We start from the raw sequence: 72,089 nt of genomic DNA, 5'->3' as shown, positions 1-72,089 counted from the left end.
ACTTGTTGTCTCTGGTGGCCTTGCAAAGGAGGGTCTAAAAAAATTATGAAAAGATTCCATAAAATTGCTGTTACCAGCACCAGATACGGTCCTACTGGTACGGGTAGACTGTTGAAGATGACGAGGCCGTCCCATGTTTGTCAAGTTACAACTGGGAGAATCACTCCCTTCACCTGCACGGTTGTTTGGTGGAAAAGCCGAGCTAAGATCGAGTAACAGCTTCTGCTGATACTCCTGCATACGTGCGTCCCTTTCTATGGGTGGAATTATGTCACAAAATTTGGACTTGTCCCGGGGATCTAATAGTGTGGCAAGCCAGTAGTCATCATCACTTCTAATTTTGACAATACGAGGGTCATGTTGGAGGTAGTGCAACAAGAAGGCACTCATGTGTCTTGCGCAGCCATGCGCACCAAGTCCACGCTGTGTTTGTGGCATAGAGGTGCTAACCGTTCTTTCTTCCTCTGTCATCTCCCCCCAACCTCTTTCAACTGAAATTTGACCAAGGTCCCCCTCATCTGCTGAGTCTTCCATGTCCATGGACAGTTCGTCCTCCATATCTTCATGTCCTCCTGCACCTTCCTCAACATCTCACCTGCTACCATGCGCCCTTGTTGATCCCTGTCCCCCATGGTCCCATGCCTGCCGCGTTGGTGATGATGAACGTCTGGACCTTGGTGATGTTGTTGTGTCTTGCGCATATGAATCCTCCTGTAGTTCCTCCCCTTCCTGTTGTCCCACCCCCTGACTACGAATAGTGTTTAGCGTGTGCTCCAGCATGTAAATGACTGTAATCGTCATGCTGATAATGGCATTGTCAGCGCTAAACATATTCGTCGCCATGTCGAAACTGTGCAGAAGGGTGCATAGGTCCTTGATCTGAGATCACTCCATCAGGGTGATCTGCCCCACTTCTGCATCTCGTTGGCCCAGGCTATACATCATGACGTATTGCACCAGGGCTCGCCGGTGCTGCCACAGTCGCTGTAACATGTGGAGAGTTGAATTCCAGCGTGTCGCCACATCGCATTTCAGGCGATGAACCGGCAGGCCGAAAGACTTCTGGAGCGATGCAAGTCGCTCAGGTGCGGCGGTTGAACGGCGGAAGTGAGCACTGCAGACAGTTTCCGTGCCCTGGTCAGAAGGCCATCTAGGCCGGGATAGTGTGTTAAAAATTGCTGGACAACAAGGTTAAACACGTGAGCCATACAAGGCACGTGTGTCACCTTGCCCAGGCGAAGGGCCGCACCCAGGTTTGCAGCATTGTCGCACACGGCCTTACCAGGCTGCAGGTTGAGTGGAGACAACCATTTATCAAAATCAGTCTCCAGAGCTGCCCACAACTCAGTCGCTGTGTGACTCCTATTTCAAAGACATGTCAAGCTAAAGACCGCCTGATGCCGTTGCGCTCTGCTACCAGCATAGTAATGAGGGGTGCGTGATTCCTTCTGCGCAGTGAGAACGCTGGTGGCCTGACCAGGCAGGCTTGGGGCGGAGGTGGAGGACCCAGATGAGGTGGAGGATGCAGAAGCAGTGGCGGAACTTGGACAGACAGAGGATTGACACACAAGTCGTGGGGACGGCAAGACTTGTGCAGCAGACCCTTCACCATCTATCACCATAGTTACCCAGTGGCCAGTCAGCGACATGTAACGTCCCTGTCCATGCTTACTGGTCCAAGTATCGGTGGTGAAATGCACCCGTTCACACACAGAGTTTCTCAAGGAAGCGGTGATGTTGTGTGCGACATGCTGGTGTAGCGCGGGCACACCTTTCTTAGAGAAGTAGTGGCGACTAGGCATCTGGTACTGGGGCACAGCGACAGACATAAGGTCTCTAAAATCCTGTGTGTCCACTAGGCGGAAAGGCAGCATTTCTGTAGTCAACAGCTTACAGAGGGATAGAGTCAACCTCTTCGCTTTGTCATGGGTCGCAGGAAGTGGCCTTTTATTTGACCACATCTGAGGGACAGAGATCTGGCTGCTGTGTGTAGACGGTGTTGAGTCGGGTGTCCCTGGAAAAATGCAGCTTTGTGAGGAAAGTGCAGGCGGAGACATGATGTTGCCTTCATCCAAAGTTGGTGCTATCGATGTCTGAGAGAGCTGTACACACTCACTTGTTTCCCCTTCCAAACCAACTGACGACCTACCAAGCAAACTGCCTGTTGCGGTTACAGTGGTGGAAGTTGTGGGTGGAAAAACAGGTGTGACAGCTGTCCCCACAGTCCTAGAAGATGACGAGCGCGCGGATGCACTGGAAGGGGCAGGCGGTGGATGGTTCGCTCCGCTAGGCCGCATTGCAGCACGGTGAGCTTCCCATCGGGCCATATGATATTTATTCATGTGACGATTCATGGAAGAAGTTGTCAAACTGCTGAGGTTTTGACCTCTACTAAGAGAACCATGACAAATTTTACAGATCACATAATTTGGGCGATCTTTTTCTATGTCAAAAAAGGACCTGGCTAGGCAAGGCTTAGAGGCCATGCGACCTGTTGATCCACCCCGAATAATGCTCAGAGGCAGAGTGGTGGCTGAGGATGCAGTTGTAGACGTGCTACCAGTGCTCCGACTGTGTCCAGGAAGGCGCCAGGTTACTTCGACGTCGGTTGCATCCTCCTCCACCGCCTCTGTTGACCTCCTCGAGTGTCTGACTGTGGGTTGACAGTAGGTGTGATCTAGAACTTAATCATCAATTGTTGTGTTTGCACTCCCCTACCCCTCAGACCGAGTTTCTTCTTGCCCTGACCGAATATTTAAGTTGTCATCCCAATCGGGTATCTGCGTCTCATCTTCATCAGTATGTTCCTCATTGCCTATAACCACAGTTGTTGGAAAGGCAGCATTTTGGTAGCCAACAGTTTGCATATGATGAAAGTCAACCTCCAAGCCATTTCATGCCCTTCTAAAAGCATGTAAAACACAGCGAGGGGACTCCAACCACAGTCTCCCTCGTTGCCACTAACTGGGCCACACACACCCCACTTGACTGGCATCGGTTGAGCCCCCTTTTGAAAAAGAAAAAGATGCTTTGCATGAAGCACTCTCAAAAATACGCGTGCCTTTCCCGTCCCCTGGCTGACCCAGGGGAAGAAAAGTCCTCTGAGAGCCATGACTTGTTCATCTTGGTTCTTTTAGAGACACAGCGAGGGGACTCCAACCACAGTCTCCCTCGTTGCCACTAACTGGGCCACACACACCCCACTTGACTGGCATCGGTTGAGCCCCCTTTTGAAAAAGAAAAAGATGCTTTGCATGAAGCACTCTCAAAAATACGCGTGCCTTTCCCGTCCCCTGGCTGACCCAGGGGAAGAAAAGTCCTCTGAGAGCCATGACTTGTTCATCTTGGTTCTTTTAGAGACACAGCGAGGGGACTCCAACCACAGTCTCCCTCGTTGCCACTAACTGGGCCACACACACCCCACTTGACTGGCATCGGTTGACCCCCCCTTTTGACAAAGAAAAAGATGCTTTGCATGAAGCACTCTCAAAAATACGCGTGCCTTTCCCGTCCCCTGGCTGACCCAGGGGAAGAAAAGTCCTCTGAGAGCCATGACTTGTTCATCTTGGTTCTTTTAGAGACACAGCGAGGGGACTCCAACCACAGTCTCCCTCGTTGCCACTAACTGGGCCACACACACCCCACTTGACTGGCATCGGTTGACCCCCCCTTTTGACAAAGAAAAAGATGCTTTGCATGAAGCACTCTCAAAAATACGCGTGCCTTTCCCGTCCCCTGGCTGACCCAGGGGAAGAAAAGTCCTCTGAGAGCCATGACTTGTTCATCTTGGTTCTTTTAGAGACACAGCGAGGGGACTCCAACCACAGTCTCCCTCGTTGCCACTAACTGGGCCACACACACCCCACTTGACTGGCATCGGTTGACCCCCCCTTTTGACAAAGAAAAAGATGCTTTGCATGAAGCACTCTCAAAAATACGCGTGCCTTTCCCGTCCCCTGGCTGACCCAGGGGAAGAAAAGTCCTCTGAGAGCCATGACTTGTTCATCTTGGTTCTTTTAGAGACACAGCGAGGGGACTCCAACCACAGTCTCCCTCGTTGCCACTAACTGGGCCACACACACCCCACTTGACTGGCATCGGTTGAGCCCCCTTTTGAAAAAGAAAAAGATGCTTTGCATGAAGCACTCTCAAAAATACGCGTGCCTTTCCCGTCCCCTGGCTGACCCAGGGGAAGAAAAGTCCTCTGAGAGCCATGACTTGTTCATCTTGGTTCTTTTAGAGACACAGCGAGGGGACTCCAACCACAGTCTCCCTCGTTGCCACTAACTGGGCCACACACACCCCACTTGACTGGCATCGGTTGACCCCCCCCTTTTGACAAAGAAAAAGATGCTTTGCATGAAGCACTCTCAAAAATACGCGTGCCTTTCCCGTCCCCTGGCTGACCCAGGGGAAGAAAAGTCCTCTGAGAGCCATGACTTGTTCATCTTGGTTCTTTTAGAGACACAGCGAGGGGACTCCAACCACAGTCTCCCTCGTTGCCACTAACTGGGCCACACACACCCCACTTGACTGGCATCGGTTGACCCCCCCTTTTGACAAAGAAAAAGATGCTTTGCATGAAGCACTCTCAAAAATACGCGTGCCTTTCCCGTCCCCTGGCTGACCCAGGGGAAGAAAAGTCCTCTGAGAGCCATGACTTGTTCATCTTGGTTCTTTTAGAGACACAGCGAGGGGACTCCAACCACAGTCTCCCTCGTTGCCACTAACTGGGCCACACACACCCCACTTGACTGGCATCGGTTGACCCCCCCTTTTGACAAAGAAAAAGATGCTTTGCATGAAGCACTCTCAAAAATACGCGTGCCTTTCCCGTCCCCTGGCTGACCCAGGGGAAGAAAAGTCCTCTGAGAGCCATGACTTGTTCATCTTGGTTCTTTTAGAGACACAGCGAGGGGACTCCAACCACAGTCTCCCTCGTTGCCACTAACTGGGCCACACACACCCCACTTGACTGGCATCGGTTGAGCCCCCTTTTGAAAAAGAAAAAGATGCTTTGCATGAAGCACTCTCAAAAATACGCGTGCCTTTCCCGTCCCCTGGCTGACCCAGGGGAAGAAAAGTCCTCTGAGAGCCATGACTTGTTCATCTTGGTTCTTTTAGAGACACAGCGAGGGGACTCCAACCACAGTCTCCCTCGTTGCCACTAACTGGGCCACACACACCCCACTTGACTGGCATCGGTTGACCCCCCCTTTTGACAAAGAAAAAGATGCTTTGCATGAAGCACTCTCAAAAATACGCGTGCCTTTCCCGTCCCCTGGCTGACCCAGGGGAAGAAAAGTCCTCTGAGAGCCATGACTTGTTCATCTTGGTTCTTTTAGAGACACAGCGAGGGGACTCCAACCACAGTCTCCCTCGTTGCCACTAACTGGGCCACACACACCCCACTTGACTGGCATCGGTTGACCCCCCCTTTTGACAAAGAAAAAGATGCTTTGCATGAAGCACTCTCAAAAATACGCGTGCCTTTCCCGTCCCCTGGCTGACCCAGGGGAAGAAAAGTCCTCTGAGAGCCATGACTTGTTCATCTTGGTTCTTTTAGAGACACAGCGAGGGGACTCCAACCACAGTCTCCCTCGTTGCCACTAACTGGGCCACACACACCCCACTTGACTGGCATCGGTTGAGCCCCCTTTTGAAAAAGAAAAAGATGCTTTGCATGAAGCACTCTCAAAAATACGCGTGCCTTTCCCGTCCCCTGGCTGACCCAGGGGAAGAAAAGTCCTCTGAGAGCCATGACTTGTCAGTGGACAGACACGTGTGCTTATCTGCCAGCAGACCCCCAGCAGCACTGAAGACAGGTTCCGAGAGAACGCTGGCTGCAGGACACGACAAGATCCTCAAGGCGTACGTGGCGAGCTCAGGCAATTTATCCAGATTGGAAGCCTAAAATGAGCAGGGCTCAAGTTGCACAATAATGGAATCGATGTTTCTTTGCATATACTCATATATCTGTGTGTCTCCCTCTTTTTCCTTGTCCAGCTGTTTTGTTTTCACATGAGTATATGTCCTTGTCACTTTCCCATGTGTTTGTGTTATGTTGTGAGTTGTTTGTCACCTTTTGGACACCTTTCAGGGTGTTTTCTAGGTGTTTTACTGTGTTTGTGATTGCCTGCCATTGTTTCCTATGGGCTCGAGTTCGGTTCGTCGAACGTTCGACGAGCCGAACTCGAGCCAGACCCCCCGTTCGGCGAACCGCCTCGAGCCGAACCGGGACCGGTTCGCTCATCTCTAGTACTGAGCACCCGAGCATGGTAGTGCCCGCTCATCACTAGTTACCAGTACGGAGCACCTGAGCATGGTAGTGCCCACTCATCACTAGTTACCAGTACTGAGCACCTGAGCATGGTAGTGCCCGCTCATCACTAGTTACGAGTACTGAGCACCTGAGCATGGTAGTTGCCCGCTCATCACTAGTTACCAGTACTGAGCACCTGAGCATGGTAGTGTCCGCTCACCACTAGTTACCAGTACTGAGCACCTGAGCATGGTAGTGCCCGCTCATCACTAGTTACGAGTACTGAGCACCTGAGCATGGTAGTGCCCGCTCATTACTAGTTACCAGTACTGAGCACCTGAGCATGGTAGTGCCCGCTCATCTCTAGTTACCAGTACTGAGCACCCGAGCATGGTAGTGCCCGCTCATCACTAGTTACTAGTACTGAGCACCCGAGCATGGTAGTGCTCGCTCATCACTAGTTACGAGTACTGAGCTCCTGAGCATGGTAGTGCCCACTCATCACTAGTTACGAGTACTGAGCACCCGAGCATGGTTGTGCCTGCCCATCAATAGTTACCAGTACCGAGCACCCGAGCATGGTAGTGCTCGCTCATCACTAGTTATGAGTAAAGAGCACCAGAGCATAGTAATGACGCCTTATCACTAGTTATGAGTACCGAGCACCCGAGCATGGTAGTGCCCGCTCATCACTAGTTACGAGTACTGAGCATGGTAGTGCCCGCTCATCACTAGTTACGAGTACTGAGCATGGTAGTGCTCGCTCATCACTAGTTACGAGTACTGAGCACCCGAGCATGGTTGTGCCTGCCCATCAATAGTTACCAGTACCGAGCACCCGAGCATGGTAGTGCTCGCTCATCACTAGTTATGAGTAATGAGCACCAGAGCATAGTAATGACGCCTTATCACTAGTTATGAGTACCGAGCACCCGAGCATGGTAGTGCCCGCTCATCACTATTTACGAGTACTGAGCATGGTAGTGTCCGCTCATCACTAGTTACCAGTACTGAGCCCCCGATCATGGTAGTGCCCGCTCATCACTAGTTACGAGTACAGAGCACCTGAGCATGGTAGTGCCCGCTCATCACTAGTTACCAGTACTGAGCACCTGAGCATGGTAGTGCCCACTCATCACTAGTTACCAGTACTGAGCCCCCGATCATGGTAGTGCCCGCTCATCACTAGTTACCAGTACTGAGCACCTGAGCATGGTAGTGCCCGCTCATCACTAGTTACGAGTACTGAGCACCTGAGCATGGTAGTGCCCGCTCATCACTAGTTACCAGTACTGAGCACCTGAGTATGGTAGTGTCCGCTCATCACTAGTTACCAGTACTGAGCCCCCGATCATGGTAGTGCTCGCTCATCTCTAGTTACCAGTACTGAGCACCCGAGCATGGCAGTGCCCGCTCATCACTAGTTACCAGTACGGAGCACCTGAGCATGGTAGTGCCCACTCATCACTAGTTACCAGTACTGAGCACCCGAGCATGGTAGTGCCCGCTCATCACTAGTTACCAGTACTGAGCCACCGATCATGGTAGTGCTCGCTCATCTCTAGTTACCAGTACTGAGCACCCGAGCATGGTAGTGCCCGCTCATCACTAGTTACCAGTACTGGCACCCGAGCATGGTAGTGCTCGCTCATCACTAGTTACGAGTACTGAGCTCCTGAGCATGGTAGTGCCCACTCATCACTAGTTACGAGTACTGAGCACCCGAGCATGGTTGTGCCTGCCCATCAATAGTTACCAGTACCGAGCACCTGAGCATGGTAGTGCTCGCTCATCACTAGTTACCAGTACGGAGCACCTGAGCATGGTAGTGCCCGCTCATCACTAGTTACCAGTACTGAGCACCCGAGCATGGTAGTGCCCGCTCATCACTAGTTACCAGTACTGAGAACCTGAGCATGGTAGTGCCCACACATCACTAGTTACCAGTACCGAGCACCCGAGCATGGTAGTGCTCGCTCATCACTAGTTACCAGTACGGAGCACCTGAGCATGGTAGTGCCCACTCATCACTAGTTACAAGTACTGAGCACCCGAGCATGGTAGTGCCCGCTCATCACTAGTTACCAGTACGGAGCACCTGAGCATGGTAGTGCCCACACATCACTAGTTACCAGTACTGAGCACCCGAGCATGGTAGTGCCCGCTCATCACTAGTTACCAGTACTGAGCCCCCGATCATGGTAGTGCTCGCTCATCTCTAGTTACCAGTACTGAGCACCCGAGCATGGTAGTGCCCGCTCATCACTAGTTACCAGTACTGAGCACCCGAGCATGGTAGTGCTCGCTCATCACTAGTTACGAGTACTGAGCTCCTGAGCATGGTAGTGCCCACTCATCACTAGTTACCAGTACTGAGCACCCGAGCATGGTTGTGCCTGCCCATCAATAGTTACCAGTACCGAGCACCTGAGTATGGTAGGGCCCACTCATCACTAGTTACCAGTACCGAGCACCCGAGCATGGTAGTGCTCGCTCATCACTAGTTACCAGTACGGAGCACCTGAGCATGGTAGTGCCCACTCATCACTAGTTACCAGTACTGAGCACCCGAGCATGGTAGTGCCCGCTCATCACTAGTTACCAGTACGGAGCACCTGAGCATGGTAGTGCCCACACATCACTAGTTACCAGTACTGAGCACCCGAGCATGGTAGTGCCCGCTCATCACTAGTTACCAGTACTGAGCCCCCGATCATGGTAGTGCTCGCTCATCTCTAGTTACCAGTACTGAGCACCCGAGCATGGTAGTGCCCGCTCATCACTAGTTACCAGTACTGAGCACCCGAGCATGGTAGTGCTCGCTCATCACTAGTTACGAGTACTGAGCTCCTGAGCATGGTAGTGCCCACTCATCACTAGTTACGAGTACTGAGCACCCGAGCATGGTTGTGCCTGCCCATCAATAGTTACCAGTACCGAGCACCTGAGTATGGTAGGGCCCACTCATCACTAGTTACCAGTACCGAGCACCCGAGCATGGTAGTGCTCGCTCATCACTAGTTATGAGTAATGAGCACCAGAGCATAGTAATGACGCCTTATCACTAGTTATGAGTACCGAGCACCCGAGCATGGTAGTGCCCGCTCATCACTAGTTACGAGTACCGAGCACCCGAGCATAGTAGTGCCCGCTCATCACTAGCTACAAGTACCGAGCATCAGAGCATGGTAGTGCCCACTCATCACTAGCTATGAGTACCGAGCCCCCGAGCATGGTAGTGCCCGCTCATCACTAATGGCTACTCCTCCCTTTGAACCATTGACCTTTCACTTTGCAGTCAGCCTAATAACACACTGAGCTTTTAGAGAATGTGAAAATAGATTGTAATTTGTAGTATACAGGAGGAAAAATATTTCTCCACCACCAGGAGCAAAACAACAATGCAGTGACATGACAAGAATTTGCATAAATAATTACTTGCTAAATAGTTGCAAATCAAATATATGTATGAGAAGCCAAGATGATTGTCTATAAAATAAATGTAGTTTTATACTCAATGCTACTGTGGGTGGTGAGAAATGGAGCCAGAAAGTTAAAAATTCAAAAAAGTAAAAAAATCAAAACATCGTTATACTTATGCTCATTAGTGTACTTACACGCTCACAGCCCTGCTCAACACCCACACATTACCACATACACACAGATGTGCTGCATACATGCACTCACATAGCCCTGCTACACACATACACACACATACACATTTCTGCTGCATACATACAGTTACACAGCCCTGCTACACACACATGCCCATATACATACAGCTCTGCTGCATACCTACACTCATAGAGCCTAGCTACACACATACACAGTGTTGTGAATGTCATCCGAGGTGGGTGATGGTTTGGAGCTCCCTCTGGTGGTCAGGACTGGGGGTGAAGGTGACTGTGCCTCAACAGGTGTGAGAGTTAATTGGGAGTTTGGGAAGCCCAATTGAAGAGCAGCCTGGTTATATTGTAGAGCAGTGTCTGCTGGCTGGGGCCGGTTATTGTTGTTCCTCAGTCTCTGAATTGGCTTGGAGTTGTCCTTCCCTTTCCTGTCCCATTCCAGATAAGTTGTAAGTGATTTGCTTTTTTGTCTGATACACACAGGTGTGTTTTGTTTCCTTTTTGTTTTGCTTAAAGTCTGCTTTCTTGCAGGAGAGGAATTGTCTTTCTGGTTTGATGAGCATGGGGGTTCTCCCTCTGCAGGGCCCACTGCAAGAAAAGGGAGATTCTCCCTGTTCTATTTGATTATTTTCGCTTTTGTATTTCATGTATTTTTTTTATATTTTGTTTCTCCCATTATTTACAAGAGTACCTGATATAGTGGGGAAGAGTCCTTGTGGTCTCAGTATTTTTCATATCAAGAGATTGGTATTTTTGCGCAGGGTTTTTGCACTGACCGCAATCAGTTATCTGTCCTGTACTGTTCTATCTAGGAAGTCGGGCCTCGCCTTTGCTGATCTATATTTCCTATCTGTGTATTGTGTTTTCTTACATCACCATTGGCTTTATATGTTGGGGGCTTGCTATTCCTTTGGGGACTTCTCTGAGGCAAGATAGGTTTCCTCATCTCTATCTGTGAGGTTTAGTATGTTTCTACAGCTGTGATGTGGCGTCTAGGTGTTTTTAGGAACGTTCCACGGCTACTCCTAGTGTGGTCTGACAGGGGATTGTGGTCTGCTCAGGTTCCAACTACTCTTGTTTTTTCTGCTTATGGGATTTTTGTGATCATCTACGGTGACCAGATCATAACAAACAGCTCTACTGCATACATACAGTCACACAGCCCTGCTACACACACACACACACATAAACATGCCCACATACACACAGCTCTGCTGCATACATATATTCACACAGCCCTGCTACATACACACACTTGCCCACATATGCACAGCTTTGCTGAATACATACACTCACACAGCAGTGCTGCACACACACACAGCACTGCTGTATACATTCACTCACACAGCACTGCTTCACACACACACACGCCCACATACACGCAACTCTGCTGCATACATACACTCACACAGCTCTGTTACACACACATACACACACACACAGCTCTGCTACATACATACACTCACACAGCCTTGCTGCATACATACACTCACCCAGCACTACTACTACACACTCACACATGCACACAGCTTTGCTGCATACATACACTCACACTGTCCTGTAATGCTATGTGACATGAACCTGCCGATGTATTGTTTTTTTTTGTTTGTTATGTAAGCATCAGAATGTGACTTGAAAGGTTACAGATAATGAAATATGAACAAAAGCTGTATACGTGAAATGCTAGGATATTTGTTAGTGAAGATTATTTAGAGTTACTCTATTTTAAATTCTACAGTTTTCATACAAAAATGTATACATCCTTAAAAAAATGAACTTTTTGTCACCTGGATCAATCACATCCCCTATCAATGCAAAACATGGATCCAGTGAAGTTCATCTGCTTGTCACCCTAAGACTCCTGCAATTTTCCTGTGCAGTAGGCATCTTACATTATTGGAGTCGGATCTTCTGCAGGAACTGGAGAGAAAAAAATACAATTATTGTTCTAATTAAATATTTTCCTTGAGTTACTTCTAACTTTGAACATGTTGATGTAATTCTAGCTGATTGGTACTTCTGAAAAAACTGGAAATTTAGAAAACAATCAATCAAAAGGGGTCATTCAGTAGAAATGGTGAATATATGCTTAGTTGTTTTCATATTCATAGCCTTCAAGATCTGGAAATTGGCCATTGTAACATTATGATCTTCATTCTTCATTTAATTACTAGGGGTTGATGAATCATAAAGGTCTTCGTTTATGAAAAGCCCCTTATTTAATGGTTTACTGATTATTATTTTTTTTAACTTGAGTATTGAGAATTTGGGGATGTGTTTGTTTTTTTTTCTTTTTTTTTTACTGATCCCATAGACTAGGGGTTGAGAACCTTTTTGGTTGAGAGTCATGAACGCCACATTCTGTGAGAGCCATACTCACCAAGGGGAAGCGGCGGTGGTGGAGCGGCTCAGAAGGTCCCAGGAAGCAGGGTAGGTGATACTGTGGGCAAAGAGGAGAAAGTGTCGTGGCTCAAGAGGGTCAGTGAGCGGAGGATCGGCGATAATGCTACAGGTTCGTGGGGTGTCACAGCAGCAGGCGGCATTGATCTGCTGATGTGCTATTTTGAAACTCCCTCAGACTAAGGGGTACTTTAAACGCTGCGACATCGGTAACAATGTGTTACCGACGCTGCAGCGATAGTCCCCGCCCCCGTCGCAGGTACAATATCTTGTGATTGCTGCCGTTGCGAATATTATCGCTACGGCAGCTTCACATGCACTCACCTGCCCTGCGACGTGGCTCTGGCCGGTGACCCGCGTCACAACGACGTCACACGGCAGGCGGCCAATAGAAGCGGAGGGGCGGAGATGAGCGAGACGTAAACATCCCACCCACCTCCTTCCTTCCGCATTGTGGTCGGCGGCAGGTAAGGAGATGTACCTCGCTCCTGCAGCTTCACACACAGCGATGTGTGCTGCCGCAGGAGCGAGGAACAACATCGTACCTGTCGCGGCACCGGCATTATGGAAATGTCGGAGGCTGCAACGATGATATGATAATGACGCTTTTGCGCTCGTTCATCGTATCATCTAGGATTTACACACTATGACATCGCAAGTGACGCCGCATGTGCGTCACTTTCAATTTGACCCCACCGACATCGCACCTGCGATGTCGTAGTGTGCAAAGCCGCCCTAAGAGATAGACTTCCAGAAAATGTCTGCAGCGCACGCGCAGATTGACAAGATGGACTTCAAGTAAAACGCTGTGGAGTCCTATCTACACAAGCGCCGCCTCCACGCCCACTTTATTGAAATCAATCTCGTCACCTGCAGGAGATTATAAGCAGTCTGCAGTCCGCTGGCAGATCAATGGTGCTCGCCGCCGCAATACCCCATGAGCCCGCAGTATAGTCGACCCTGCGCGACCACTGCCCCCCGGTAAGCCATATGAGGTTTGTATACGCACCCCCATTTCCCCCCCACTTTGCGGGGAAAAAAAGCGTCTTACAAACCGGATAATATGCTATTTTTTTATTAATGATTTGTCTGTGAGCCATATGCAGCCATCAAAAGAGCCACATCTGGCTCGCGAGCCATAGGTTCCCTACCCTTGCCATAGAATGTATTTGAAATGAATCCATATATAACAATCACTAAATGTGAAAGAGTTGGGTCTGTATGAACACAACACTGGAAATGTAAAAGATAGATGCCAACATTTCCAAAAATGATCTAATGTGTGTCGTCAGTAAAGTTTGCTTTTTCAATTAGAATACCTGCTGAAAAACATAAAATAACTTTACTATAAAATTGTTGATAGTTTTCTGTACATTATGTATATTCCATTGCAACCAACCTTGAACATTTTTACATGTTCAATGAAGAAGTGACAATGTTAAAGATTTAAAAACAATATTTTATTGATATATATTAAAATTCATAAATATACAGCAAGAAAAAAGATGCTACGTGATAGGTATAATATTAAGGGTCACAGACAGAAGAAAATATTAATTATAGGTCCCATGTATCTAGAATTTAACAGGGACTAGAGTAACAACCACCTACATGTAAAAATTGCATACATTGGTTACAAGCCTTAAGGGAATTCCCACAATTAAGGTGCTGACAAGGTAAGGAATTTCAAAAAGAGCACATCCAGAATAAATAATCTATAAATAAATGAATTATATATAATTAATAAAACAGATATCCAATTGATCGTTTTATAAATTACAGCCCACCTCAGAAATACAATATACCATTATAATTGTAGATAAAAGGCAATGACACATAATGCTATTAGTATATTTACCAGTGTAATAAGATGGTAATAAGACCATCTGTGACCTCTCACTCCGACACGTGTTTCGCTCTGTTGCTTTCTCAAGGAGCGTGACCAGAGTGGGAGACACCGCAGCTTAAATACCCCTAAAGACCAATAGTATTGTGCCTAACAGAATTGCTGTCACGAAAGGACCAATCAGACAAAATCATACTTGGAAGCATAGTATGAGTCACTTTCCGGTGTGGTCACATGGTCCGCCGCATCATCAGTCACACAATTACTGTTAGTAGGTTGCCAAGTTAATGAAAGCTGCGGGGGATGCCGATGCTACAGCTTCATTAGCAGTCATGTGACAGGCAACACCCCCCGGTTAATGACGTGGTATATGACTGTCAAATCAGAACAACTCCCAGACATGGTAACCACAGAGATGTTCAAGCGTCACACCCACATGGGCGTCCGCGTCCCCATGCTGGGGTACACCACACCCCCATAGATGACGTGACAAATGGCTCAGTGAACCAGGTTAGTTCACTGAATGTGACGTCTCCATAGCTACGGGAGACGCTCATACGTCACCAAACACGTATTGGAGTCACCATGACCGGCCACGCCACACGCCCATCAATCCACAGCGCATGGAGCGGCCAATCAAAACAACTCTCCAGGCGCGGCGTCCCTATAACAAGAAGGCATGCTCACACATCATAACTACTTATACATCAACAGCACATTATTTGGGAAAACCTATTTGAATCATCTTATTATAAAAGGGTTAACTCCAATTTGCAGTTTATTAGACCCTGATGCAGAAAACCACATGACCAGATCGGGAAGATATCATAGAATAATTTTGAAACAGTTTTATCAGATTTATAACTTAAGCTTCACCATATTATTAATTATTGTTGTATGTATAATTAAAAGGCCCCGGTGTTTCCAGTCCAATGATGGAATTTTCTTGGGATTTGACAAATACTGGTCTCTTACAGTATATCAAGTATAATTAGAAAAATGTAACTATTTATTACATTTCAAAACAGAGAGGAAAACGTATAACAGTATCGAAAACATGTCGCTGTGATTACATTTGTTTGTATTTAAAAATTGGCAATCATAACCATATAATCCCACAAGGGGACAACCATCTCATATATACATCCACATATTTATTAGATGATCCCCTTAGGGGCACTTTGCACGCTGCGACATCGCAGGCCGATGCTGCGATGCCGAACGCGATAGTCCCCGCCCCCGTCACAGCGGCGATATCCTTGTGATAACTGCCGTAGCGAACATTATCGCTATGGCAGCTTCACATGGACTCACCTGTCCTGCGACCGTCGCTCTGGCCGGCGACCCGCCTCCTTATTAAGGGGGCGGGTCGTATGGCATCACTGCGATGTCACACGGCAGGCGGCCAATAGGAGCGGAGGGGCGGAGATGAGCGGGATGTAAACATCCCGCCCACCTTCTTCCTTCCGCATATCCTACGGAAGCCGCAGTGACGCCGGTAGGAGATGTTCCTCGCTCCTGCGGCTTCACACACAGCGATGTGTGCTGCCGCAAGAACGAGGAACAACATCGGACCGTCGCGTCAGCGTAATCATGGATTACACCGATGCTACACCGATTATACGATTACGACGCTTTTGCGCTCATTAATCGTATCATCGAACCTTTACACACTACGATGTCGCATGCGATGCCGGAAGTACGTCATTTTTAATTTGACCCCACCGACATCACACCTGCGATGTCATAGTGTGCAAAGCCCGCCTTAAACCTTAGATACATGTGGACCAGTCAAAGCATGACTCACACACGAAAAGGCCTTCATCCGTGAAGGAGCCGGCACCTGGTTCTCTTCCTGCATTTTATCCTGCACCTTCATTTTCAATAATGAAGATCGTTTGGCTTTTCATCCAGAGTGAGTGGTCTACTTCTTTCCTGGACTGTTTATGGTTCTTCATTGTGGATGATTGGGCGTCTTCTCGGATTCTCTTCTGCTCATCTGGTTGTCTGTACACAGGGATCATATAAATACTCAATAAAAAGGTAATCAAACTTCTATATAATGGTATGAATGAGCTCACTCCTATAACACCAGGACACACCACATATTCCAAGTATCTCTGGCAGGACATGCTCCTCACAGCAAAATTCAGGGTTATTTCTGGTATAGTTCTTTTAGCAATGTACAAGAACACTGAAGTAATGAGTCCAAATTGTGTCTGGTATTTTTTTTTCAGTTGTGTTTATTTGTTTATAATGTTTAATTATCTCAGAAAAATATGTTTACATTTCCTGAGGACTTTTGGTGGATATGTTTGTCAAGGCAAGTTAATTCACTAAATAATTGTTAAGAGTCTGATAAGAAATAGCATTTATTAAATATCCTTGACACTGGCAGACACAGATACAAGAACAGCATCTGAGCAGAAGGAAGCAACTGTTTTTCTAGGATAACCTTGTTTGCAGCGTTATTCATACGTCCTTTGCAAAGTTTAATCTGCCCAATTCCAGCCTTGCTGAAGCATCCTCAGTTCATCACCGATCCTCCACCAAATTTCACAGTGGGTGCAAGACACTGCGGCTTGTACACCTCTACAGGTCTCCATCTAACCATTAGACAACCAGGTGTTGCGCAAAGCTGAAAATTAGACTCTTCAGAGAAGATCACCTTACTCTAGAAATTGGGCTGGAATTGAGCAGATTAAACTTTTCAAAGGATGTGTGAATCAAGCCACATACAAGGTTATCCTGGAAAAACAGTTGCTTCCTTCTGCTCAGACAATGTTCCAAAACTCTGAGGACTGGTTTTTCCAACAGGACAATGTGCAATGCCACACAATTAGGTCAATCAATGTGTGGATGAAGGACCACCACATCAAAACCCTGTCATGGCCAGCCCAATCTCCAGAACTGAACCCCATTAAAAACCTCTGGAATATAATCAAGAGGAAGATGGATAGTCACAAGCCATCAAAGAAAGAAGAACTGCTTACATTTTTGCACCAGGAGTGGCATAAGATCACCCAAAAGCCGTGTGAAAGACTGGTGGAAAGCAGCCAAGACGCATGAAAGCTGGGATTACACATCATGGTTATTCCACAAAATATTGATTTCTGAACTCTTCATGAGATAAAACATTATTAGTATTGTTGTTTCTAAATGATGATGAACTTGTTTTCTTTGCATTATTTGAGGTGTGAAAGCAATGCATTGTTCAGTTATTTTCACCATTTCTCATTTTCAGAAAATAAATACAAAATTTATTGCTTGCAAATTCGGTGACGTTGTCGGTAGTTTATGGAATGAAAGAACAATTTACATTTTACTCAGAAATATAAAGAGAAAAACTGTCAATTTCGACGTGGTCTCTTAATTTTTGCCAGAACTGTGTGTGTGTGTGTGTGTGTGTGTGTATATATATATATGTGTATGTACTATATGTGTATGTACTATATGTATATGTGTGTATGTATATATATATATATATATATATAATATTAGCTGTAGTATAGTAACCGGGAAAGTAACAGTCTAGCTGTCTCTCTTCCAGTCTCTGTCTGTCTCTCTCTGTCTGTCTCTGTATGTCTGTATCAGACTCTCTGTCTGTCTCTCTCTATCGTTTTGTCTTTCATTATCTCTCTGTCTGTCTCTATCTCTGTCTGTCAGTCTCTTTCCCCGTCTGTCTCGTTCCAGGTCTGTCTCATTCCAGGTCAGTCTCATTCCAGGTCTGTCTCTTTACCCGTCTCTCTTTCTCCATCTGTCTCTTTCCCTGTCTGTCTCGTTCCAGGTCTGTCTCATTAGAGGTCTGTCTCATTCCAGGTCTGTCTCTTTCCCCATCTGTCTCTGTCTCTTTCCTTGCCTCTTTACTTGTCTCTTTCTCTTTCCCTGTCTCTTTACTCGTCTCTGTCTCTTTCTCTGTCTCTTTACTTGTCTCTTTCCTTGTCTCTATCTCTTTCCCTGTCTCTCTCTTTCCCCGTCTGTCTCTTTCCCTGTCTGTCTCTTTCCTAGTTTGTCTCTGTCTCTTTTCCTGTCTCAGTCTCTTTCATTGTTTGTCTCTTTCCCCGTCTGTCTCTTTCTTCACCTGTCTCTTTCCTCGTTTGTCTCTGTCTCTTTCCCTGTCTCTGTCTCTTTCTCTGTTTGTCTCTTTCCCTTTGTCTTTCTCTGTCTCTCTGTCTCTTTAACTGTCTTTCTGCCTCTGTCTATCTCTTTCATTGTCTTTCTCTCTCTCTGTCTCTCTCTATCTGTCTCTGCACCGACATCTTATTACCTCACACAGAAGCTTCTTATACTAACAATTTATTTTGTTCCTATAGCAACCAATTACAGCTCCTATTAATAACCTAAGAGCTCGCAGATCTATTGACTTTATGGAGGCAGGTTTTTTGGAGAGTAACTGCAAAGCGCAGGGTTACATTTTCCCATCCAAACATAGTCTATGACGTTCCCAGAGTCACATGGAGTGTCTGTGCAAAATTTCGTGATTGTAAATGCGACGGTGCGGATTCCTTTAGCGGACATACACATACACTCAACTTTATATATTAGATATATGCGCAATGATATTTTGGGACACTATCCCTCTACACAAACACAAAGAAGGCATACATTGAAATCATCTAGCTATTTTTATTTGTGAAAAGGCGAACTAGAAGAATATATTGCAGTATAGTATGTTTGGTCCCAATCCCTCCACAGCGTTAAAGTCCTCACTTCCAATTATTATATAGAAAAAACATATTGTGTAAACAAAGAAAACTTACACATAAATGACGAGTGAATCTGGTGAAATTCAAATTTTCAGCTTGCTCAGATTTGGCCAGGACATTTGATTTGCATAAAGCTATTTGAGTAATTATTATGTTATATGGTGTCTCCAGATCTTCAGAGCATGCCCACCTATTCAACCTTTGGCTTTTCCTCCATGCAATCCAACCTTAGCATTTCCATTTTGTCTCTTTCAACGTCTTTACTGATTGCTGGGGTTTCCGACCTCAAGTAAATCTCAGTGTGTTCCATTGAGAATTGTCTGAGACATAGTCAGATCCAAGACCAAATGCACCATGATGTCACCATGCTCGTTGCGACATCTGAGTCCAACCTGATTCAGGAAACCTTGGCACCAGATGGGAATGACAGATGAGCAAAGAATATGGTTGGAGGACTGAACAGCAAGTTGTGGAAGTGAGACAGGTTAGCGGTGAAGTAAGTATTTTTTTATCAGGAACGGTAAATTTTAGAAAAATGGTGGCTGGCTGACACAAAGCAAATTGCAAAAATTTCAGATTGGGGAGAATTTATCTTACCTCAAACAGATTTGTGCATCTCTACGGAATATGTTTGGAAGTGCAATTTACAGTTACGTCCACAAATATTTGGACAGTGACAAAAGTTTTGGCACTTTAGCTGTTTACATTGCCAAAACATATTCAACATACAGTTATATAATCAATATTATTATTATTATTTTTGTGAAATATATTCCATGATGCTGTACTTGTGAAACGGGGTATACATAATAGGGACAAGTGCAATAATCATGAACAATACAAGGCACAGACTGGTAAAAGAGGAAAGAGGACCCTTCCCACGAGGGCTCACAGTCTACAGGAGGAGAGGACCCTGCCCGCGAGGGATCACAGTTTACCGGAGGAGAGAGGACCCTGCCCGCGAGGGCTCACAGCCTACAGGAGGAGAGAGGACCCTGTCTGCAAGGGCTCACAGTCTACAGGAGGAGAGGACCCTGTCTGTGAGGGCTCATAGTCTACAGAAGATAGGCCCCTCCCATGAGGGCTCACAGTCTACAGAAGGAGAGAGGCCCCTCCCACAAGGGTTCACAGTCTACAGGAGGAGAGGACCCTGTCTGTGAGGGCTCATAGTCTACAGAAGATAGGCCCCACCCACGAGGGCTCAGTCTACAGGAGGAGAGAGGCCCCTCCCACGAGGGCTCACAGTTTACAGGAGGAGAGGACCCTGTCTGTGAGGGCTCATAGTCTACAGAAGATAGGCCCCACCCACGAGGGCTCACAGTCTACAAAGGATGGGTGAGGCTTAATATGGGCTTAAAGTGCAAACTCACAGCTTTAATTTAAGGTTTTTAACATCTTTATTGGAAGAATGTTTAGGAATTGCAACTCTTTAAAGTGTAGCTGCCTCTTTATTGAAAGGAACAAAAGTAATTGGACAATTATTTCAAACATTCTTTAATGGGCTTCATAGATGATTCCCTCAATAACCCATCATCATTGCATCATTAATTCAGAAGGTAAAAGGTCTGGAGCTCATTCTAGAAGCAGCATTTGCATTTAGAGACTGATACTGTGAACCCATAACATGCAGTCAATGCAGCTAACAGTGGAAGAGAAACATAACATCATGAGCTTGAAAAAAAAAAAGACTATATCCATCAGAAAGATAGCAGAAATGTTAGAATTGTCCAAATTAGCAATTTGGTAATTTCTGCAAAAAAAGAGCGTATTGATGAGTTTGAAAACTCAAAAAGGCCTGGACATCCCTGGAAGACAACAGTAGTGGATGATTGCAGAATCCTTCCCTTGGTGACGAAAACCCGTTCACAACATCCAACTAAGTGAAAAACACTTTCCAGGAAGTCAGTGTTTCAGTATCTTACTCTACCATAAAGAGAGAAAATACAGAGGGTTTACCCCAAGATGCAAACCATTCATTAGCCAAAAAAAGGAAAATCCAGATTACAGTTTGACAAAAAAAATCTAAAGAAGCCGACCAGTTCTGGAAAATCATTTTGTGGATATCATGATTCACTTGTGCGTCTGCCTCTTGCAGAGCCACTGTGTTTTGTGTGTTTTCCTGTTGCCTGTATTCTCCAGAGTTTTGCCCTGTGGTAGGAGCTTTTTCTTTTGTGCCTCATCCCGGGGAATCATGCTGCCTGTTTATGGAGCTGTTTCTACTAGAACGTCATCAGTAATAGTTCCTGGCTACCGTGAGTTCATTCTGATCTTGTCAAGCTACCCAGTGTTCCACCCCCTGATCTATGTTCCTCCCGTTTTGTCTGTCCTCCCTTTCTCCCTGAACTTCTGCTCGTTTTGTGACTCCGGCTCCACTCTCCCCTTTGTATTACTTGTTCCCTTGGCTCCCAACCCTGGCTTGTTACCTGACTACGGCTCTGTTTTCCTTCTGTTCCTGACAATGCCTCCTGGCATACCGATCTTCGGCTCTCACGTGACCTCGGCTTCTCTTATTTCTCTGTTCAGATGTGACCTCCTGGCTACAACATTTGGCTGATCAACTATTTTTCTGACATCCCAGCTTAGGTACTGGTGACCCCTAGCGTTACTTCCATCTCCCTACACCTAGGAGCTCTACACTTCTTATGTGTACCTACGCCCCCTGGTGGTAATGTTACAGTGGACAGATTAAACTAAGCTCAACTATTACCAAAATGATGACAAGAAGGAAGTATAGTGATGGCTTACGCTACTTTCACACATCCAGCTTGAGCCCTGCGGCTCAATCCGGCTGTGCAAGCTATGCAACGGATGCGGTGAAAACACCGCATCCTTTGCATAAGTTTTCCCCATGCGGCCCGCCCGGTTTTTGCCGCTTGTGGCATGCTACTGAGCATGCGCAGTGGCAAAAACCGCATGCGGCGGCCGGATGCGGTATTTGCCGCATCCGGCCGCCATAGGCATGCATTGAGAGATGCGCCGCATCGGCCGAATGAGGCGCGATGCGTTTTTTTTTGCCGCACGAAAAAACGTGCCAGGCAACGTTCCATCCGGCCGCCGCATCGGCTAAATCTGCCGCATGCGGCAAAAACCGGATGGAACGCAAGGCCATGCGGCACAATGCGGCACTAATTAAAGTCTATGCAGGAAAATCGCAACCGGCAGCAAAAAAAAACGGTTGCGATTTTCCTGCAAAGTGCCGGATTGTGCCGCAGAAGAAAAACCGGAGGTGTGAAAGTACCCTTAGAGCATCTCCAGGTCCAGAGCAGAGCACATCCTATGTAACACATGGCAGAGGCAGAGTGAAGGCCAGGTATGCGGAGCATTCAAAGGCCCTGGGGCACTAGTGGTTATTGCTGATGTGACTGAAGACAAAAAGATGAATTCTAAAGTCTACAGGGCAAAACTTTCTGATCAAATTCAATCAAGTGATTGGTTGACTGAAAGGTTTTTCACAAGGACTCAAAACATCCCGCGGAAGGCAAGAAAGTCAAATATTCTGGAATGGCCGAATCATCACCAGATGTCAGCCCCATCGATCCAAATTTCTCGTGATTAAGACAAAGCGTAAAGCTAAAAGCTCACAAACAAACAACAACTGATGTCAAAGCAGTGAAGGATGGGAAAGCATCACAAAAGGAAGAAACCAGCGATGGCGACGTCCATGGTCGAAAGACACCAGCCTTCATTGCCTGCAAATGATTCATTACAAAGTATTCAGAATGTACATTTTATTTTTGGTGAAGTTAATGTGTCCAATTACTTTTTACTGAAATATGAAGGCTTTGTAGAAAAATAGTTGCTATTCCTAAATGTTCCACAGGATATTTTGGTTTAAACATGGCATGTCATGTTGGCTAAGCTGCTTTTGTAAGGCGAAAGATTCTACAGAAATGTTTACAATTATATTTAGCGCTATAAGTGCAATGACTATTTAATTTGTCATTAGGGCAGAACAGAGGAAAATAAAATTACAGATGCTGATTCCGTTAAGTCATTCACTGGAGTTTCCTTCATCTTTATGCAATTTATAACAGTTGACAAACGTCTTCTTTAGTTCTGAAACTCCGATGGCGCAGTCAAAGTTAAATTTGCAGGAATCAAAGTTAATACACCCTTTTAAAGAAAATTTCACCTCTCTGTCACCTAGAGATAAAAAATGAACAGACATCATTAGGTAAAAAAATGTATTATGTACATATTTATAAGTTTAGATACAGTTACATTTCATTCATACTATATCAATGTGACCAGGGATGCACTTCCAATGGAAATGGGAAGGTGTAATGGGAAGTATAGATGGAACTGGGCCTACTGACCCTAAAGCTGGTGTCACACATAACGACAACGACGTCGCTGCTACGTCACCATATTCTGTGACGTAGCAGTGACCTCAACAGCGATGTCGCTGTGTGTGACACATAACAACGATCAGACCCCTGCTGCGAAATCGTTGCTCGCTCCTGAATGTTCCAGGTCATTTTTTGATCGCTGCTATCCCGCTGCGCCATGCTGATAAGCGCTGCATCCTTGTGTTTGACACTGCAGCAGCGACGATCGCTACGACACTGAAAACAGTGACGTAGGACTGAAGGCAGGACAAGAGCGTGTTTTTGCGGTGTATTTTGCAACGCCCCTACGACTCCGATTGGTGGTTACAACAGCGTTCCGATTGGGTACCTTCAGAAGAAGAAATCAACAAGTTGATAGAATCACTGCAACAAACCGCTTTGAAAAAGCTCAGGTAGAATAAATGAAAGCGCTACTGCGTCCTCCTTTGTTTGACACGGTCACCCAATCAGGCGACGCTGTAGCGATCACCAATCGGAACAGAAAGGCGTGAAGAAAGGCAACGCAAAGCGCTGTAGCGATCACCAATAGGAACAGAGGGGCGTGAAAAGACGCAACGCAAACCATGTCTAGGGGTTAAAACCACGCCTCTATCAAAGTCTGACTCGTCGTGCAGCGACATGTCTGAAACCACACAACGACCGTCGACGTCGCTATGATTGCTGCTCCGTCGCTGCTTTATATAACATGTTTGACAGCTTACTAACGATCATCTATGGTCGATGCTACGTCACAGAATATGGTGACATAGCAGCGATGTCGTTGTCATTATGTGTGACACCAGCTTAAGTCTGGGAGCCCTGTGCTGTCCCTTATCTCAACAGTAGACTTAGAGGTAGACAAGGTCAAGCCACCAGCGTCTCCTGTCCAGGCCCCAACAACTAGGTCCCTGCCACCCAGGAGATTGACTCGGACTGGGCCTAGCAGCCCACCAACATGGAAACAGATGGGGTAAACAAACACATATACACACCAACAAACTGCACCAGGGAATCACCACAGAGTTAAGCGAGCTTTACACGTTGTGACATTGGTAACGATATATCATCGGGGTCACATTGTTAGTGACGCACATCCAGCGCCGTTACCGACATCGCAGCGTGTAAACCCTAAGAGAGACGATCACTGATCGCAAAAACGTCAAAAATCGTTGATCGGTGAAATATCGCTCCTTTCCATAATATCTTTAAAGCTGCAGGTACAATATTGTTTGTCATTCCTGCAGCACCACACATCGCTATGTGTGACACCACAGGAATGACAAACATCTCCTTCCCTGCGTCCACCAGCAATGCAGAAGGAAAGAAGTGGGCAGGGTGTTATGTCCTGCTCATCTCCGCCCCTCCGCTTCTATTGGTCGGCCACTTATTGACGTCACGATGACGTTGCTGTGACGCTGAACGCACCTCCCCCTTGAAGGAGGGGATGTTCGGCGGTCACAGTGACGTCGCCGACCAGGTATGTGCGTGTGAAGCTGCTGTAGTGATAATGTTCACTACGGCAGCAATCATCAGATATCGCATGTGTGACGGGGGCGGGTGCTATCGCGCTCGACATCACTAGCAATTGCTAGCGATGTCGCAGCATGTAAAGCCCGCTTAAGGGTATAACAAAAAGTAGGTAGAAGAAACCACTTACGCATAATAATAACTGAATAGCAGCAGCAGTCAAACACATCCACTCTGCTCTCAGGTTAGGATTCAACTGAATAACTGAATGAATAACTAGTAACAAGTCCAGGAAGCAAAGGGCTTAAATCCTGGATGGCAAATGCTGAACTGCCACCAGCTGAAACAATCTGCTGCAAGGAAGATGCATTAACTCCACCCGTGCCGAAAGGAAAAAAACCTGTTTAAAGTGCATGGTCAAGATGGTAAGGTGAGACCTGGCCCTGAATCTGTCCCTATACATGTGACAGAAGCAGACAATGCTACTGGTAAGAGGTCCCTAAGTTGGGAGCCACCTGTCCTTTCCTTTACCTGCCAACGTTTGTGATAATATCACAACCATGCAATCTGCACATGAGAGCTTGGATTTCAACAGTGATGGAGGAGTACCTGTGATAATGTGACAGGAGATCAGTCCTATTTTTGTCTCGTGGTGTCAGTATTGGGCTTTCTTCTTTTTTATTTACCTTTTAATCCCTTCACCGCCTGACAGTTTTCCATTTTTCATTTTCTTTTTTTCCTACCTTGATTCCAAGAGCAGTAACTGTTGTATTTTTTTGTAAATATATGCATATGTGGTGAGTTGATACAAATGGCTCTTCTGGAGGGGGTGCACAAGTAAGGTCCAAAACCATCTAAACTAGATGTAGAAGCTTGGCACTCAAGACAAATGAGAATAGTGTTTTTTTTTCTTGTGAACAACTTGTAGGACCAGCACAAGCACAGACATTTCAGTCAAAAAACCTTCATCAGTGTGCGTGCAGAGGAGGGCCCTCAAAGTATAGTAGAGTGGCAAGCGGCGTTGCTGGGTATGGTGCGGCGTCCACCGCTGTCTATATGATACACCACTATTCACATTGACCTTGAGTGACAATTTTCTATACATTCACTACAGCAATATGTGTTTTTTGGGAGACAACTTATACTTTAGAATAACACATATTGTCACATATTTTACTGGAAAATGAGAAAAAAAATTCCAAGTGCAGTGAAATAGTTTTTTTAAAAAAAAGTGAAATTGCATAATTTTTTTGGGGGGGTTTATTAAACATTTTCTGTATATGGTAAAACTGACCTTGCAATATAATTCCCCAGGTCAGTACAAGTTGGTAGATATCAAACATGTATAATTATCTTTATTTAAGTGGTGAAAACAAATTTCAGAAATGTGTCAAAAAAAAAAGAATTGCACTTTTGTCTCAAGACTTGTGGCATTGTCATTTTTGGGGATTTACAGGTGGGGAATGGCTTTTTTTTTGCTTCCTCAACTTAATTTTTAATTATATCATGTTATTGAAGATGCAATGTTTTGCTCTCTTCTTTTTGCATTTTAGTAGAATGTTGCGGAACCCAAAATAAGATAATTCTGTAATTTTTATAATTATTTTTATGACATTTACCTATCATATTAATTTATATTATTGTTTGATAGATTGGGCATTTCTGAACATGGTAATACCAAATATGTCTATTTTTTGTTGTTTAATTTTCAATGGGACAAAAGGGGAGAATTTGAACTTTTGTGTTTTTTTTTTTTAATTTTTAATATTTTAAAAAACTTTTTTTACACTTTTTATTGTTTTTACTAGTCCCCTTAATGGACTTGAAGATGATGCGGGCAATTGCTTGTGCTGTACAGAGCATTACTTCAGAACTGCTCTACAAAACAGGAATGCTGATCTCCTGTGAATGCGGCACTCAGCCGGCATTCACAGGAACTATGTCATGGCAGCAACAAGGGTAATCAGCTGACCCCTGGCTTTCACGGCAACCCATCGGCTTTCCGTGATCGCATCACGGGGAAGCCGATGGGGCGAGGAATTGCATGCTCCATGCTCCCTGCTGGCGGATGTGTGTGTGTGTGTGTGTGTGTGTGCAAGTGTATAAGTATGGGTGTGTATTTAGCTACATATACACTCATAATAACCCCATAATACACACCTAAGTTGCTGTAGAATCTCACAATACTTCTGAGGCCTCCTTCACGTGTAGACATTAAAACACACACGTGTTTCATGGTCCATTATTACCATCTGTGCCTCATCTAGGTGTATGTGTGTGCCACCCATATGTCATCCATATGATACGTACAAGAATAAAATGCATTTAACAAATTACTGATTTTTATGTGCTAATGGTGTGCAAAGACAATGATGTGGCTTCAGGGGTGGGTCTGACAGAGACAGGGTGTGGCATCAGTTGAGTTATTACCACCGGTCTCTGCCAGACAGGAAAACTCTAGTCAGGGAGTGACCAGCTCCCCCTGAATCAGAAGGGAGCTGGTCACATGACAAAGTCTGGTATCCACGCAATGGTACAGAATGATGATGGAGTATATTACAAACTGCATTCTTCAGCCTAGATACACACAAATTAAAGAGAAAGCCAGGACATCCCCTTTAACATCTTCACCACAGTTGACATACCTATACATCATGATCGGATAGGGGTTCCCGATCAATGATGCATAGGTATGTCACGGTGAGCATGAGGGGCACAAGAGCTTTTCCTGCGTGATCGCTGCCCTTAACTCGGCATGGCTTATAGCCGAGCTCCAGCTGTCACAACCAGGGACAGTACCCATGCTGCTCCAGGTTGTTTAATGCCCTAAATGCTGTGATCAATAGTGATCACAGCATTTAGAGGCTGCGTACGGGAATATGCTCTCTTATCTATGCGATAGCGTCCCCAACAACATGATCAAGAGGACCCAATCTCTGTCAAGGCAACCTGAGATTGTAATGTTGACGTCGTGATGACCTCTGGGTCAGCCAGTCATAGCGAACCAGTCAGACCATGCCAGTGTCACTGTAGCAGTGACAGACATAATGTATTGGAATGCCCGCCTTCAGAGTAAAAAAAAATAATACTACATATAAAGACTAAGCAAAAACTTAAAAACATGTAAAAAAAATGTAAAATATTTTTCAAAAATTTGAAAATAAAGAGAAAAAAATGAAAAAAAATATACCAATAAAATGTATATTTATGTAACAACAAAAATGTACAATAGAGTAAATGCGTTTTGGATCTCAACATCCAGAACAACTCGATCTATAAAATGATCACACTAGTTAATCACTTCAGTGAACATCATAAAAAAACTTAGCAAAACTTTATTTTCTTCATACAGCTGACAAAAAAGTGGAATAAAATTGTACTGATCTGAGGAATAAAGTTGTCATTACTTTTATGATGCAGTGAAAAAAAAGGCCAAGCTTTTCCTGAATTGCTGTTTCATCTTGATTCTGCATCACAAAAAGTGGAATAGAAAGCGATCAAACAATATGAGGCTCAAAATGGTACCAATAAAAATTTACACTCATCCCTCAAAAACAAACCCTCACATGACTCTGTTGGCAGAAAAATAAAAAAAACTATAGACTTAAAAAGTGTATATATTTTTCATACAGCTGAGAAAAAAGTGGAATAAAACACAATCAAAAAGTCACATGTAAATAGAAATTGTATTACTAAAATTGTACTGATCTGTGGAATTAAACTGTCATTACTTTTATGATGCAGTGAACAAAAAAACAAAACTATTCATGAATTGCTGTTTCTTGTTGATTCTGTGTCACAAAAAGCAGGAAAAAAAGCACAAAATATTATGAGGCGCAAAATTGTACCAATGAAAATTCCCACTCATCCCTCAAAAACAAGCTCTGCAAATGTGACATGGCGTCCGCTATTGATTCAATCCAATTTTGTGTTCCGGAAGTCAGATAGTGCTTCTTCCCTTTCGAGCCCTGCCGTGCACCCAAACAGTAGTTTTTCACCACTTATCAGGTATCAGCATACTCAAGAGAAGTTGTACAACATTGTATGGTGTATTTCCCCCTGTTACGCTAGAAAAAAAAAGCTAAATTTGGGGCTCTATAAAATCTTTGTGGTAAAAGTAACATTTTCATAGTTTCCTTCCACATTGTTTTAGTTCCTGTGAGGCACCTGAAGGGTTAATAAATTTCTTGGATGTGGTTTGGAGCAGTTTGAGGGTGCACTTTTTAGAATTGTGTAACTTTTTCATATATTAAAGCTTATACGCATCTCAAAGTCACTTCAAATGTGATGTGGTCCATAAAAAAGGTTTTGGAAATGTTGTTTGAAATGAGAATTTGTTAATAAACTTTTAATCCTTCTAATTTGCAAAAAAACCTAAAACATTTAAAAAATAATGTTAATGTATAGTAGACATGTTATAAGTGTTACTTGTTAACTATTTTGTGTGACATAACTCTCTGGTTTAAGGGCATAACATTTCAAAGATTGAAAACTGCTAAATTTTCAAAAATGTTGCCAAATTTTGATATTTTTACAAACAAACCCCGAAAATATCATCCTAAATGTACAATTAAAATGAAGTATAATAGGCAATTAACAAACGGTCTTAAACTAATTGGGATTTGTTGAAGCGTTACAGAGTTATTAGCTCAAAAGTGACTAAAAAAATTGGAAGGTGTAAACAGGTGTAAATATGGTTAAGGGGTTAATGTAATCAGAACATTTCCAGATTATCAAGCATGCACAGACAGATATCTTTTTTAGTGTAAATCATGGATGACATTAACTTTAAAAATAAACATTTGCTCACCTGGATCTGTCACGTCTCCCCTAAACTCAAAACATCGGTCCATGGATCCGGTGCAATTCATCACTTTAACTTTTCTACATTCCTGCAAATTGCCGGTACAGCGGGCGGTTGGACATCTGAAACCATTTGGAGTTGGATCTTCAGCAGGAACTAAAAAGAAAAATGTAATCACTGTTAATAATAAATGTTTTCATTGAGTTATAACTTTAAATGTGTTGATAAAACATGAGCAAATCATTAAAAATTCGAATTTGCCAAGTTTGAAAAAAAATACTATTCGACTACATGAAAAGGAAAATTATAGTGTTGGCTCTCACAAAAAAACTCTGTAAATCAAAAATGTCCGTGGAGTCTTTGTTAGGAGTCTTGACACGGAAAATAGCCAGATATCCCTCCGGGAAGGACCTAGCCAAGAAGTGGCTCTTTTTAGGAGACCACCATAACCACGATATTAAGTGGTCCTTTTAGTCAATATCCAAATCTTGACGAGTTTAAAGATATCACAAGGGAAATACCAAGGCCAGGTATCCATCCACAGGCAGCTGTTTCGGGGATTGCCCCTTATCAGTGTGGAGTAGGATTCTGGCCAGGTGGGAGCAATGCCTAGTAGACCAACAAGACAAAACACTCACTGATCTCGGGGAGACCAGGCAGAGAAAACACTGCCGGCAGCCAGCGAAGGCAGTCAACACAGTGAAATCCTAGGTGCATTGCCCCCTGGGAAGTATGCAAATCAAAAAGGTCCGTGGAGCCTCTGTTAGGAGTCTCGACATGGAAAATAGCCAGATATCCCTCCGGGAAGGATCTAGCCAAGGAGTGGCTCTTTTTAGGAGACCACCATAACCACCATATTAAGTGGCCCTTTTAGTCAATATCCAACTCTTGACGAATTTTAAAAATAATCTGGGTGAAATGATGGAAGATGATGTGGAAAAAAGTTAATTTACCAAATGTCTTCTTCTCTACAGTGTTTGCAAAACGGAATCCCATGACAGCTGATATGGTCAGCAATTCTCCATTAAGCATTCCCAGTTTAATCCAACAGCACTGCTTCAAAATATTAAAACAGAAAAATCCCCGACCCTGGAAAGTCTACACTCCTGAGTACTGCAATAATTAAGTACTGTAATAGACTATTAATTCTAATATTTAAGGATTCCATAACAACAGGGTCTGTACCACAGAATGGGAACAGAACTAATGTAGGACCAATATTCAAAAATGTGACTAAAACTTAAAACTGGAAACAACAGACATGTAAGGTTCACCTCTACTGTGGGCAAAATCTTTGAAGGTTTTCTGAGATGTTGCCCTGGAGTATCTCAATATGAATACAGTTTTGACCCAACTTCAGCATGGGTTTATGAATGACCAGTCTTGATGAACCAATCTAATTAGTTTCTATGATGAGATATGCCTGTCCCTTTAATGCATGGTGATCCCACATTTCTTTCCTGTATATGTCAGCTGATCTGATCAGCCAACACGTGCAGCTAATAGGCACAGGTGGATTGAAGATCCAACCACACGTGTTAACTAGATAGATTGCGCTGATAAACTCTGACAGCGCTATTTAACATGCGCCAATGGAAGGTACACCTGTCACAGCAGGGGATAAAAGCTATACCAACCGTATAGGACAACACAAAGGAAAGGGCAAAGGAATGTCCTATTACCCCTGCAACAACCTGAAGCTCACCCTCACTGACCTCACAGACCCTATACTGGTTTCGCACCTGTTGCCAAGCTGAAATACCTGGGGCCCTGTTCACCCAGGCAAATGGGCCCTAAGTAAGGATGAAGGTTGTGAGCTCTTTGCTAACACCACTATCACTAAAGGAAGACACAAGGGAACAATACAGGGGAAACACAACTGCAATCATTAGAGCCCTGGTATAGTAAATAGCAATGACAACACTTATCTGACTTGCAGCAACCAAAGAAGTCTGAAACAGCAGAAAATGACCTCTCCAAAGCTCAGTCATGAAACAACTATAAGTCACACCCAAATATCACCAGGATGAGGTTTATAAAGGAAGTCAGAGGCTGACAACTGGGAGACGAAATTGACAGTTTCCCATAGTCCTAAAGTCTGCTGATGCAGAAACCGGGAACTGCCAGATAACAAAACATGCTGCCAATTTCTGGCATTTTCTAACACTTGCTTCCACTGGATTGTCAGCCGGTGTCGACACATCTGTGACAACACCATTCACGATATCAGGGTGGAGATTGGTTGTTATGATAGCCAGGAGTCAGTCATGTCACTGTTTTAATGTAGTTCCTGTGAACGCCGCCTGAGATCAGTATTTCTGCTGGGCAGAGTGGTGCTGATGCGGAAGCACCGCTCTGAACAGCAAAAGCAATCGGACTGTCAGTTTAAGTACACTAGGGGGACTAATAAAATCAATAAAAACTGTAAAATAAAGTTTTGAGAAATTAAAAAAACTTAAGTTCAAATCATCCCCTTTTGTCCCATTAAAAATAAAACAATTCTGAAAAAAAAACATATTTGTTTTCTCCGCATTCAGAAGTGCCCAATCTATCAAAATATAAACTAAATTTATCTCATTGGTAAAGGGCATAACGAGAAAAAAATAAAAACTCCAGAATTCTGATTTTTCTGTCACCACAATATTTTGATAGAATGAAATAAGATGCAGTCAAAAAATCGTAACCGCCAAAAAATGGTAAAACCAAAAATGGCAGCTCAATATGCAAATAATAAGACATTATTTATTTAGCCCCAGATCCAGAAAAATGAGAATTATTTGGGAGTCGGAAAATGGTGAAAAAAGTGCAATTCTGTTTTTTTTGTGAACATAGTTGTAGAAAAAGACATGGATCACACATCCAAAAATCATAAGTTGATCTAATGCCGCTAGGCATAAATTTATGCACCTTTATTTGTCAAATCTCAGATTTTTTTTTCTACCACAAATAGAAACTATAAATGTTTGGTATCTACAAACTCGTACTGACCTGGGGAATCATATTGCCAGGTTTTTTTTGGCATATAGTGAATAATTGTGGAGTTGCACTATTTTGCAATTCACTGCACTTGGAGTTTTTTTACCATTTTCCAGTAGAATAAATATAACATACTAAGGACATCAAGTAGCAAGATAGGCAGGCACTCACCGATCGGTGGAATTGTCAACGATTTTATTCTTCAGGCATATAGGGGAGGGATAAGGATGGAATGGACTCGGACAACGGCGGCCATTTCAAGCCTGTTACTGGCGCTTCAACGGACCCATTGAAGCGCCAGTAACAGGCTCGAAATGCCAACCGTCGAGAGAGCAAAAATCACATCGTAATTTGCCATCAAGGTACTTACAAGTAACCAGATTAAACCTCCATCCACCTCCACGCCTCCTATACCAAGGAAATGTGTCATCTTTAACTTTATGCCTCATTTCATCTTCAACTTGTTTAACTGTTCGCAATACCAGTAATGTTGAGCAGGGTGCCGAAACATTTGCATACCACTGCAACTCTGGCGTTTTGGTCATCGGTTATGCCACAATAAGTATTACCAGTGTCTCACTTACGTCCATATCCATCTATATTGCATAAATTCCCAGCGCAGCAATTTACAGAAAATCGATATTTGAGATTTTCCGTTACTGCTGACCCTTTGGCTCCACACAAAGTTTCATTGGCACAAGATTTCATTATTGACTTGTACATAATTCCATCTACAAAAGAAGTAAATAAACATTGGAAAACCAGTAATGAAATGGTAAAACTGCAATTTTGGTAAAAAGATTTGACGTGCACTCACTGTTGTAAGAGTATTGGCAAGCGGTCATACATCGATCTCCAAGGCATTCGGTCTCAGACACATTACACGTTGTAGAGTTGCGAGAGAAGCCGGAATAACATTTATTTGATAAAACTGGAAGATAGAAGTGACAATCCAGTGATTTTATATGAATACAGTGAAGAAAAAGCATTCGAGGGACATGGTCAATATTGTGATTGTTATTAGAGCCATGTTTTTCATAACCATACCCAAGGAGTCCTAGACATTGGTCATTGCCAACACTACTACCCTTCATTAGACAGTGGCTTGAGTTCTTGACTCAAATATTTTCATGACGAGCCCCTCATTTATCTTTACTGCTTTTTTTTGGTAACTATGAGTCGTTAGAAATTAGGAATTAGATTATTAATTTGGGAATGTAACTTAACGTTTACTTTTTTCCTAAAGCAATTAACCCCTTCACCCCCAGACAATTTGCGTTTTTCGTTTTCTTTTGCTCCACTTTTTCCAAGAGCCGTAACGGAATATTGGTATATGAGGGCTTGTTTTTTGCAGGAAGAGTTGCGCTTTTAAATTAATCCATACGTTTTAAAAAAATAGTGTACTGGAAAATTACAAAAAATTCCAAGTGCGGAAAAATTGCAAAAAAAGTGTGATGGCATGATTATTTTTGGGATATTTTATTCACCATGTTCACTATATGGTAAATCTGATGTGTCGGTGTGATGCCTCACGTCTGTACAAGTTCGTAGACATGAAAGTTGTATAGATTTTCTTTTATCTAAGGGGTTAAAAAAAAATTGAAATTTGTCCAAAAAAGTGGTTAACTGCGCCATTTTCTGTGACCCATAGCGTTCTCATTTTTAATCATATGGGGCCAAGTGATGGCTTATTTTTTGCATCTCAAGCTGACATTTTTAATGGTACAATTTTGAACAGATACTACATTTTGGTCACCTGTTATTGCATTTTGCGCAAAATTTGTGGCGACCAAAAAATTTAATTTTGCATTTGTAATTTTTTTGTTGTTTACTGACTAGATTATTTGATGTTATATTTTGATAGATTGGAGATTTCTGAATGCAATGATACCAAATATGTGTATATTTTTATTTTTTTAACCCTTTAATTTTCAATGGGGCAAAATGTGGGTGATTTGAACTTTTAGGTTTTATTTTTTTAATTTTTTAAAACTTTTTTCCACTTTTATTTTAATAGTCCCCCTAGGGGACTATAAGGATCAGCAGTCTGAAAGCTCATTATTTTCTATTGATCACAGCTGCACATTTGAGATCACCAGAAATGCCCACTTCTTGGTACAGGCAGCATTCAGCTGGGTGAAACAGGAAGTGAGTCATGTGAGTCATCACATGACTCTGTGCTACCATGGCAACCATTGGTCAGAGGGATCACATTACGGCGCTGCCGATGGAGCCGGATGAGTAAAGATTTACTATGACGGGCACTTAAATCCGTCTGTCACATTTTGACAGCGCAATTTAAGAACTTAATAGGCGCAAGTGGATCACAGATCCACCTGTGCTTTGGAGGCACATATGTCAGCTTTCAACGTGGATTGCTGCCGGCTGCCCGTAGCAACCACAGGTGATTATACCTATATGACGTAGGACATAATGTTATGGCCTGCAGTCATTAAGGGGTTCATTCAATTAGGTTCCATTTCTAATCATTTTTTTTCAAAATTACATGTTCTGTAGTATACAAATTTACAAGTATACTTTCTGCACTAATTATGTAAAGTGATGGCCATATGTTTGTTGAACCATGTATGAGCAGGCAAATGGTTTTAAAGAAAATTTTCAGCCTAGAGTGTAGAAGAAAGAAGAAAATGCAAATGATAGGGAAAGGACAAATGAAGAAGTAGTGACAACCAGACAGTTCACTGCGAGTGTAGAAGACAGAAAAGAATGTACACGATGTAGAAAAAACAAATGAATAGGTAGTGACAACTAGACAGTCCACTGCGAATGAAGAAGACCTAAGAGAATGCGTACGATGGAGAAAGGAGGATAGAAGAGGTGGTGATAACCAGTCCACTGCAAGTGTAAAAGACTGAAAAGAATATGCATGATGGGGAAAGGATAAAAGAAAAGTTATTGACAACCAGACAGTCCACTGTGACTGTAGAAGACCTAAGAGAATGCGTACTATGGAGAAATGACAAAAGAAGAGGTAGTAACAACCAGACAGTCCACTGTTAGTGTAGAACACTGACAAGAATACTGCCACGCTCTCCGCTCCCCAGTCACCGGATTCCGTCCGTCCCAGGGCTCCGGGCCCCCGATCCCGGCGCCCGACAGCTTCCCTGGACCTGGCCGGCTCCCCTGCGTCCTCCTCGCAGCCTCCTTTCCTGGCTTCTGGCACCCGGGCGGCGCGCATGCGCATTAGGGCGCGCGCGCGGTCACTGACCCTTTCTTAAAGGGCCAGCGTCCATTAACAGGAAATGAGGTTGCACAGGTACAGGGTATATAGGGGGTCATTGTCCAAGGGGGCGGGGCCTGATCTTCGTGTTCCCTGAGCTAGGAGTCAGGTCTCTTGGTGTTTATGTGCCTGTACTCACCTATCTGTCTTTGTAGAGCCGTACCTGCCTCGCCATCCAGTCTGCCGTGTCCTGATCCCCGCACGCTGTCCGTCTGCCATCTGACAGTCCGTACCATCCCGGATCCCTGCGGTGACCCGTCATCTTGCTCCAGAGGTTCCGGACCCCGCCTGATATCACCTCGGCCTCCGAACCTGAGCTACGTCACCAAGACCACCTTCTGTGACTCCGTGGTCCCTGGGACTCCTCCGCTGCCTTCACTTGCACGGACTGTTCTACTGCCCATCAGTGCTTCAGCTGCCGGACTCCCTACCACCATCTCAGAGAGTTCGGTCCAGTGGATCCACCTCCTGGGTCTGCCCGACCGCCCGGCCGTGACAGTAAGATCAGGCCATGGATCCCGCTGCAGCACTAATGGCTCTGCAAGAGGAACTCCAACGCCAGCGTGAAGTCCAGACCCGCATGCTGCAATTCATGACCTCCGTGGACACCCGCCTGTACACATTACAAGCATCAATGACGCCTGCGGCACCCAGGTCCCCCGCCAGGCAAGCCATGGCCCCCGCACCAGTGGCAACCTCGTCAGATGCTTCCCGACTCCGTTTGGCGTCACCTCCTCGTTATGCTGGAGATCCCAAGACCTGCAGGGGCTTCATAAATCAATGTTCCCTTCATTTCACGCAGCTGCCACATCTGTTCGCCTCCGACCAAGCCAAGGTCGCCTTTATAATGTCCCACCTAGAGGGCGAGGCGCTGGCGTGGATGAACCCCTTGTGGGAGAAGGAGGACCCCATGACCAAGGATCTTCAACAGTTCCTGCAGGCATTCCGCAGCACCTTTGACGAGCCGGGACGCGCTTCTGCCTCTGCTTCATCACTCCTCCGCCTACGTCAAGGAACACTGACGGTGGGCCAATACGCCATCCGTTTTCGCACTTTGGCTTCAGAACTCGGGTGGAATAATGAGGCCCTAACAGCCGCCTTCTGGGAGGGACTCTCGAGTCGCATCAAGGATGAGTTGGCGGGTCGGGACGTGCCCTCCACCCTAGATGCCCTGATTGCCCTAGCAACTCGTGTGGACATACGTTTTCAGGAGCGCTCCAAAGAGCTATCTCGTGAGAGACGCCCGTTACGGCATTCATCTCCTCCTCAGAAGCCCTCCGTACCTCAGTCATCAACAGCTGGGAGTCCCGTCCACGAGCCCATGCAGATTGACCGAGTGCGTCAGTCTGCACAACGTAGAGCAGAGCGGCTTGCCCAGGGTCTCTGCTTTTACTGCGGTGAGGGCACACACCTCCTCCGTTCCTGTCCGGAAAGGCCGGGAAACTCCAAAGCCTAGGGTTGGTAGGAGAGGCCACCCTAGGTGCTGGGACTCTCTCTGATCCGGTCACATGGACCGTGCAAGTGACAACGGGAGAGACGCGGTTCACGGCTGAGGCCTATCTTGATTCCGGGGCAGCAGGCAATTTCATCCAGCAAGCCACCGTGGACAAATACCAGGTGCCTGTTATCCCACTCAACAAGCCCCTGGTGATTGCCTCTGTGGATGGGAGACCCCTTTCTGACACCATCTCCTGGACCACCAGGCCGGTTGAACTGCGCATCGGTGCTCTTTACACCGAGAACATCGCCTTCTACGTCCTTCCGCACATGTCCCATCAGATCCTGCTGGGCCTTCCATGGTTACGGACTCACGAACCATCAGTCAGCTGGGGCACTGGCGAAATCACCCGCTGGGGTGCTTCGTGTCATGAGAGATGCCTAAAATCCACACAACCCATCCGACGACCTCCGGTTCCTGAGAACCTACCGGGGCTGCCCTCGGCTTATTGGTCCTTTGCTGATGTCTTTGATAAAAAAGAATCCGAGGTACTGCCGCCACATCGCCCCTACGATTGTGCCATCGACCTGCTCCCTGGAACAACGCCACCACGAGGACGGATATATCCTTTATCTCCAGCCGAAACAAGGGCTATGTCGACTTACATCTCAGAGAGCCTGGCTAGGGGATTCATTCGGAGATCCTCCTCTCCTGCTGGAGCAGGTTTCTTCTTTGTCAAGAAAAAAGAGGGCGATTTACGTCCCTGCATCGACTACCGGGGTCTGAATCAGATCACTGTTAAGAACAAGTACCCTCTGCCGCTCATCCCCGAATTGTTTGACCGGCTTAGAGGAGCTCGTCTGTTCACCAAGCTGGATCTTCGGGGTGCTTACAATCTGGTGCGCATCCGCTCTGGTGACGAATGGAAGACCGCGTTTAATACGCGCGATGGACATTATGAGTACTGCGTGATGCCCTTCGGCCTGTGTAACGCCCCTGCCGTCTTCCAAGAACTGGTGAACGACGTGTTCCGAGACCTCCTCTACACCTGTGTGGTAGTATATCTAGATGACATCCTTGTCTTCTCTCCGGACCTCCCAACCCACAGAGAGCACGTACAGCTGGTTCTACGACGACTAAGAGAGAACCGTCTGTACGCAAAGTATGAGAAGTGTGTCTTTGAGCAGTCTTCTCTCCCCTTTCTGGGGTACATCATCTCTGAGACTGGACTGCAGATGGATCCCAAGAAGGTCTCCGCCATTCTCAACTGGCCTCCCCCTTCTGGACTGAAGGCAATCCAACGCTTCCTGGGATTCGCCAACTACTACCGCCAATTCGTCCCTCACTTCTCTGCTCTGACTGCTCCACTTTCCGCTTTGACTAAGAAAGAGGCAAATCCAAAGGACTGGTCGCCTGCGGCCGACGCCGCGTTTGGCTCTTTGAAGCGGGCTTTTGCTTCCTCGCCTGTACTTCACCGTCCGGAGTTGAACCGCCAGTTCACCTTGGAGGTGGATGCCTCCTCCTCAGGAGCCGGAGCAGTGCTCATGCAGAAGTCCTCCTCCGGGAAGATGGTGACTTGCGGATTCTTCTCCAAGGGCTTCTCAGCGCCTGAACGCAACTATACCATCGGGGACCGAGAGCTCTTGGCAGTCAAACTGGCACTGGAGGAATGGCGCTACCTCCTGGAAGGTGCAGTGTATCCCGTGATCATCTACACGGACCACAAGAACCTAGAATACCTGCGGTCCGCTCAGCGACTGAACCCACGGCAAGCCAGGTGGTCCTTATTCTTTGCCAGGTTCGACTTTCAGCTTCACTTCCGACCCGCGGACAAGAATGTACGCGCTGATGCCTTGTCCAGGTCTTTCATGCCCATGGAGCAGGAGGAAGAGACTACCCAACCCATCATCTGTCCTAGCAACATCATTCCGGTGGCCCCTGTTACCCTAGCCCAGATACCGCCCGGGAAGACCTATGTCTCCGATACCGACAGGCAAAAAGTGTTACACTGGGGTCATGCCTCAAAAACAGCCGGGCATGCTGGTCAGAAGAGAACATGGGGTGCGATTGTACGCCATTACTGGTGGCCATCCCTTCGCACGGACGTCGCTGCTTTTGTCTCTGCCTGCTCCTCCTGTGCCAGGAACAAGACGCCCAAACACTTGCCCCATGGCCGTCTTCTGCCTTTACCGATACCCTCAGTCCCGTGGCAACACATAGCAATGGACTTTATTACGGACTTGCCATTATCCTCCGGGCACACAGTCATATGGGTCGTGGTTGATCGATTCTCCAAAATGGCCCACTTCGTTCCTATGGCCGGACTGCCCTCTGCTCAGGAACTCGCGGAAGCCTATATACATCACATCTTCCGCTTGCATGGCTTTCCATCCCACATAGTGTCCGACAGAGGAACTCAGTTCACCTCCCGCTTCTGGAGGGCTCTATGCAAACATCTGGGAGTGACTCTGGACTTTTCTTCTTCTTACCATCCTCAGTCTAACGGCCAAGTGGAGAGGGTCAATCAAATCGTGACCTCATACCTACGTCACTATGTCAACGCCCATCACGACGACTGGTCCTCGCTTCTGCCTTGGGCTGAATTCTCCCATAACCACCACGTCAGTGAGTCATCCTCCGAATCTCCCTTCCATGTTGTTTACGGACTCCAGCCCGCCGTCCCATTGCCTATATCCCCTTCATCGGATGTCCCGGCTGCTGATACTGCAGTTCGTGACTTTGCTACCATTTGGGACTCTGTCAAAGCGTCCCTTGGGCGCGCTTCCCAGCGGATGAAGAAACACGCTGACAAGAGACGTCTGGATCCTCCGTGTTTCTCTCCTGGTGACCTGGTCTGGCTTGCTTCCCAGTACATCCGGTTGAAGATTCCATCCTACAAGCTGGGTCCTCGCTACATCGGGCCGTTTAAGGTCCTCAGCAAGATCAATGAGGTATCCTACAAGCTACAGCTCCCGGCCACGATGAGGATACCCAACTCCTTCCACGTCTCTCTGCTCAAGCCGGTTGTCCTTGGTCCCTTCTCCGCTGCTGCCAGTCCGGCCCCTCCTCCTATTGCCGATGATGACATCTATGCGGTAAGGGATATCGTGGCCATGAAGACCGTACGAGGTCGACAGTTCTTCCTGGTGGACTGGGAAGGGTATGGTCCTGAGGATAGGTCTTGGGAACCCAGGGAGAACGTGGGCACTCCTCTTATCCGTGCCTTCATGTCCCGGTTGCGGGGAGGGGGGCGTGGGGGGGGGGGGTACTGTCACGCTCCCCGGGTCCTCACCCCCGTTCCCCGGCTCACCTGCCACGCTCTCCGCTCCCCAGTCACCGGATTCCGTCCGTCCCAGGGCTCCGGGCCCCCGATCCCGGCGCCCGACAGCTTCCCTGGACCTGGCCGGCTCCCCTGCGTCCTCCTCGCAGCCTCCTTCCCTGGCTTCTGGCACCCGGGCGGCGCGCATGCGCATTAGGGCGCGCGCGCGGTCACTGACCCTTTCTTAAAGGGCCAGCGTCCATTAACAGGAAATGAGGTTGCACAGGTACAGGGTATATAGGGGGTCATTGTCCAAGGGGGCGGGGCCTGATCTTCGTGTTCCCTGAGCTAGGAGTCAGGTCTCTTGGTGTTTATGTGCCTGTACTCACCTATCTGTCTTTGTAGAGCCGTACCTGCCTCGCCATCCAGTCTGCCGTGTCCTGATCCCCGCACGCTGTCCGTCTGCCATCTGACAGTCCGTACCATCCCGGATCCCTGCGGTGACCCGTCATCTTGCTCCAGAGGTTCCGGACCCCGCCTGATATCACCTCGGCCTCCGAACCTGAGCTACGTCACCAAGACCACCTTCTGTGACTCCGTGGTCCCTGGGACTCCTCCGCTGCCTTCACTTGCACGGACTGTTCTACTGCCCATCAGTGCTTCAGCTGCCGGACTCCCTACCACCATCTCAGAGAGTTCGGTCCAGTGGATCCACCTCCTGGGTCTGCCCGACCGCCCGGCCGTGACAAATACACATGATGAGTAAAGGACAAAAGAAGAGGTGGTGACAACCAGACAGTCTACTGAAGGCTGAAAAGGATGTGTGCAATGGGGAAAGGTCAAAAGAAGAGGTAGGGACAAATAGACAGTCCACTACGAGTGTAGAAGACCAAAAGGAATGCACACAATGGAGAAAGGTCAAAAGAAGAGGTGGTGAAGACCAGACAGTCCACTGCGAGTGTAGAAGACCGAAAAGAATGTGCATGATACTGAAAGGACAAAATAAAAGGCTGTGACAACCAGACAGTCCACTGTGAGTGTAGAAGACCGAAAAGAATGCGTACAATTGAGAAAGGATAAAAGAACAGGTGATGACAACCAGACAATCCACTGTGAGTGTAGAAGACCAAAGACAATGTAAAACATGGAGAAAGGACAAAAGAAGAGATGATGGCAACCAGATAGTCCACTGTGAGTGTAGAAGACCAAAGACAATGCATATTATGGAGAAAGGACAAAAGAAGAGATGGTGACAACCAGATAGTCCACTGCGAGTGTAGAAGACCAAATAGAATGTGTAAGATGGAAAAAGGACAAAAGAAGTAGTGACAACCAGACAGTCCACTGCGAGTGTAGAAGACCAAAGAGAATGTGTAAGATGGAAAAAGGACAAAAAAAGTAGTGACAACTAGACAGTCCACTGCGAGTGTAGTAGACCAAAGACAATGCATATCATGGAGAAAGGACAAAAGAAGAGATGGTGACAACCAGATAGTCCACTGCGAGTGTAGAGGACCAAAGAGAATGTGTAAGATGGAAAAAGGACAAAAGAAGTAGTGACAACCAGAAAGTCCACTGTTAATGTAGAAGAATGAAAAAACATATGTATGATAGAAAAAGGACATAAGAAGAGGTGGTGACAACTAGACAGTCCACTGCGAGTGTAGAAGACAAAAAAGAATGCATACCATGAAGAAAGGACAAAAGAGGAAGGGGTGAAAACCAGACAGTCCACTGCAAGTGTAGAGGACCAAAAAGATGGCATAATAACAGAAGAAAAGGCTGTGACAACCACATAGTCCACTGCAGCAGCACAGGGACAGAGTAGAACTAAAATTTGAATTAGTTTCCTTTTTCTTTACTTACATCTTGTTTTTATCATGGTCTGAAGTCAGGAGAGATCCCAAAACATAATAAGGAACATTAAATTGGCAGAGAATAATTTGGCTGTGAATTGAATTTTTCTAAAAAATACGCTTGGTTTGGTGAATTTTGTTCTGGCCAGATTTGCTTGTGTCTACATGTAATCTTTTTGAACTAACAAAATAAAGGTAACAATTAACACTTTAAAACCACCAATAGACCCTTGAGAGATGGGTCCTTATAAAACTCTTACTAGGCAGCATGAAAGTTTGGGATCATTTTAAGGGATATATTTCCAAAAAAGTGTTTTTCCCGCTCCAAAAATGCTGTAATTTTGTAATTACTAGAACAGATCTATTTGTTCACGAATATTCAATCTTAAATGTGAATACACCAGCGAATAAAGTTTTCTAACACTTTTTAGTGCATTATATGTAAATGGACTATAATTTTACCTGCGCCAACAAGAGCAGAGATCAAGCAAACGAAAATGACCAGGTTCTTCATTGTGGATGATGGACGTCTTCTCGGATTCTCTTCTGCTCATCCTGTTGTCTTGTATACGGGGATCATATAAATACTCTCAGAAAGGAAAATAATCTACTGTACCATGGAATAGATAAAATCTCTTATATAACACAACATGGGATACCACACATTACAAGTTGCTCTGCCAGATTATTCTTCTTTCAGCAAAATTTAAGGTACACCAACTGCCTCAGGAACAATAAGACAAACAACAAGGTAATCATTGATGGCCATCGGAACATCTTGCCACAAAATAAGCACTTGTTTCAACATTTTTGTGCAATATTTAATAAACTTAAAGCTCAATTTATATTTACATTTTCTGAGTAATATTGTGTGTATTCATATTACTGTACTTTTCGGATTATAAGACACACTTTTCCTCCCAAAATGTTTTGGAGGAAAGTGAGTAGTGCATTATATAATCTTCATCTAGCTTACCGGTGGGTGGTGGAGAGGGGTAGTTGGAGACATGGACAATGCTGTGGCAGCTGTACAGGGTCTGCTGTGGCTGTGTAAGATCTGCGGCAGCTGTGCACGGGCTGCGACAGCTGTGCAGGGTCTGTGGCAGCTTTGCACGGGCTGCGGCGGCTGGGCTGGGTCTGCGGTGGCTTTGCAGGGTCTGCAGTGGCTGTGTAGTGTCTGTGGCGGCTGTGCTGGGTCTGGTGGCTGTGTAGGGTCTGCGGTGGCTGTGAAGGGTCTGCGGCAGCCGTACAGGGTCTGCAGTGTCTCTGCAGGGTCTGCGGCTGCTGTGCTTGGTCTGTGGTGGCTGTGCTGGGTCTGCGGTGGCTGTGCAGGGTCTGCAGTGGCTGTGTAGGGTCTGCGGCTGCTGTGCTGGGTATGTGGTGGCTGTGCAGGGTCTGCAGTGGCTGTGTAGGGTCTGCGGCTGCTGTGCTGGGTATGTGGTGGCTGTGCAGGGTCTGCAGTGGCTGTGAAGGGTCTGCAGCAGCTGTTCACAGGCTCCAGTGGCTGTGCACAGGCTGCTACGGCTGTGCAGGTTCTGCAGCAGCTGTGCAAGGGCTGCGGCGGCTGGGCTGGGTCTGCAGTGGCTTTGCAGGGTCAGCAGTGGCTGTGTAGGGTCTGTGGTGGCTGTGCTGGGTCTGCGGTAGCTGTGAAGGGTCTGCGGAAGCCGTACAGGGTCTGCAGTGGCTTTGCAGGGTCTGCAGAAGCTGTGCAGAGTCTGCGGCAGCTGTTCACAGGTTGCTGCGGCTGCGCTGGCTCTGCGGTGGCTGTGAAGGGTTTGCGGCAGCCGTACAGGGTCTGCAGTGGCTTTGCAGGGTCTGCAGCAGCTGTTCATGGGTTGCAGCGGGTGGGCTGGGGCTGCGGCAGCTATTCAGGGTCGGTAGTGGCGGCTGGGGCTGCGGGCAGTGTTGGCTTTAAGCAATGGCACCCAGAATTGGTGCATAGGCAGATGGAGCTCTTGGCTCAAGATCTTATCTGCGCACGCGCTGTCTCTGGCCCATTGAATTCCCAGAAGCGGGACTGAATTTATGACAGTGATCACCAAATGTACAATATTTCACAAAATTGTACATACCCCACACATTTTTGGAAATATTTTACTATATCTTTTCATGGGAAAACACTGAAAACATGAGATTTTGATACAATGTACAGTGTCAGTGTGAAGTTTGTATAACAGTGTAAATTTGGTGCCCTCTAAATAACTCAGCACACAGCCATTAATGTCTAAACTGCTGGCAACATAACTGAGTACACCCCTAAGTGAAAATGGCCAAATTGTGCCTAGTTAGCCCTTTTACCTCCGAGGTGTCATGTGTTACAAGGTCTCTGGTGTAAATGGGAAGCATTTGATGTTATTGCTCGCACTCTCCGATACTCATCACTGGAAGTTCAACATGGCTCCTCATGGCAAATAATTCTCTGAAGATCTGAAAAAAAAGAATCATTGCTCTACATTAAGAGTTACTAGGTTATATAAATATTGCCAAAATCCTGAAACTTAGCTGCAGAACTGTGACCAAGAGCATACAGCAGTTTAACAAGACAAGTGCCACACTCAACAGGTCTCAACATGGTGAACCAAAGAAGTTGAGAGCATGTCCTTAGCGTCATATTCAGAGGTTCTCAAAATATATGTATGAGTGCTGCCAGCATTGCTGCAGAGGTTAAAGTGGTGCTGGCAGCCTGTCAGTGCTCAGACCGTTCTCTACACACTATATGAAATTGGTCTACAGTATATAGCTTTCATTCTAGAAAGAAGGCTCTTCTAAAGATGATACACAAGAAAGTCGCAAACAGTTTGCTGAATTACTGCAATCATGTCCTGTGTTCTGAAGAGAACAAGATAATCTTATTTCGTTCAGATGGCGCTAAGCGTGTGTAGTGGCAACCAGGTAAGTAGTACAAAGAAAATGTGTTTTGCCTACAGTCAAGCATGGTGGTGGGAGTGTAGTGGTTTGGGCTGCATCAGTGCTGCTGGCTGTGGGGAGCTACAGTTCATGGAAGGAACCTTGAATGCCAACATGCAGTGTGCCACATTGAAACAGAGCAAGATCCCCTTCCTTCGTAAACTGGGCGGCAGGGAAGGATTCCAACATGATAACACACCACCTAGATGATCACTGTCTTGTTTAAGAAACTAAGGGTAAAGCGGGCTTTACACGCTGCGATCTCGCTAGCGAGATGGCAAGCAATCGTACCCGCCCCCGTCGTTTGTGCGACACGGGCATATCGCTGCCCGTCGCACACAACCTCGTCACATGCACTTACCTATCCTGCGATGTTGCTCTGGCTGGTGACCCACCTCCTTCCTAAGGGGGTGGGTCGTGCGGCATCACAGCGATGTCACATGGCAGTTTGGCCAATAGAAGCGGAGGGGCGGAGATGAGCGGGACGTAACATCCCTCCCACCTCCTTCCTTCCGCATTGGCGGTGGAGGCAGGTAAGTAGATGTTCCTTGCTCCTGCGGTGTCACACATAGCAATGTATGCTGCTGCAGGAATGAGGAACAACATCGCTAATGAGAGGAAAACGATTTTTTTGTTTTAGGACAACCTCTCCGCAGCAAACGATTTTGCCCGCTTTTGTGATCGTTTAAGGTCGCACATAAGTGTTACACGCTACGATATCGTTAATGACGCCGGATGTGCGTCACAAACAACGTGACCTCGACGATAAATCATTAACGATATCGCATCATGTAAAGCCCCCTTAAAGGTGTTGGACTGGCCAAACATGTCTCCAGACCTTAACCCTATTTAGCAACTAGATAGCATTGGCAAATAGAAGGTGAGTAAGCGTCCATGCAATATTCATGCTGGCCAGCCTAAGGCACCTCTGTGCAATAATCATGCTGTCTAATCAGCATCTTGACATGCCATATCTGTGAGGTGGATGGATTATCTCTGCAAAGGAGAAATGATCACTAACATAGATTTAGATTAATTTGTGAGCAATATTTGGGCGAAAATGCCTTTTATGTAAATAGCATAAGTACTAGATCAGGTCACGAAAAATAGGAGCAAAAGCATTGCATTTATATTTTTTTTCAGTGTATAAACCTTACAATTTTAGAAATGACCTGCAACATATGGCTGCCCCAATGAATGGTTTATTCATCATAATATTCTATATAATTTTTGACTCAAAAAGATAATTAATTTATTCTTTAATAATGCTTCTGCTTTAAATCTGTAATGGCAAAGGGGACGTCTGCAGAAGTCAATTAAAGGGGTTGTCTACTACTTAGACAACCCTTACTCATGCCCCTTGTTTGCCCCTTGTTTGCACCTCCGATGCAGCCGTGTTTCCAGCAATGTCTGAAGTCTTTTTCTTGGGGCCCATGTGACATTGTTATGACACACAGGCCCTGCAACCAATCAGTGCTGATTTCCTTGTCCCCGCCTTTGAAAATGTGAGCAGGAAATCATCACAGTGATGACATGCTGCTCAAATGTCCGAAGGTGCGAAGGCGGGAGAGACAGACGTTGAGCAAGGATTGGTAGCGGCCTTGTGTTTCATAACAATGTCACTTAGACCTCAGGATTGAGGCTCAAGACATCGCTGGAACCAAAGGTGAGTATTGGCTTATTTGTTTTTACAGGGGGGAACAAGGGAAATGAGCAGGGGTTGTCCAAGTCCTTTACAACCAGAAAGGTCATCAAAATTCATAAAATCTGCAAAATCTGAAGAATGTTTGATTTCCTTTGGATGAATCACCTAAAACAGCTGTTGCGATGTTACAGGCATTCTCGGGGACCATGTGACATTGTTATGACACACAGGCCCCGCGACCAATCAATGCTGATTTCCTTGTCCGCATCTTTGAATATTTGAGCAGGAAGTCATCACAGTGCTGACATCCTGCTGAAATGTCCAAAGGTGGGGGAGACAGCTGCCGAGCACTGATTGGTTGTGGGGCTTGCGTGTCATAACAATGTCCCTTGGACCCCAAGAATGTAGCTTTAGGCATTGCTGGAACTGCTTCAACACCAAAGGTGAGTATTGGTTTATTTGATTTTATGGGGGCAAACAAGGGGAATGAGTAGGGGTTATCCTAGTAGTGGACGACCTCTTTAAAACCAGAAATTTCACCAAAATTCGTAAAATTTGCAAAATCTGAAAAATGTTTAATTTATTTTGAATGAATAACCTGAAATGGCTGTTGCGATGTTATAGGTGAAATAAGAGAGAGAAGAACAGTCACATGACTTTGTTGTGGCCGCATGGGCTTCTCCATATTGCCTTGCGGGCAACCAACACATCACAACCAAGTTGGAGGAACAATAAGTGTAGGATCATTGATGAATAGTAATGAGTGAATCTGATTTTGCTTAAATTTGTTTAAGAAATTTGATTCCCATTAAAATTATTTGATGGGAATCACCTTATTGTGCTTTGGGGTCTTTCTCATCCTTTAATCCTAATAATCACCAAGGAAAAAAAAAACACTTAAAATATCCTCGCAGCTCAGCTGTTCTGACACCCAAGCCTGTGATCAGGTCCTTGGCTAAGTTCTGGTGAACTTTGTATGGGTGATAATTTATTTTCACCAGAAAACCCCTATACCGTGTTTCCCCGAAAATAAGGCTTAGTAGGAGTTTTTGGCAAGTCCTAAATTTAAGTCCTCCCCTAATATTAAGTCCTAGTCGCGGTTCAAAAATAAAGTGTCCATGCAGCTAAAAAGTTAAAGAATTCTGCAGGACACTTCATTATAGAAAGCAGACACTCCCCAAAAGAAAGAAGAGAGAAGACCCCACAATCACACTCACCAGCGACCGGGAGCAATGGAATGTATCAAGGACCTGCAGCGGAAAAGACACCCACACACATTAAATCACACACACATGAGATCGCACACACGCACAGACACAATCACACATCAGATTGCACACACACACTCACCGCATCCAGCGATATCGATTGCTCCGTGACAGTATGCGGTAAGGACATGGGAAGCTCTGCAGTGGAGTTCCAGGAGCTTCAAGTGGAAAGCATGGAGGATCCAGCAGTGAAATTCATCATAGAGACAAGAGAGCAGAGAGTCTCCTGCAGGCTAGAAGCAAGTGGTATCACTGGATGCGATGAGTGTGTGTGTGTGTGTGCGCAGTTGTATGTGCAATCTTGTGTGTGTATGTGTATGATTGTTTGTGTGATCTGATGTGTGAGTGTCAGCCAGAAGCAGGGGAGGACAGCGTGCAGCATACCTGCTCACTGTGGCAGCGTTCACCAAATGTCCCACGAATGACGGGGGCGGGTGCTATCGCGCACAACATTGCTAGCTATCGCTAGCAATGTTGCAGAGTGGAAAACACGCTTTACTGCTCCTCTTCATTGGTTGTTAAGTGTTGGTTGCCCACAAGGCAATATGGAGAAGCCTATGCGGCCACAACAAAGTCATGTGACTGTTCTTTTCTCTCTTATTTCACCTGTAACATTGCAACAGCCATTTCAGTTGATTCATCCAAAATAAATCAAACATTTTTCAGATTTTGCAGAGTTTACAAATTTTGATGAAATTTCTGGTTGTAAAGGGGTTGGAAAACCCCTACTCATTCCCCTTGTTCGCCCCCATAAAATCAAATAAACCAATACTCACCTTCGGTGCTGCAGCAGTTCAAGCGATGTCTGAAGCCGCATTCCTGGGGCCCAAGTGACATTGTAATGACATGCAAGCCCTGCAACCAATCAGTGCTTGACAGCTGTCTCCCCCACCTTTGGACATTGAGCAGGATGTCAGCACTGTAATGACTTCCTGCTCAAATGTTCAAAGGCGGGGACAAGGAAGTCAGCACTGATTGGTCACGGGGCCTGTGTGTCATAACAATGTCACATGGGCCTCAAGAATGCGGCTTCAGACATCGCTGGAAACACGGCCGCACCAGAGGTGAGTATAGGCTTGCTTGTATTATTTGCATAGGCGTGTTTGTGTGATATGATGTGGGGGTGTCAGCCAGAAGCAGGGGAGGACGGCGTGCAGAATACCTGCTCGGAGCACCCGCCAAGGATCGCAGAAGGACCTGAGAGCCACAGAGATGTCTGGGTTCTGGTAAGTATGACGATCCTGGGAAGGGGATCTGCATTTTTTTGGGAGGGTAAACTTTCCCCCAACCATGGATCCCTGAGAAATAACCCTCTCCCGAAATAAGACCTTCTGCTTTTTTCGAGGCAAAAAAAAAATATAAGACAGAGTTTTCTTTTAGGGAAAGTGGTAATGTCTTGAAATTAGTTCAGTGGCAACACATTGCTTTGTAGGCATTTATTGAAGTGTTTACATATTCAGTTATCAGAAATGCCTTCTTCCCAATATTATGCAATTTACGGCTTCTGAGTGTTGTACTTTCTCATGTGTTATATATTGGATCATTGGTGATGGAAGTTGACTGCGACCTGCTAAAAAGCTCGTTAAAATACTGTGGCAGTTCCTAATCAATTGAAGGAGAGACTGGTAACATGCAAACACAAAGGAGCCATACAATGAAAACATAAAGCTCTTTTTATTTATTCAATAGCAAACCAGGAAAATGTATTGCAGTATATTATATTTTGTCCCAATCACTTGATGCTGCTGAGGCATTGACTTACAATCATTAAAAACATATTGTGTAAACAAAGCAAGTGTATACATAAAAAAACAAGTGAATCTGGTGAAAATCAAATTTTCACTTTTGCTCAAACTTGGCCAGGAAATCTGATTTGCATAAAAGTTATGAGTAATTATGGTTATATGGTTTCTCCAGACCTTTAGAGCATGAAAAATGTGTTAAAAAATATTCACACTTCTGCCCATCTACTCAACCCTTTCTCTGGTCCTCCATGCAACCACTCCTCTGTATTTCCATTTTCTCCATGCAGCCAGTCCTCTTTGAACATTTTCACTTGGCGTTGGGTCTTCTGGCATTGAATAAGATTTAGATATCATGTTGAGCCTTGCTTGAGACTTAGGGGGGCTTTACACGTTGCGACATCGCTACCGATATATCGTCGGGGTCACGTCGTTAGTGACGCATATCCGGCGCCAGTAGCGACATTGCAACGTGTAAATCCTAGGTGCGATGATGAACAAGCACAAAAGCATATAATATCGCTGATCTGTGTCACGTCGGTCATTTCCATAATGTCGGTTCAACGGCAGGTACGATGTAGTTTGTCGTTCCTGCAGCTCCACATATCGCTGTGTGTAAACCCACAGGAGTGACAAACATCTCCTTACCTGCGACCCGACGGCAATGCAGAAGGGAGAAGGTTTGCTGGATGTTATGTCCCGCTCATCTCCGCCCCTTTGCTTCTATTGGCCAGCTGATTGGTGACATCACGGTGACTTCGCTATGACGCCGAACGCACCTCCCCCTTGAAGGAGGGATTGTTTGGCAGTCACAGCGACGTCGTAGAGCAGGTATGTGCATGTGACGATGCCGTAGCGATAATGTTCGCTACAGCAGCAATCACCCCATATCGCATGTGCAACGGGGGTGGGTGCTATCGCGCTGGACATCGCTAGCAATTGCTAGCAATGTCGCAACGTGTAAAGCCCGCCTTAGTCAGTTCCATGAGCAAAAGCACCGTGATGTCACCATGCACGTTGCAAAACCTGAGTCCTATTCGGTGCAAAAAGTTCTGGCACTAAATGAAAATTATAGAAGAGCCTAAAAGGACAGCAAGAGGATCAGATGAAAGGCTGCGGAGATTAGATAGGTTAGAGACAAAAATTTGGGCTGGCTGACACTAAGCAAATTGCAAAAATTCAGAATAAGGAGAACCTAATTCACCTCAAACCAATTTTTCCATCTCTAATGAACATATTTGGACATGGAATACAGTACAGACCAAACGTTTGGACACACCTTCTCATTCAAAGAGTTTTCTTTATTTTCATGACTCTGAAAATTGTAGATTCACATTGAAGGCATCAAAACTATGAATTAATATATATGGAATGAAATACCTAACAAAAAAGTGTGAAACAACTAAAATATGTCTTATATTCTAGGTTGTTCAAAGTAGCCACCTTTTGCTTTGATTATTGCTTTCCACACTCAAGAGGCAGTCACTGGAAATGGTCTTCACTTCACAGGTGTGCCCTGTCAGGTTTAATAAGTGGTATTTCTGGCCTTATAAATGGGGTTGGGACCATCAGTTGTGTTGTGCAGAAGTCTGGTGGGTACACCGCTGATAGTCCTACTGAATAGACTGTTAGCTGCTTTTTTCTTACCATAATACAAATTCTAAGTAAAGAAAAACGAGTAGCCATCATTACTTTAAGAAATTAAAGTCAGTCAGTCTGAAAAAATTGGGAAAACTTTGAAAGTGTCCCCAAGTGCAGTGGCAAAAACCATCAAACGCTACAAAGAAACAGGCTCACATGAGGACCGCCCCAGGAAAGGAAGACCAAGAGTCACCTCTGCTGCGGAGGATAAGTTTATCCAAGTCACCAGCCTCAGAAATTGCAGGTTAACAGCAGCTCATATTAGAGACCAGGTCAATGCCACACAGAGTTCTAGCAGCAGACACATCTCTAGAACAACTGTTAAGAGGAGACTTTGTGCAGCAGGCCTTCATGGTAAAATAGCTGCTAGTAAACCACTGCTAAGGACAGGCAACAAGCAGAAGAGACTTGTTTGTGCTAAAGAACACAAGGAATGGACATTAGACCAGTGGAAATCTGTGCCAGACCTAAACCCAATCGAGATGGTTTGGGGTGAGCTCGACCGCAGAGTGAAGGCAAAAGGGACAACAAGTTCTAAGCATCTCTGGGAACTCCTTCAAGACTGTTGGAAGACCATTTCCGGTGACTACCTCTTGGAGCTCATCAAGAGAATACCAAGAGTGTGCAAAGCAGTAATCAAATCAAAAGGTGGCAACTTTGAAGAACCTAGAATATAAGACATATATTTTCAGTTGTTTCACACTTTTTTAAGTATTTCATTCCACATGTGGTAATTCATAGTTTTGATGCCTTCAATGTGAATCTAAAATTTTCAGAGTCATGAATATAAAGAAAACTCTTTGAATGAGAAGGTGTGTCCAAACTCTTGGTTTGTACTGTATATATACAGTAACTTGTTTCTAGTAAAGCTATTACACATATATTGGATCTAAGGCCATGTTCTGTTACCTCCAAATTATAGATAAGGCATCGTATACAATCTAAGCTACTCATGAAAAGTAAGTGAATGTGCCATAACGTTTACAATTATTTTTAGCTCTAAAAGTAAAATTAGTATTGTTTTTGCAATTAATACAGAAAAGAGGAAAATCAACAAAATTAAAGACGGTGATTTCCTTATGTCATTCACTGAAGTTGCCTTTATTATGATGTAACGTATAACAGTTGACAAACTCCTTCTTTATTTCTGAAACCCCAATGGCGCTGTCAAAGTTAAATTTGCAGCAATCAGCATTACTACAACCTTTCACAGAAAATTTCCCCTCTGTGTCACCTGGAGATAAAAAAAATGAACAGACGTTACTAAGTAAAATATATTATGCCCTGTTTTAATTGTAGATACATATAGCTTTCAGTCATACTATATCAATTTAACCAGTGAGACAGCTGCAATGGAAGATAGAGCAGATAACCAAACTCCTTTTTCTGACCTGCCCACGTTTATGATAATGTCACCACTATTTGATCTGTACATGAAAGATCAGAGCTCAGCTGTGATAGAGAAGGACCTGTGATCATCTGATAGGAGGCCAGCCTTATTTTTGTCTCACTAGGGTTACAAGGGGTCAGTATTGGGCCTTTTTCTTTTTAATTTACTTTTTAATGACCTTGTAGAGGGAAGACATTTAATTGAGAATTGTAATATTTGCAGATTTACAAGTAATTCTTGAATACTTATGGGTTATGTCATATTGAGTATTTGCGTGATACAATAGGTATTGTACTGCTGCTTAGTCTGCTCTTTTTGCTCTATTCTTTGTACCTCTGGACTCCATTGTAGAGTAAATAGTGACTATTGTATACAAGTTCGATTTGGCTTTTTGCTATACTTTTAGGGTTTTTACTTCTGTCTCACTATAGAGCCGAATGAATTCTAGATGCATCCCTTTAATATAATCTGAAAATTTCCAGGTTATCAAATAATCACAGAAATCTATTTTTTTTTAAATTATACATGAAATTGCTTTATACATACTTTAAAAATAAAAACAAAAAGCATTTGAACACCTGGCGTTGCCCGGGATGGTAGCTATCGCTCTGTCTCTCTCCCAGTCTCTGTCTGTCTGTCTCTCTCTGTCTCTGTCTGCCTGTCTGTGTCTGTCAGTGTGTTTGGCTCTCTGTCTGTCTCTTTCCCTGTCTGTCTCTTTCCCTGTCTGTCTCTATCCCAGGTCTGTCTCTTGCCCAGGTTTGTCTCTTTCCCCATCTGTCTCTTTCCTTGTCTCTGTCTCTTTCCATTTCTTTTCTTGTCTCTGTCTCTTTCTCTGTCTTTTTCCTTGTCTTTTTTCATGTTTTTTTCTCTTCCCTGTCTCTCTCTTTCCCTGTCTCTCTCTCTCTTTACCTTTCTCTCTCTTTCCCTGTTTCTGTCTCTTTACCAGTCTCTGTCTCTTTCCTTGTCTCTGTCTCTTTACCTGTCTCTTTCCCTGTCTTTGTCTCTTTCTCTGTCTGTTTGTCTCTTTCCCTCTCTGTGTCTATCGTCTGTGTCTGTCTGCCTTTGTCTCTTTGAATGCCTGTCCTTCTCTGTCTCTTTCCCTGTCTGTCTGTCTGTGTCTGTCTGTCTCTTTTCCTGTCTCTTTCCCCGTCTGTCTGCCTCTGTCTGTCTCTTTAACTGTCTTTCTCTGTTTCTTTCCCTGTCTGCCTGTCTGTGTCTGTCTCTGTCTGTCTCTTTCCCTGTCTGCCTCTTACTCTGTCTGTGCCTATGTCTGCCTGCCTCTTTCTGTCTCTCTCTATCCATCTGTCTTCCCACTGACATTTTATTACCTCACACATAAGCTTCTTATACTGACAATTTATTTTGTTCCTAAAGCAACCACTCACAGCTGCTATTAATAACCTGTAGCTTGCAGCTCCATTGACTTTAATGGAGGCAGGTTTTTTGGAGAGTAACTGTAAAGCGCGAAGTTACATTTTCCTGTCAAAACATAGACTGACATTCCCTGAGTCACATGAGGTGTCTATATATTCCCATTGAATATATATATATATATATATATATATATATATATACACACTGTGTGTGTGTGTGTGTGTGTGTGTGTATATATATGTGAGTATATATATATATATATATATATATATATATATATATATATATACAATATATATACAATATATATATATATATATATATATATATATATATATATATATATATATATATATATATATATATATATATATATATATATGCTTTATATTTTTTAATTTGTGCTTTACTATGGGGCCTAATCCCTGTATGCCCCTTAAAGTAGTCAGAACATATCCAGTTTATATAAAATGCACAGACATACTTTAAAGAAAAACATTCGCTCACCTGGATCTGTCACATCTCCTCTAAACTCAAAACATCGATTCATGGATCCGGTGCAGTTCATCTCCTTGTCTTTTTTGCATTCCTGCAAATTGCCGGTACAGTAGGCAGTTGGACATTTTAAACCATTTGGTGTTGGATCTTCTGCAGAAACTAAAGAGAGGAATGTATTTACTGTTATTTATAAATATTTTCATTGAGTTATAACTTAAAAAGTATTGATTTAGGCATGAGCAAATCATTAGAAGCTTGAATTTGCCAGGTTTGGCTAATTTTTCCCCCAAAATACTCGACTGCTTAAAAAGGAAAAGTATAGTGCTGCCCCCACAAATATAATCTGGGTGAAATGATGGAAGATGTTGTGGGAAAAGCTAATCTATCAAATATCTTCTTCTCTCCATTAGTTACACAACGAAATCCCATGATTGACTATATGATCAGACGTACCTTGAATTCTCCAGTACTTACCAGTTAAACCCAGCAATAAGTGATGCCTGTCTTCAAAATTATAAAATTAAAAAATCACTTATCCCAGATAGCATACACTCTTGAGTACTGTAGGAATTAAGGATTAACAGGGTCTTAAATACAGGATGGGCACAGAACAAATATGTGGCCAATATTCAAAATTGGGACAGAAATTGTGTTTGTAAACAACATGCCGGTAAGTTTCACCTCTACCACGGGCAAAATATTTTCCAGTTTTCTATGAGTTGTGAAGCCTGGAGTATCTCAATAAGAATGAAGTTATGACCCATCTTCAACATGGGTTTGTCAAATTATTCTAATCAGCTTCTATGTGGAGCTAAGTTTAAGACTAGGTTTAAGGTTAATGGCATTGATGTTGTGTGTTATGATCCGGAACCATGGAAGACCACCACAAAGCATTGGCAAAAGGGGACAAGAGCATTGGCAACTACTCTGGCTGCCATCCCCTTACTAACCATCACAACTAGAAGTAGCCGAGGGGTGAACTAACATCCTGTGCACCACGAACCCAGCCGGAGAACTAACTATCCTAAAGGAAGGAAAGATGAATAACTCTCTGCCTCAGAAAATAGACAAGAATAACAAGCCCCCCACATTCAAAGACTGCGGTAATATAGGAAAAACACAATACACAGATAGATGACAGGATTAGCAAAAGGTGAGGCCCCCGCTGACTAAAATAGGAAAGGACAGGAAAGTGACTGATGGTGGCCAGAGAAAAACCCTGCAAAAAAACAACTTCCTGATAGTACAAAAAGGCCCTCAGATCACACGATCTGAACTTCGTCCTATACCAGGTGCCCTTGTCATACCAATGAACAGAAAACAAGAATCATAACAAAGTCAACAAGCCACAAACACATGGACCCAATGGAGCTATACTCCACACAGAACTGCAGGGAGTTCCTCAACAATCCACTGAGGGGGAAAATCCCTGCAAGCAAATAAACTGAAACCAACCACAGCAAATGACAAACCCAGATAAACAAAAGAACCAGACAATAAATAAAGAGCAAGCACTTATCAGGGGAAGATGTGGTGTAGAGCAGGATTAAGCAGGCTGGAGATACAAAGAAAAGCTGACATCCGGCAACAGCCTGCAATCAGACCAGGATTTAAATAAGTAGAGAGTTAGCAAAGGAAACACACACTGCACAACACACCTGGTCCAAGTCCAAACCATTCCTGGCCACCAGAGGGAGCCTCCCAGCAGCCAAAACAAAACTAACATTCACAACAGTACCCCCCCTTTGAGGAGGGGTCACCGAACCCTCACCCACGCCACCGGGTTGCTTGGGATGAGTATGATGGAAGGCGCGAACCAACCTGTCCACATGAATGTCAGAAGCCACAACCCAAGAGTTATCCTCCTGCCCATAACCCTTCCATTTCACAAGGTACTTAAGCTGACGCCTACTGCGACGGGAATCCAAAATTTTCTCAACCTCATACTCCAGATCCCCTTGTACCAAAACAGGGTCAGGAGGCGCTGCTGCAGGAACTGCTGGCTCCACATGTTTCTTCAACAAGGACTTATGGAAGACATTGTGAATCTTAAATGACGCAGGCAGAATCAAACGGAAAGATACAGGGTTAATAATCTCCGAAATCTTATAAGGTCCAATAAATCTGGGCTTAAATTTAGGAGACGGAACTCTCATAGGAATATTTTTAGAGGACAACTACACCATGTCCCCTATTTTAAACCGGGGACCAACAGTCCGACGCCGGTTGGCAAACTTTTGGGCAGTTTCTTGGGACTGAAACAATTTATCCACTACCTGCCCCCAAATCTGCTGCATTCTGTTGATCACCGAATCCACCCCCGGACAGTCAGACGCCTCAAGCTGCCCTGAGAGGAACCTAGGGTGATACCCAAAATTGCAGAAAAAGGGGGACACCAACGTGGTAGAGCTAGCTCTATTGTTAAGGGCAAATTCAGCCAAAGGCAAAAACGAAACCCAGTCATCCTGATCCGCAGAAACAAAACACCGTAAATAGGTCTCCAGGGTCTGGTTAGCCCTTTCAGTCTGACCGTTGGTCTGAGGATGAAACGCCGAGGAGAAAGACAGCTGAACACCCAATTTGGAGCAAAAAATCCTCCAAAACCTGGATACAAACTGCACCCCTCTGTCAGAAACAATGTTTTCGGGAACACCATGCAAACAAACAACATGTTGGAAAAACAAAGGCACCAACTCTGATGAAGACGGCAACTTAGATAGGGGAACCAAGTGGACCATCTTGGAGAATCTGTCACAGATCACCCAAATCACAGTCATTTTCTGAGAGACGGGAAGCTCTGAAATAAAATCCATAGAGATGTGCGTCCAAGGTTTCTTTAGGTACAGGCAAAGGCAATAATAGCCCACTAGAATGTGAACAACAGGGCTTGGACCTAGAACAAACTCCACACGACTGCACAAAACGACGGACATCTCGGGACAGGGAAGGCCACCAAAAAGAGCGTCTCACAAGATCCCGAGTACCAAAAATGCCAGGATGACCCGCCAAAACAGAGCAATGAACCTCAGAGACAACTCGGTCTCTCCATTGGTCTGGGACAAACAGTTTCCCTGTAGGACATCTCTCAGGTTTATCCCTCTGAAATTCCGCCAGTGCCAACCGCAGATCAGGCGAAATAGCCGAGAAAACTACACCATCATTCAGGATAGTAGACAGTTCGACAGCCTCCAAAGAGTCAGCGCAGAAACTCCTGGAAAGGGCATCGGCCTTAACATTCTTGGTGCCCGGCAAAAAAGAGACCACAAAATTAAACCGGGTAAAAAACAAAGCCCACCTGGCCTGCCGAGGATTCAACCTCTTGGCCGATTCCAGATAGATGAAATTCTTGTGGTCCGTAAGCACCACAACTTGATGCCTAGCCCCCTCCAACCAATGCCTCCACTCTTCAAATGCCCACTTCATAGCCAATAATTTACGGTTCCCCACATCATAATTCCATTCAGAAGGAGCAAACTTCCAAGAGAAAAAGGCACAGGGCTTAAGTTTACCTGAAGTAGCGTCTCGTTGAGACAGAACAGCACCTGCTCCGATCTCTGAGGCATCGATCTCAACTTGAAATGGGAGAGACACATCAGGTTGCGGCAGAACTGGGGCAGAAGCGAATCGCCTTTTAAGCTCCTGGAAGGCCACAATAGCCTCAGGGGTCCAATGCTCAGCATCAGCTCCCTTCTTTGTCAAATCTGTCAGAGGTTTGACAATGGCAGAAAAATTGTCTATAAATTTACGGGGAAAATTAGCAAACCCCAAAAACCGCTGCAGGGATTTTAGAGAAGTCGGTTGCACCCAATCGTAAATAGCTTGAACATTAACCGGGTCCATTTCGATAGCGGAGGGAGACAGGATGAAGCCCAAAAAGGAAATCCTTTGCACCCCAAAGAGGCACTTTGACCCCTTAACGTACAGTGCATTATCCTTAAGTATCTGAAAAACATCCCGTACTTGCCCAACATGAGAGTCCCAATCATCAGAAAAAATCAAGATGTCATCCAAATACACAATCAAAAATTTACCAATAAGGTCCCGAAAAATATCATTCATGAAGGCCTGGAAGACAGAGGGTGCATTATTGAGCCCAAAAGGCATCACTAGGTACTCAAAATGCCCCTCAGGAGTATTAAAAGCCGTCTTCCATTCATCATCCTCCTTAATACGGATGAGATTATACGCACCCTTGAGATCCAGTTTCGTAAACCATTTGGCACTCTTCACTCTAGAGAACAGATCAGACATCAGAGGCAAAGGACACTGATATTTGACCGTAATTTTATTAAGAAGACGGTAATCAATACAAGGCCTTAACGAACCATCTTTCTTAGCAACAAAGAAGAAGCCGGCACCCAAAAGAGAAGATGAGGGCCGAATATGCCCAGTCCTTAGGGTCACCACGGGGCAAGGAGATGACAATCTTAACCTGCTGTACGGTATTCCCTGAGGACTTAGGGCGCAGGTCAAAAAATAATTTACAATTATTTTTGAAGCTCAAAAATCTTGACCTATCTCCCGAAAAAAATTCAGGAACAGGAATCTTAGGCTCTGTAAGGGGAGTCTGTGCAAGATAAGACTCTATATGACGAGCCTTAGCATCAAGATGAGCAACACGCTCACCCAATTCATCCATGCTAGACAAATGAAATCTTCCACAGAACCCAAAGAAGAAGAGGAAAAATACCAAAAAAAAAAAAAGTTTTCTCAGCAGCTTTTTTTTTTTTTTTCCTTCATAAGAATACCCTTGAAATTTGTTGGCCGGATGTACTGTTATGATCCGGAACCATGGAAGACCACCACAAAGCATTGGCAAAAGGGGACAAGAGCATTGGCAACTAATCTGGCTGCCATCCCCTTACTAACCATCACAACTAGAAGTAGCCGAGGGGTGAACTAACATCCTTTGCACCGCGAACCCAGCCGGAGAACTAACTATCCTAAAAGGTAGGAAGGATGAATAACTCTCTGCCTCAGAAAATAGACAAGAATAGCAAGCCCCCCACATTCAAAGACTGCGGTGATATAGGAAAAACCCAATACACAGATGACAGGATTAGCAAAAGGTGAGGCCCCCGCTGACTAAAATAGGAAAGGACAGGAAAGGGACTGATGGTGGCCAGAGAAAAACCCTGCAAAATACCAACTTCCTGATAGTACTCCGTCCTATACCAGGTGCCCTTGTCATACCAATGAACAGAAAACAAGAATCATAACAAAGTCAACAAGCCACAAACACATGGACCCAAAGAAGCTATACTCCACACAGAACTGCAGGGAGTTCCTGAACAGTCCATTGAGGGGGAAAATCCCTGCAAGCAAATAAACTGAAACCAACCACAGCAAATGACAAACCCAGATAAACAAAAGAACCAGACAATAAATAAAGAGCAAGCACTTATCTGGGGAAGATGTGGTGTAGAGCAGGATTAAGCAGGCTGGAGATACAAAGAACAACTGACATCCGGCAACAGCCTGCAATCAGACCAGGATTTAAATAAGCAGAGAGTTAGCAAAGGAAACACCCACTGCACAACCCACCTGGTCTCTGTCCAAACCATTCCTGGCCACCAGAGGGAGCCTCCCAGCAGCCAAAACAAAACTAACATTCACAACAGTACCCCCCCTTTGAGGAGGGGTCACCGAACCCTCACCCACGCCACCGGGTCGCTCGGGATGAGCATGATGGAAGGCGCGAACCAACCTGTCCGCATGAATGTCAGAAGCCACAACCCAAGAGTTATCCTCCTGCCCATAACCCTTTCAACAGTTGTGTATTTGGACTTTTCAAAGGTGACATAGTGACACATATAAAAGGTTGGTACATAAAATGAAAACGATGGACTAGGAGAAGATGTTGTGAGAAAACCTAAGCTACCAAACGTCTTCTTCTCTTCAGTATTTAGACAAGAAAATCCCATGATAGTTGATTAGGAATACCATGAATTGGGACAAGGTGAAAATTGCTGTTATTAGGTTACCAACTGGCTCAGTGATAAAAATATAGAGTGGTTGTTAATGGAATACACCTGTTTTAATTGGTCAAAGTCAACAATGGGTTACTAGAGGGGGTCAGTATTGGGCCCTCTTCTTCTTAATTTTCTTATTAATGATGTATTAATTATTGCAGATGCAGATAGAGTAGAATTTCAATATTTTTACATAGAGCAACATATTTTTACATAGTACAGAATTCTGCAAAGTAATCAACATAGAGAGGAGTAATTTTATGCTACCATGGAATTGGAGAAGCTCGAGGCTTAATGGAAAAACAATTTATCTAAATAAATGTAAGGTTATGCACATGGATATGGGAAAAAAATATATAATTAAGTACTATAAGCAACAATCAGGTCCACACAGCGAAAATATGTGTGATCATACTCAATTTATTAAATGTAAAAAACATACATATAAAATTGTGAAAATACAAATTCATAAATAGAAGCTACACAAATAAGGAAAAGGGAAAGAGTCGCACTATTCAGAGTGACCACACGGGGCCAGTGCACTCCGTAGACACACATATATAATGGCAGATTATCTATGGGCTCTGATTAACATTGAGGATACTAATGGTGTCAATATGCATATAGTTAATTAAGGTTCATCATTCCTTGTACATCCAAGATCCTCAGAATTGCGCTCTCACTTAGCCGTCTCTATTAATCATCTATTATGCCCATGCACTGATACAGGATTATAATAGTAAATTACCTGCAGCCATGTGTCTTTTTTCGGTGTGCACCTACTCGTGTAGCCACTCCCACCTCGACGCGCGTTTCACCGCTTCCGGTTTCGTCAGGAGGCATGTCTTATTCCCAGGGACACGCTGTATGACATATATGAGGCTAACTATAGGTTGTATATAATTAAGTACTAGTTGGTAAAAGAAAAAGTAAAAATGGGTGGATTGGGGATAAAAATAACATTGAAAACAAGCATAGATGCTCTTCAGGAGAATATAGATTTGCTTTTATACAAGTTACTAGTGCATCCACACTTGGATTACTGTGTACAATTTTAGGATACAGCGTATAAGAAGGACATAGCTAAACTTGATTGAGCTTAGAGAAGAATGACCAAGGTTATTGTGGGAATGGGTGGATTGCAGATGAGGGGTTATCAAATTTCAATATATTTATTTTGGAAAAATGAATGCTTAGGGGCGATTTATTATTGCAATGTAAAAATATATTAAGGGCCAGTACAGAGATATTTCATATTTAGGGATAATCGAATACCTCAAATATTCGGCTTCGCGAATATTTGCCGAAGAGGTCTCCGCTATTCGACTATTCGCGATTATTCCATGCACAATGTAAGTCTATGGGAAACCCAAATAACAACTATTCGGAACTATTCGGGCTTCCCATAGATTTACATTGCGCATCGAATTTTTGCATAGCGGCGACCTATTCGTCGGATATTTGCGAAGCCGAATATTTGAGGTATTCGATCATCCCTATTCATATTATCTTTTTACGCCAAGAGCTCAATGATGACAATGGGGCTTCCTTTCTGTCAAGAGAAAAGAAGGTTTAATCATCACAGCTTTTGATTATTTATTGTGTAATCAGTAAGAACACTATGGAACACTCTGCTCATGATGCTGTAATGGTCAATTTCCTAAAAAAATAAATTATTGTTGAAGATGGGACTTTGGTTTAAGGAACTAGGCTGATTGACTTGTGGAAGGAGATGTGGAATCGGGAAGGAAGTTTTGTTAGCCTTTGTTTTATGAGTTTTTAGCCTTTCTTTGAATTAACTCATTAGGTTATAACAGTGATAGGCGACCTCACAGATATCCGGGATTGGCGGTACTAACCGGACTTAAAAAAAAATCTTGTTCCAGCCCGGAATTGATCCCGGATATCTGGCCGGACGGTGGTCTGCATATAAGCCTATGGGGACCAGAATCCAGCAATTAAAAATTATGTTAGAAGAAATAGGGGATAGGAGCAGGCGAGCTATACTTATGGAGGCTCCGGTGTGCCTGTAACTCTTCCCTCGGCCGCTTATTCACTTTCAGCCGCAGGAGACGTTTCAACTGCGCTGGAGGCTTGGTAAACATAGCGCCACTTGCTTTATTATTTTTTTCTTTATTTTTCCTTTATTTTTTTACTATTACTCAATTGCAGGACCGAAATCATTAGCCAGAATTTCCTGAGAACTCCGGGTCCGGCGCCCGGATACTTTTTAAACCGCGCAGATCCAGACTTTTACACTCCAGGTCTGCCCATCACAAGTTAAGGCCCCGTTACACGCTACGATTTGTGTCGTCGGGGTCACGGTTTTCGTGATGCACTTCCGTCGTCATTAGCGACATCATTGCGTGTGACACCTACGAGCGATTCCGAACGATCTTAAAAATAGCGAAAATCGTTGATCATTGACACGTCATTCAGTTTCAAAATATTGTTCGTCGTTTCGAACGCAGCAGACATATTGCTACATTTGTCACCCTGCCAACGATGAGCAACATCGTTAGTGCGTCTGTCATCAGCGATGCGGGTGTGTCGTTACGAACAATGCTCCACGCCTCCTCCACTCTGATTGGTGTCATGCAAGGGTGTATGCTGTGAACAATTATACGCCCCTATCGTTGCCGGAATCGTTGGGAGGATTGCTGTGTGTCCACATGACCGCCTTGGTCAAACAATATATCGCTGAACAATGTAGCGTCGTTTGTGAGATGGGTACGTCTGACCGCTACAAAACGACCTATGAGCGATCTTGGCAATTCGTAGCAACGATCTGGACGTGTCACATCGCTAACGAGATCGCTAGCGATATCGTTGTGTGTAAAGCGTCCTTTAGAAGTTTGACTTGATGGACTTATGCCTTTATTCATCATTAAAAGAAAATTAAATAACAATATTCCCAAATATTTATAGTCAACACTTGTACGTCTGTTTTAAACGTTTGCAGATGTATACACTTAGGGGCACTTTGCAAACTACAACATCGCAAGCGAATGCTGCAATGCCGTGCGCGATAGTCCCCGCCCCCGTCGCAGCTGCGATATCTTGTGATAGCTGTCGCAGCGAACATTATCGCTACGGCAGCTTCACATGCACTCACCTGCCCTGCGACGTCGCTCTGGCCAGCGAACCGCTTCCTTATTAAGGGGGCGGGTCATGTGGCGTCATAGCGACGTCACACGGCAGGTGGCCAATAGAAGCGGAGGGGCGGAGATGAGCGGGACATAAACATCCCTCCCACCTCCTTCCTTCCGCATAGCCGGTGTAAGCTGCAGGACGCAGGTAGATGTTCCTTGCTCCTGCGGCTTCACACACAGTGCTGTGTGCTGCCGCAGGAACGAGGAACAACATCGTAACATCGGTATTTCCCAATTAATGGAAATGACCGAGGCTACACCAATGAGATGATTATGATGCTTTTGCGCTCATTAATTGTACCATAAAGGATTTACACACTATGATATCGACTGCGACGCCGGATGTGCGTCACTTTCGACATGACCCCACCGACATCGCAACTGTGATGTCGTAGTGTGCAAAGTGCCCCTACACAACAATCATTATTCCCATATTGTGACTTACGTTGATATCCATCAGTATTGCATAAATCCCCAGTGCAGCAATTCATATAAAAACGGTATTTGCCTTTTTCCAGTAATAATGAACCCTTGGCTCCACACATAGTGTCATTGGCACAAGATTTCAATATTGACTTGTACACACTTCCATCTGCAAATTTAGTTAATAGATGTCACAAAACCAGAACTGAGATGGGAAAACTGTAAATTTGGCAAAAATATTAGACTCTTACTCACTGTTATAAGTGTATTGAGAGGCGGTCATACATCGGTCTCCAAGGCATTCGATCTCAGACACGTTACATGTTGTAGAGTTGCGGGAAAAGCCGGAATAACATTTAGAGGAAAAGACTGGAAAATAAATGTATCAATTTATATTTATATTATATTTGGGAACAGTCAGAAAGGAGCATTCAGGGAATTGGGTGAATATTCTCGTTGTCATTATAATCGTGTTTAACATTGTTACCTTGATGATAACGATGAGTGGAATTCCTAATTCCTAAATGTTTTCATAGTAATCCCCTCATTTGTGGTTTGCTGCCTTATTTTTACCTTTATGAATTAGATTATGAACTTAAAGGGAACCTGTCCCCAGATATGGTGACTATATGCTGTGGCCACCACCAGTGAGCTCTTATATACAGGTTTCCAGAATACTGTATATAAGAGGCCAGATGGTTGTGTAGAACGTAAAAGACACTTTTATAATACTCACCTAAGGGGCGATCAGATCCGACGGGTGTCGCTGTTCTCTGGTTTGGCGCCTCCTCTCTGCAGCGATCGCCATCCTCCTGATTCTGAAGCTCGTGTATATGATATATCCTCTGTCATGCACACTAGCCGGCATTGAGGTCTTGCGCAGGCGCACTTTGATCTGCCCTGCTCACGGCAGATCAAAGTATTGTCGTGCGCATGCGCGGGCAATCTTTATACTTCACTCTCCCCTGCGCATTATGGAACTTTGATCTGCCCTCAGCAAGGTGGATCATAGTGTGCCTGTGCAGGTCTGCAATGTCGGCTAGTGTGGATGACATAGATTGATCATCCATACTGGGCATGGTAGAAGGAGGATGGAGATTACAGCATAGAGGAGGCACTGGACCGGAGAGCAGCGACACCCATCGGACCAGACCTCCCACTAGGTGAGTATTATAAAAGTGTTTTTTATGTTATGCATTGCAGCATGGTCTCTTATATACAGCATTCTGGAATGCTGTATATAAGAGCTGAATGGTGGAGGCCGGAGCTAATAATCTCCAAATCTGGTGACAGGTTCCCTTTAAGGATGTGATTTAACCTCTGCATATTTTTTCTAAGGTAATTAATGGATAAGCTATTTTTTTGAGTATAATTCTTGAAAACGTTTACAAAAATATACATATTCTTCAGAATACTGATTTTTTTTTTTTTCTTTACAATTCCAACTGCTCAAATTCCATAAAATGTTGGCAGGCAAATAGTTAAAAAATAAAAATATAATCTTTCAACTGTAGTAAAAAAAAGATCAAAAACATTGTCAACAATGGGGGAACTAAAAACGAAAAGGACCTGAGAACCAGACAGTGGGCAGGACGGGGGAACAGTTAGGTGAAAATTATTTTTTTTCCTTTTAATCTAGGTTTTATGATAATAATAATAATAATAATAATAATAATAATAATAATTCACATGGCAGAGATTAACTTAACAGTGAATCGAATTTCCATGTAAAATCCATTTTGTTTTGGTGAATTTGAATCTTGCCAGTGTCATGATCCAGGTTGGAGTTTCCCTGCTGTGGTTACACCCATCTCTGTCCTGGTCATGTCACGGGTTAATTTCCCTTGCCTCGTTCTGGATCCCAGGACGCTATATCTTGCTTCTCTACCTATGGCTCAGTGCCAGTGATATTTCTGCCTTGCAGCGTGTATACTGGCTCTGGTGAGTGTTCCCGATCTGTCCTGCCTCCCTGCTACTCTGACTTGTACCCTTCCCCGTTCATCTGCCTGTCCCGGTCCCTAACTTCCCGCTCTTGTCTGTTGTTTATGTTTCCCTCTCCATACCTGGTCTCCTAGCTTATGATTCGGTTCTGTTTCCTGACTTGATATTGATCCTCCCTTTGCAGTGACTTGACTTTCTTGGCTAGACCCTAACTGTTTGACTACTCTATTGCCCCCTGGTGGTTCCCCTGTGAACTGCCTGCTGGAGTTACTCTGCTGTACTTCAGCTGCCTTTCCGTAACAGTTTTTCTTTGCCTCTCCTTCACTACTCTGCTGCCACCTAGTGGGGGATACGGTGTACTACGTTTTACTAGCCTTTGTACAGCTTGACAGCCAGGTCTCCTTGTATATACAATTAATCATTTACAAGTATCATGAAAAGGTTAAAGATTAAAACCAGTGGACCTGTAAGAGATGGATCCAAATAAAACTAATCCTGGGCATGACAGATTTGTGTCTATATGTACACATTGCTGGAAGTGTAAGAAATAAGTTGCCCACAAATATATTTTCATTTCCAAAAAGGATCGAATTTGTGTCACAATTTACAGAACAATAGAATTTTGGGTGGAATGTTTATTTCTTTTGATTCAAATTAACTGGTTGAAAATAATGGAACAACATTAAAGGGAACCTGTCACCAGATTTTTCCCTATTAAACTAAAACTGTCACCTTCTGCAGCTCCTGGGCTGCATTCTATGAAGGTGCACCTTGTACAATGACTCCCCTTGCAGACCCCACAAATACCTTTATAAAATCTGCCGCCACGTATGTAAATTACCTGTTCTGGTTGGATGGGGGTCCTTTTCTTGACCACGTGGGCGTCCTTTTGCCACTGTTCACCGTCCTCCTTTCATGATTGATGTGGATGACGATCCATCCTCATCCACATACTGCGCTAAATCTTGCGCCTGCGCAGAGTCTTTCCCGACTAGCACAGGCGCACTTTGATTTGCCCCATTGCTGGCAGAGCGGAAAACACAGGTGCGCTTGCGCAAGCTGGTGACGCCATCTACATCATCAGGCACAATCTCGCTCCTGCGCAGAGTCAATCCCAGCTAGCGCAAGCACACTTTGCTCTGCCCCGTTGCTGGCAGAGCTGAAAACGTAGGTGCGCTTGTGCGAGTTGGTGATGCCATCCACATCACCAGCCACAATCTTGCTCCTGCACAGAGTACATCCCGACTAGCGCAAGCGCACTTTGCTCTATCCCATTGCTGGCAGAGCTAAAAACATATGTGCTCTTGCCCGAGCTGGTAACGCCATCCACATCATCAGTCACAATCTCGCGCCTGCGCAGAGAGCTCATGCAAGTGCACCTATGTTTTGGAGTAAGCGAAGTGCACCTGCACAAGCCAGGAATTGCTCTGCGCTGGCGCGAAATTCAGCCCAGCTACATGGATGATGATAGAGCTTCATCCACGTCAATCATGAAAGGAGGACGGTGAACAGCGGTAAAAGGACGCCTATCTGACTAAGAAAAGGACACCCATTCAACCAGAACATGTCATTTACATACAGTACAGACCAAAAGTTTGGACACACCTTCTCATTCAAAGATTTTTCTTTATTTTCATGACTCTAAAAATTGTAGATTCACATTGAAGGCATCAAAACTATGAATTAACACATGTGGCATGAAATACTTAACAAACAAGTGTGAAACAAATGAAAATATGTCTTATATTCTAGGTTCTTCAAAGTAGCCACCTTTTGCTTTGATTACGGCTTTGCACACTCTTGGCATTCTCTTGATGAGCTTCAAGAGGTAGTCACCGGAAATGGTTTTCCAACAGTCTTGAAGAAGCTGCCAGAGATGCTTAGCACTTGTTGGCCCTTTTGCCTTCACTCTGCGGTCCAGATCACCCCAAACCATCTTGATTGGGTTCAGGTCTGGTGACACTTGTTTGTTAAGTATTTCATTAAGTATTTCATTCCACATGTGTTAAATCATAGTTTTGATGCCTTCAATGTGAATCTATATACAGTCTTGAAAATGAAGAAAACTCTTTGAATGAGAAGGTGCGTCTACACTTTTGGTCTGTACTGTATGTGGCAGCAGATTTTATAAAGTTATTTCTGGGGTCTGCAAGGGGAGTCAGGAACAAGGTGCACCTTCATAGAAAGCAGCACAGGAGCGGCGGAAGGTGATACTTTTAGTTGAATCCTGAAAAAACTGATCAAAGGTTCCCTTTAAATTATAGTTGCAGACACTCCTCGGTGCACTATGTGTATATGCTGTGAAGTGTCTACATTAGTCTTACCTGAGAGGACAAAAGTGGAGATCAAGCAAATTAACGCAACCAGGTTCTTCATTGTGGATGATTGGGCGTCTTCTCAGATTCTCCTCTGCTCGTCCTGTTGTCTGCACACATGGATCATATAAATGCTCTTTGGAAAGGTAAGGCAACTATTGTATCATGGAATCAATACGATCCCTCCCCTAACACTTACCTTGGCACATCACAAATTTCACTGGAAAGACAACCTCAACCATAAGACAATGATGTGATGACTAGTGATGAGTGAGCACAACCATGCTCGGGCGCTCGGTACTTTCAACGAGCAGATGGTGCGACTCGTATACCGAGAATAATGGAAGTCAATGTGGAACAATGTGGTATCATGCGACGGATATGATCCCTCCCGTAACACTTGCCTTGGCACATCACACTTTACAAATTTCACTGGAAAGACAATCTCCACCATAAGACAATGACGTGATGACTAGTGATGAGTGAGCACAACCATGCTTGGGTGCTCAAGATTTGTAACAAACAGTTGGATGTTGTGATGGGTGCAACTCGTGTACCAAATATGATGGAAGTCAATGTGGAACTTGAATATTTTTCTCAAAGATTTCCCCGAGAAATGCTCAAATTTTCCATTAATGTCCATTATACTCGGGTATTTAAGTCACTGCTATCTGAGCAAACCAAAAATTAGTTTATGTATTGGCCAATGCATGTAAGCCCGGTAACCAATGGCAAGGTATATCTCTGTAATCCGGGAACCTAACTTAAATGCCACTATCTAGGTTAAAAACATCCATATCTGGGCAAAATGCCACTATTTGGACTACAAACCTGCATGTATGGGCAGATAGGCTCCTGCTATAATGGTTATGAACAGCCAGGTCTTAGGGCGGAGTGCCCAGTCAGAAAGAGACTCACTAGAAATATAAAAAAACTGACGCGCACATCCAACAAATGTGAACAGGTGCTAACTGAAAAAACATAGTAACTATAAATGCATACAGTTGCACACTGAAAAAGCCAAAAATGTACAAGGGAAAATATGGCACTGCATTACTGCAAAAGAGAGCTATTTAGTTTATGTATTGGCCAATGCATGTAAGCCCAGACACCAACAGCAAGGTAATCTCTGTAATCCGGGAACCTAACTTAAATGCCACTACCTAGGTTAAGAAATGGTCAAGGGAAAATATGGCACTGCAGTAATGCAGTGCCATATTTTCCCTTGTACATTTTTGGCTTTTTCAGTGTGCAACTGTATGCATTTGTAGTTACTATGTTTTTTCAGTTGGCACCTGTTCACATTTGTTGGATGTGCGGGTCAGTTTTTTGATATTTCTAGTAAGTCTTTTTCTGACTGAGCACTCCGCCCTAAGACATGGAGATTTCTACTGCTATCTGAGCATCCTACTGTACTGAGCAACCGAGCATGGTAGTGCGCTCTCATCATTAGTGATGACCTATAATGTGTTCCATATATCATCAGCAAATAGGAATTTAAATATTTATAGAATAAAGCTTAAAGTTTTACTTACTGATGTCCTGATAAATTTCCCCTTTTTTGCGTACAACTTCACTCTTTGGTTAGCGGTTTTGGAATGGCACCCGCAGCAAAAAGAACAGGATTTGTCACCAATGCACTTTGCGATCCTGACTCTAAACCGTTCCTAGTGTTATGTCCATCAGAATATCTACAATTTAATCTTCTCAGAAGCGCGTGTGTCTTGTTTGTCTTCGCGTAATGTTTAATTATCCAAAACTAAGTTTAAACTCGTATATTTATTTTCCCTGAGGAATTGTAGCTGGATACAGTGTCACTGTGTGAACAAGCTTGATATTGTTTGTTTCTCCTTCAGGCGCTCTAAAATAAAGTTCCAACATTGAATACCATTTTTATTTTCATAAATTATTAAATCCAAGTGTGATCATTTTATATAATATATATCTGCAGCCGATGGAGCTTTGTGTTTATGATAAACTATGTCAAATACCCTATAAAGACAATGGTGGAATTTTGGACCTATGCCAACAAATGGAACCCTAAAATAGCCTAGTGTTGCCCAAACAACAAGGATGAATATATGATGAAATAAACATTACTAAATACTATAAATATTGGGACACCTATGCATTGCAGTGACTTAATAAGATTAGATGTATAAATATTAATAGTGATGAGCGGGCACTACCATGCTCGAGTGCTTGGCACGCATAACTAGTGATGAGCGAGCACTACCATGCTCGAGTGCTCAGTACTCGTAACTAGTGATGAGCGGGCACTACCATGCTCAGGTGCTCTGTACTCGTAACTAATGAGGAGCGGGCACTACCATGCTCAAGTGCCCAGTACTCGTAACTAGTGATGAGTGGGCACTACCATGCTCGGGTGCTTTGTACTTGTAACTAGTGTTGAGCGGGCACTACCATGCTCAGGTGCTCTGTACTGGTAACTAGTGATGAGCGGGCACTACCATGCTCGGGTGCTTTGTACTTGTAACTAGTGTTGAGCGGGCACTACCATGCTCGGGTGCTCTGTACTGGTAACTAGTGATGAGCGGGCACTACCATGCTCAGGTGCTCAGTACTGGTAACTAGTGATGAGCGAGCACTACCATGCTCGGGTGCTCAGTACTGGTAACTAGTGATGAGCGGGCACTACCATGCTCAGGTGCTCAGTACTGGTAACTAGTGATGAGCGGGCACTACCATGCTCGGGTGCTCAGTACTGGTAACTAGTGATGAGCGGGCACTACCATGCTCGGGTGCTCAGTACTGGTAACTAGTGATGAGCGGGCACTACCATGCTCGGGTGCTCAGTACTGGTAACTAGTGATGAGCGGGCACTACCATGCTTGGGTGCTCAGTACTGGTAACTAGTGATGAGCGGGCACTACCATGCTCGGTTGCTCCGTACTCATAACTAGTTATGAGCGGGCACTACCATGCTCGGTTGCTCCGTACTCATAACTAGTGATGAGCGGGCACTACCATGCTCGGTTGCTCCGTACTCATAACTAGTGATGAGCGGGCACTACCATGCTCGGGTGCTCTGTACTCGTAACTAGTGAGGAGCGGGAACTACCATGCTCAAGTGCCCAGTACTCGTAACTAGTGATGAGTTGGCACTACTATGCTCGGGTGCTTTGTACTTGTAACTAGTGTTGAGCGGGCACTACCATGCTCAGGTGCTCTGTACTGGTAACTAGTGATGAGCGGGCACTACCATGCTTGGGTGCTCTGTACTGGTAACTAGTGATGAGCGGGCACTACCATGCTCAGGTGCTCAGTACTGGTAACTAGTGATGAGCGAGCACTACCATGCTCGGGTGCTCAGTACTGGTAACTAGTGATGAGCGGGCACTACCATGCTCGGGTGCTCAGTACTGGTAACTAGTGATGAGCGAGCTTTACCATGCTCGGGTGCTCAGTACTGGTAACTAGTGATGAGCGGGCACTACCATGCTCGGGTGCTCAGTACTGGTAACTAGTGATGAGCGGGCACTACCATGCTCAGGTGCTCAGTACTGGTAACTAGTGATGAGCGGGCACTACCATGCTCGGGTGCTCAGTACTGGTAACTAGTGATGAGCGGGCACTACCATGCTCGGGTGC

At 44.7% G+C, this 72,089-nt stretch overlaps 2 protein-coding genes across 3 annotated transcripts; both read right to left on the bottom strand.

Annotated features, from left to right (window-relative positions):
• Window positions 1–18,774: 18,774 nt before the first annotated feature.
• On the bottom strand, window positions 18,775–42,753 carry LOC142257213 (uncharacterized). The gene is made up of 5 exons (XM_075329358.1): window positions 42,672–42,753; window positions 33,233–33,346; window positions 33,000–33,146; window positions 29,446–29,595; window positions 18,775–22,983 (listed from the first exon to the last, which is right to left on the bottom strand). Exons 1-5 carry the CDS (start codon window positions 42,721–42,723, stop codon window positions 22,832–22,834), a joined length of 615 nt encoding a protein of 204 aa, XP_075185473.1. The 5' UTR covers window positions 42,724–42,753; the 3' UTR covers window positions 18,775–22,831.
• Window positions 42,754–52,222: 9,469 nt separating this feature from the next.
• LOC142256338 (phospholipase A2 inhibitor and Ly6/PLAUR domain-containing protein-like) lies at window positions 52,223–70,205 on the bottom strand. 2 transcript variants are annotated; one of them, XM_075327970.1, is made up of 6 exons: window positions 70,013–70,205; window positions 68,487–68,613; window positions 64,477–64,590; window positions 64,244–64,390; window positions 54,684–54,833; window positions 52,223–52,646 (listed from the first exon to the last, which is right to left on the bottom strand). In XM_075327970.1, exons 2-6 carry the CDS (start codon window positions 68,536–68,538, stop codon window positions 52,495–52,497), a joined length of 615 nt encoding a protein of 204 aa, XP_075184085.1. In that variant the 5' UTR covers window positions 68,539–68,613; window positions 70,013–70,205; the 3' UTR covers window positions 52,223–52,494. The 2 variants fall into 2 exon arrangements, with proteins under 2 accessions (XP_075184085.1, XP_075184084.1); XM_075327969.1 differs by having other exon boundaries at window positions 68,487–68,587; window positions 70,013–70,204.
• Window positions 70,206–72,089: the final 1,884 nt, after the last annotated feature.

This window comes from Anomaloglossus baeobatrachus, chromosome 11 (genome assembly GCF_048569485.1).
Source record: "Anomaloglossus baeobatrachus isolate aAnoBae1 chromosome 11, aAnoBae1.hap1, whole genome shotgun sequence".
Lineage (NCBI taxonomy): Eukaryota > Metazoa > Chordata > Amphibia > Anura > Aromobatidae > Anomaloglossus > Anomaloglossus baeobatrachus.
The sequence above is the reverse complement of the archived record's forward strand: the minus strand, read 5'-3'. Positions and strand labels throughout refer to the sequence as shown.

Bases quoted from the DNA above. Each gene is read 5' to 3' on its own strand.
- LOC142256338 (XM_075327970.1), bottom strand. From the start codon at position 68,538: ATGAAGAACCTGGTTGCGTTAATTTGCTTGATCTCCACTTTTGTCCTC. The intron at 64,391-64,476 runs GTGAGTAAGAGT...CTAAATTTGCAG, and splicing joins CTCTCAATACACTTATAACA to ATGGAAGTGTGTACAAGTCA. The intron at 54,834-64,243 runs GTAAGTCACAAT...TCCTCTCTTTAG, and splicing joins CAATACTGATGGATATCAAC to TTTCTGCAGAAGATCCAACA.
- LOC142257213 (XM_075329358.1), bottom strand. From the start codon at position 42,723: ATGAAGAACCTGGTCATTTTCGTTTGCTTGATCTCTGCTCTTGTTGGC. The intron at 33,147-33,232 runs GTGAGTGCACGT...CTTCTTTTGTAG, and splicing joins TTGCCAATACTCTTACAACA to ATGGAATTATGTACAAGTCA. The intron at 29,596-32,999 runs GTAAGTGAGACA...TTTTCTTTTTAG, and splicing joins CAATATAGATGGATATGGAC to TTCCTGCTGAAGATCCAACT.